Here is a 72,089-nt window from a genome sequence, read left to right as displayed (position 1 = left end):
ATTATATTATGTCTTATTAGTTATTAATAACTACTGTCAACTATTGTACGTCACGTATTAAAAAAAATATGTCGCTTAATTTACTAAACGTGAGGTACCTATTATATTTTCTATATTTCTTCTGCTTTATATTGCTTATGTTTTAACGGACGTTGAAAAGACGGTGGTGTAATTTTGATTTTAATATAATATGTTTATCGATTAGTTGTTTTTATTAAGGATTATATCAATTTTGTTGATTAAAATTAAGTCAGTGTCAATGTCAATTTCGTACGTGATTGAATACACAGAAACAGAAGTCCAACCTTGATAAGAATATTTATCTCATAGATGATTTATCGCATAGTGTTCGAACAGCGCCTAGTTACTTAAATCTATGGACTAATATTCGAGCCTTTTATTTGAGGATGGTGCGAGTAAAAGGTTTCGTATAAATCGGGAATACTGCAATCTGTTAAGAGTTGTTTTATGAATTAATTATATGCATTCAGTTCATAAATTCGTTTCAAATTGCTATATATATTTAATATGAGTATCGAAATTGATGAAATTTATTTACTGGACCATAAATTATATTTTGTAATATTATAAACCCTATTGTTATAAGGAATTATACTATTATATTTAATATTTTTGTTGACTATATTTTAACTTTACTAAAAATTGGATTGATTAAAAAGTTAATTATATTAATTATAAAATCATCTTATCGAAGATTAATTGCTTTGTGATACAGTAATGTTATTAAAAATGTAATCATATCTATTTGATGACATTCATTATTCTCATATTGAAATGTCACCACTTTGATTGATGTTGGTTTTCTTTAATCTAAATTCTATTAATGTTATGATAAAATTATTAAAGTATCGATATAATTATTATTTATTATAATTACTATTAAAACAAAATTAAAATAATAAGTATTTATTTTGTCATTATAACATTTATATATTATGAAGACCCAAATTATTTCAATCAATTACATAGAAAGACAATAATAATTATCGTATTCAGATAAATATAAAGTCAATACTATTCGAAATGACTGTATATTTCTAATTATTGCCAGCAAAGTATCATTTATAGAAATAATAGTCTACCAGGACAAAACTATAAGGATTATATTTATCATAGTACTAATATTTATTTTTTTTCAACATTTGTCGTCTTTAGGATTCGGAAAATAACTACAGTCTGGTCTAGTCTGATTTCCAATGTTAATGGGTGTTTTTTTAGTTAGGCTAAGTAATAAACACATTGGTCTGTTTCGGATCAGTCCAAAATTTAAAAATATTAAATCGGTCTTTTTTTTGTATACGTTTTAGAATCACGGTCTGGTCTAGTCCGGTCTGGTTTTATCTAATCAATGTTGTCGAAAAAAAAAGGGTTTGTATATTTTTAAATTGGTTAATTATAATTTAATATATAAATTAAAATAAGCGAAGTAGGGAAATCACAACCTTGTATCCAGTATTATTCACTATTAGTTCTATACAGTGTTCGAATTAGATACGTACTTTTTTTATCTAGATAAAGATAAAGATAATGATAAAAAAAGATACAATTATTTTTTAAATGGTTTTAAATTTAGGTATATTTTAGTTGGGCACTAGGAACATAATAATAATAATGATATAAATAAAAATAATTACATTATTTATAAACCATAAACTTTGTTTGAGAATCTGTATAAATATTTTAAAATGCGTTTATACAATTTTGCTATTTTTATCAATAAAAAATGTATTTAGATGAATTTATTTAGATTAGTAAAAAAATTATCTAAGATGAAAGTTTAGATACCTTGTAACTATTTATCTAGATAAGATAAAAGATGACCAAATAATTATCTAGATAAATTTATCGAGATAAGTCCGAACACTGGTTCCATATGCAATTCGAGTATACGAATGCAATATCCAATAACTAAAATATATTGATATAATTTTTAAATTATCGTTATTTCCCAGAACCGTCGTGTCGTCGGCGACCGATTTCCCGACGCCCTGACGGCCGACGGTGACCGAAATTAATATTAGACGGTATGTTATATCGAACCCGACCGAATCACTATACGAACTTTTCAGTTTTTCGGATCAACGTTTATTTTATTTTAACTAAGTTAAATTTAAAACAATAAGTGACTTAAAGGTACTATTAATTAAAAAAAAAAAAAATGGATTTATATTCTTACTTAGTAGATACTTCGTCTAAGTAATAATATTATAAATCTCTGATATATTTGTACGTATTATAATTTATGATATTATAAATTAAACAATTATAGCTTAAAATCTTCTTACATAATAGGTATTGGTATATTTACTGTATTTAATAGGGTGATTTGTCAAGCATATGTTTACCGTTTACCACACTCTTATACTTAAAGTAATGCATTTATTAGAATTCCGATTTAAAAATTTTTAAGTGAACATCAATAGGTACCACATTTTATGTTGTACACCATGGTAAATTGTAAATAGGTTTCAAAATATCGTTAAAAATCACATTAACAATCAAAAATGATATCATAATTAAATGGTTTTCTTTTAATGATAGTCAAAATTTATATTTAAATAAAAAAAAAATTAAATCTATTATTTATTCCCAAATAATAATCATTATATAATTTTTATTATGGGTAAACGAATTGATTTAAAAAAAAAAAAAAATTCAAATTCAAAATTCAACAATAGGATGTCTAAATAGTAAAAACTTAATTATTATCCATGCTGCATGTACCAACCAAAAATGTTAAAATATGGTAACAATAATTAAAGTATTGAAATATTTTCTATTTTAGTAAACAATAATGCATAATTAAAGTTACCAAGGATCATAGCTAATAATACAAGTAATAGGTAGGTAAAGTTGAAGACTCCGCTTTATTTGAACACATCGTTCCCGTGTTATTTTTTCGTCCCTATACTCCAAAACCATTATCATAAACATAATATTATGCTACACAGAGTTAAAAAAACTCGACAGTTAGTCGTTCAAATTTTGATTTGGATACACTAAAGTTTCCAGCGTATTTTATATTCTGAGCGGAGCGATGAATGTATTTATTTTACAACTATGTGTGTTATTAAATTTTAAAAGGTTGAGTGATGGAGCCGTACACATTCAGACGATGTGAGTCGGTCGAGTGGACCTCGATTCCTCCTTAGCCCTCATCCAGCCTATCGATATAGATCGATATACATCGAAGGTTGTCCGTAACCAAAACGGAAAGCAAAGTGGTTAGTTTGCGACCTGACCAAGGTGGTGAAGGGTACTTGTATGCCTTAGCCTGATGGTACAGGGCGCCGGATTTTCTCTTAACAGATTTTCCTCACCCTGATTTCGGTCGGAATGTGCGCACCCTGGAGCTCGTGGTCCATAGATGACGTGTGGTTGTCAGACCCTATCGACTCTCGGGTCACGTCAGACATGATCCAGCATGCTGTGGAGAGGGCTGGCGGGCGGCAACAGTAAACGCAAGGATTGGGATCAATGATTATGGATTAGTGATCAAGAGGGGTATATGTATAAACATATAATAATAATATGGTAGGTGTGATAAATAATGTAAAAAATAAATACTACACAAGTGATATGGCTTTGACATGTATGTTTCTCTTATGCGTTCTTAAAATATATCAATTGTTGATTAACAATAGTTAAGGTTTTATTAGCACACAAACATTTCGATGCATGACTAGTCCTGATGAATGTTGTTTTCTCAGATGTATTACATAACAATTGATCAAGACGTTGTTTGATACATAATGTATCCGTTGGTTCAAAAGTATAAAGGAGATATGAAAATTAATATACCGTTGGATATATAATATGGATGAGTCATCATATAAGTTTTTACATATTATTACCTAGAAGATGTTGAAATACCGAGAATTGTATTTTACTCTGTACTCAGATAATGATACTGCAATTTCATAATCCATTTAATGGATAATTAAGAACCTTGTAAATATTTATTGTAAACCTTAATATTATGATTTTAATAATTGAAAATACTTTTTATACATCGTGTCTTTTTGTTTCATATAAATTATTTAACTCCCTATAAATATTAAAATAATCTACGTCTCACATTGCGTAGGTGCTGGTGCGGGGTGTTTGGCGAATGTTGATTGAGACGGCTGTGGTGTAACCTTATGTAGCATTATTAGCAATAAATAACAAAACTTTGTATCATGATCGGGGGGACGAGCAGTTAAATATAATATATCCAGGGAGAATCGTAAGATCCTATAGATATAAATACCAAAGGTTAGGCGCAGATATGTAGATATCAGAATCTTAAATAATATATTTAAATTACTAGAATTCCATTTCAGTTATAATTATGGTTCATTGTTTACTAAACCTGACAAATAATAATACTCGCAAATATAATATTCCTAAGCTATGTTCTATTATACTTTGTGACTGTATCGTAGTCATACATAGTCGTAGTGTGTATTGAGATCTGAGGTGTATAGTGAACTGCTTTACTAATCCATGGTGTATGTTTTAATATTAATGTATCGATCAGCAGTTAATCGTACATAAGGTAGAGTTCGTATTATATACATAAGTGTTATGTAACATATAAATATGTTATATTATTATACTTATAATTGTTACAACTTATTTTTAAATATCACGGTTGTTTTTATTTTACACAAAAATTATAATATTAAAATGAAAAGTAAGTATTAGCATATTTGTGTTTAATTCAAATATATTAGATTACATGTTGTATTATTTCAAACATTAAAATAAATGTAGTAGGTATATAAACAGTGAAGTCGAAATATGATAGTATAGTTTTTGCATTTAGTGACCAAACTATATACTCAGATAACGTCTAAGACCCTCAGAGTCGATATCCTCTATTCTCCTTAGTCAGTATACCTACTAGTTACACAAATTCATAATATTGTGTGTCATAAATATATAATTGTGTGTATGTTGTCGAGTAATCCTTTGAGCTGTATAAAATAGTTAGATATATGAATTTTAATTGAGATATATTTCTAAATGTGTGATTAAGCTTACTATAATCTCATCTGAATGAATTTAACTATCGAAATGATTATTAGGAATTACAATTTTGTAGTAGTAATTGACGAGGGATGGCGGGGGTGAAAATACTTTTTAGGGTGGATGGATTGGAATGTTTAAATTCATCTACGTAATTGTGACTATGTATTTTGTAAGTATGACTGTAAGTAGGAGCCTTTTATTAAATATACATGCTTTTTTAACCTACAAATGAAGTTTTATTGACATTCGTACAAAAAAAGATGTCCCTAAACAGTTCAAAACAAATCAAAATATTTTTTAAATTGTATCGTGTATAGAAAATACAAATATATACAACCAGTAAAAATGTCAAGTTTATACGTTCATTTGTTTTAGAGCTTTTTCGATAATAAACAACAAAAAAAGAACAATAGCATCTATGTTAAATATAATATAGTTATAATTTACGACATGCAAAACTACCGAAAAATATCAAAATATGTACCTACCTATTATATAGTATAGTTTATAGTATCATACTAACAAGATTATGTGCAGAACAAATTTTCTAATAAAAATAAGAAAGAAAGAAATCACTGTGGTATTTTTAAGAGGATTCAAGTGCAATATTCCTTTTTTATCTATCAACAAAGATAAAACGCAATCTTAAAGTAAAATCACATAATATGTATTGCAAAAGTTATTAGGATAACATTTTAGTCTTATGAGTTTTATACTTTATTATCTGGTAAAAAATAAATTTGTTCTTTTAAATGGATATAAAATTGTTTTGAAACAATATTAAAAAAAAATCAAAATAATATTTGTAAGACACATTTTTTTAAATGCGTATTTTTCATACTTGTAGGAGGGCTAAAGAGAGAAAAAAATAGTTGGCTGACATATTCTTAAATATTGTTTTAAATATAAACTGATCTGAAAAAAAAAATTTTTAAATTTTAATAATTATATATTTATTATATTATATATATTTATTATATATTTATTATATTCTGTTGTATATCCTCGGGTACAATGCGATCTTATTATTATACCTTTGTTGCGGTATCTCGTTACGCCATGTAGCCTTGATCATATCCGCGGCCTTCTAAGCAATTATTATGACCGCCGTTGGAGTTGGTGCTGACTAGCGTGGGCATGATAGACGAGTCCACCACCCGGAGTCCATAGACGCCGTACACCTGGAGCATTGGGTCCACTACGGCGGTCTTATCCCACTTGTGACCCATCTTGGTGGTACCGACCGGGTGGTATGTGGAAACTGTGTAGTGCCGGATCATGCATTCCCAGTAGGCGTGAGAGTGTCAACGCAAAGTCTGACAACTGGGGAACGGTGCGTCGTTCAGATGACTGCCGATCTTATGGAGAGACCTGGTCCTGGTAATTTCCAATACAAACTTAACTCCCCTCACTAGCGTTTCCACGTCCTGCCTGGCAGTCAAGTAGTTGGGCAAGATCTTGGGATGCTCGAAAAGGTTGGTGCTCCGCAACAGTATTTCGTCTCAGCTCTGAGGCTTCAACAATATCTGCAGATATACAATATGAAATGTTGATTATGTATTTATGTACATCCTATTATTGCCTATTAGACTTTGAATATTCTCAGTTCAGATTTAGATCACTATTATAATAAAACCATTGAACATATTTTCAGATATAATATAGGTCTATGAAATTATGATTTTATTTTTCAAATATCTTAGAAAAATTATGTTCCCTGTAGCGCCAAGTCCTTTTAAATATTAAAACTATCTGTGTAATGAATAATCCATGTTCAATTTCCATGTAAAACATTTAATGCAAAACAAAATAGTCAGAAAACAATTCAGCTTCATAAGTAGTATAAACTATTATCGATATATAAACTATTTAAGTATGAGAACAATGTTTTGTTCAAGCATATCTTTGTATAATTTACGTGTATTGTGCATTTGACTCTGACATACTCTATGAAATTTAAATCTTATATTTTCGTTTTCATATTTTTTTTAAACATTTTACTTACTGGTAGAGCAGACCAAACGTCTTTGTCAAGAATTAATTCATACATCAATTGATAAAACATTTCTTTTAGCCCGTGAGCTTTCCACGTTTTAATTCCACCAATGCCAGAAACAAAGGAACCAGATATTATGTTCAATCCAATGTCTGGTTGGTTTTCTGATATATTGCTGCTATTGTATTAATAACGCCATTCCTTCTACACCACCCATGACCGTTAGTGGCCCTTCGCCCTTCGACCCATAGCTGAGTATCGAATCGAGATTTTCCCTTCTCTTATGAGTTAGTGACACCTGTACAACAAGCAAAAGAGTATGTGGGAAATCATTGCAATGTGCCTATATCACCACCGTCATTATAATTGTTTTATATGATAAAAATAAATATAGTATCACCTCTGTGTCGATCAAAAACATCAGACCCCCAATGCCAATGTGGTCTTATAGATTTTTCCCGACGTTTAAATCGGATATAATGGGTGGGCAGGACCCGTTTGGACCAATTTTTCTAAAACACAGCTCGTTTGGACCAATTTTGAAGACCCGTTTGGACTAAAAAATATTACTTTTATACAACTCGTTTTTATTTTTATTATTATTATTGTTTTTTTATATAATAAATAATAATATCAAGTATGTATGATTACTTCGTCTTAAAGATAAAAATATTAAAAAATAAATAGGTACATTAGGTAAAAATTATTAATTTTTTCAGTCGACTGAATTACGAAAATATATTTTTTTAAATTCGAGCTGCTTGAAACATTTGTCCAATAATCTTCAGATACGTCAATTGAGATATCTCACCATTTTGATATTGTGCCCATCGTGCATGTAGTATGTTGTGTTTTTTAAGTGTGTCATTTCTTTGAACATTAATTTTATTATTTGAAATTGATGATATTTTCAGCATAGTTTGAACTTGGAAATCTTTAAGAACGTCAATTACTTGGAAAATGTTTAGATGGGGTGTATAAAATTGTGAATTGTAATGAGAGTGAAACGATTCAGGACCATTTGTTGTACGTGGTGAATCGGAAGGTTCTGTTGCCCAAATATAAGGATTAAAATCTGCATAAATTAAAAAAAATCAAAACTAAATGAAAATAATATAATAAATATATATATTTTAAAATATTAATTAGCTTGGCGGGCTAGTGAAACTTTAGCGGGCCGTAGTTTGGTTGGTTGGTACGTTTAGGCTGCTCTTAATAATTGTTATTAAACCATATTTTTTTATCAATTTAAACGCAAGATTTACATTTTATTTACAGTAGGTAAGTACATAAGCATTACTCACCAGGTCACGCTGTATCCTGAGGTTCGGTTTTATATTTCCAATCAATCTCAGATAGGTGCTCACTGCCAACCAACAAAAGCACGTCTGATAGTACCGTTTCATGTCCACCAGCTTATATTAGTAGTACATTCCAGTTTTCGACTTTAGTCAATCTATTTGCCAGCACCGCACCTGAGTTATAGTTGTTGTATTTTTATTTCATAATACTGTAGGTACCTATTTAACTCTGAAGAAATTATCGACACGATATCGTGATAAAAATAGTACAAAACGTGTAATAAATTATAATTTTATAAGATAAATACCTATGGCTATAATATATATTATTTTTACCTGCCGATCCGCCGCCAACTATTATAAAACCGTAATAGCTGAGTAACATATCTACAGGCTGGTCATTGATCCCTGGTCCAGTATCTGTTACATCGCCTTGGAAGTAAATAATAGTTGTATACAACATGGTCAGGAAGGCCAAATTAAAATATGTTAAATTAGCTTATCATAGTATGATATCTATCTTTGGAATATACTTTACAAAATATTGATGTTTTTAGGTGATATAAAAAACAAAATAAATATTATTTTAACGCACGAAGACGCGTGTTTGCATGTGTGAGTACTGATCACTTCGCAATTTTTTTACCCTACGCAGACACACACACTTAGGTACGTAAGAACTGAGACATTTTTAAAATTGTCTATATTGAAAACACAAAGTTGGTCAATATGAGTCAAAGATTTTGATAGGGTAACTGAGATCGAAAAGTGAATGGCGGAATTTCAAGCATATTAAATATAAAAAACTACAGTATAATAATACCTATATAGGTAATACTAAAGAGTCTATCATTTAAAATAACAAAAAATACGAAATATTGTGTGCCGGTTACAGCTATAATTACTAAATACTTACTATACAATTAGATATACATATCAGCAACTAACATTCTTTACAAATCATTAATATTTGATAGATATTAATTTATTTTTTAAGGTTAATTAATTTGATTTTAAAATATAATAGTATATCGTAGGTCGGGGCCATGATTACAGATGTACGGGTTACTCAATAAAACTTATTCAATAAAATGTGAATTCGTACGCACGACTGTTGTTATGTATGTGCATAGGGTCGTTGAGTAACTTGTATATCTTAAATCGTGGTGGGAGCATGTTAAGGTTATTAGATACTAATAATAAATGAATAATGATAACTTATAATAATTGTGCGTCCTAGGAAGATGGCTGCTGCCCGCCAGACCGTCACGATTTTGTTTACATCTAAAATTACTAAAATGTCCTTTCTGATTGTATCTATTCTGAGCTAATAGTACCTAATAATCTTGATGCATGTATCGTTTCCTCAAATATACCTCTCTATATATTCCATATTTTTGGAAAAACTATGCATTTTCACGTACTTATAGATACGTGTGTAATATATTATCAGTAGGTATTAGAGTTTATATAATAGGTATGACATACCTGATATGTTGAATGTTTCTATACAAATAATAATAACAACTAATATTATCTAGCATACGAGTAGGTATACAATATTTTATACTTATTACAATTTATAATGTAAATAACTTATTCACTATACGTATAAATTAAAATACATAATATTTTGTAACACATTCTATATATATGAAATATAATAGTGATTGAAAAGTCATGCCAAAAGTAGCTTGTACATAAATACATAATATTTTGATTATTTATTCAACGTAGGTAATTAAATTCAGCACACTTAACATGCTCGTATTATGATATATTTTTAAAGTGACTTAAAGGTTTACTAGTCCTTATAAGTACAGGCCTCCCATATCAAGTGTTTGGCCCCTGTTTTAAATTTGAATTCAATGATATGATATCATTGTATAAGAAAAACGATTCTGAGAAGATGTTTCAGTCAGTAAAAGAAAAAAACTTAGGATATTTAAAATTTAAAATATGAGTAAATTCTATGGTCATTGAAAACATTGCAATGCTCAAAATGTTCTGACCTGCATTATGGTTTTGTCAAGTTAAACAAGAATTTATGCAAGTGGGAAGTCAAGCGTTAAGTCAAGTGAAAAAAATTAGAATTACATTGTGTAATACCGCCAATATGAATGTAGGGCAACCATCGATAAATATCTCATAAGGATTATACTCCAAGAGAAATTCACCCGGCCAAATAATGTTTATATTATAACTAAAATAATGTAACTTATCTATGATTAGCTTTGTACGTTCGTAACTCGTACCTATATAAAATAATTATTATTATTCGTTATTTTTAGTTGTTTTATTTAATTTGAATTTTATATTATAAGAATAAATATTTAATAATGTCAAACTGGTGTTCTATTATAGGTTTCTCAAATAATTCTAAAATTCCAGGAATCAAACTTCATAAGTAAAACACTTATTTAAATTAATTATTTATAACGATGTTAAAAGTGAATTCAAAACTTAATCCTGGGGTACCTACCAAAAGACAACATAGAAAACTAGGGCCTATATTATTTTAAATTATATTATTATACTCTTTAATAATATAAAGTAGGTACACGTGTTGCTAACCAAACGTACCAACTAAACCAACCGTAACCCCTACAATAGCTAATGGCCGTAGTTGCTGGGCTCTAGACCAATAAAAAAATAAAAACAAAAAAATTATTATATTATTTTTTCATTTTCAAATGTAGACCATACGCTACTGTTTGATACGAAACGAGTCAATAAATTATTTCGTTGTTTTTGTTCTTAAGTTATTCATTATACAATATTATTGATGTCGTAATTACGAATTACACTTTAAAAGTATTAAAAATTGTATTATAATATGTCGTATTAATAACAAGGTTAAGTTAGGTTTAGTACCTACCAAAAGACAATATAGATTGGACTGCCATAATACAAAAACTGCATCTACATTATGTACTTATAGAATATAGTGTTGTATGTGGTGATCATTTTGAAGTTTCCGATTATTTAGACAAATATTTATGCGTATGCGTGTCCGAGAGCGGTACTCGCACTCTCAAAAATATAATGATATTAAAAATTGTAAAATTCATTAGGTATTTTATTGACAAACAACAACTTAAATCCACATTTTAATAAAAAACATTTTGGGCATTAGTCTGTGCCCCCTCCCTCCCTTACATCATTCGAACACTGAGTAGGTACATCTATTACCTAATAATGTATTACAAATAAAATTTGGTCACTTGATAATTTATTGATCGGTGACGTGGTATTTAGATCATCGATCCCACAGACCCTGCACCGAGGGGTGTGTGAGGCCACACCCTTCGACTCAATGAGACGTCTGCTCACCCCCCGAAAACCGTATAAATAAGGTACGTGGACACTGTAATTAGCTACCAGAATAAAATAACAATTTTCATTAATTTATAGAGTATAATGACAATATTTTCAAAGTTCAAACAGACCTACCTAAACAATCGCAATATGCATCGTGGTACTTTTTCTTTTTAAACAACGAAATAATTTATTAACTCGTTTCATATCAAACAGCATTGAAAATGAAAAAAATAATATAAAATATTTTTATTTGTCTAGAGACCAGCAACTACGGTCATTAGCTATTGTAGGAGTTACGGTTGGTTTAGTTGGTGCGTTTGGTTAGCAACACGTGTACCAATGTGTGGCAAGATTTTTTCCCACTATATGGGTGCGGATGGTATAATGAAATATTAATTTCAGATTTAAATGCTATTTTACTGAAGTATAATATCACTTAGGTATTTATTATAGGTACTTTTATTAAAATATCTTTCAGTGACCAACATTCAAGAATATTATAAAAATACGACTAAATGATTATCATCAAACGTAACATATAAATTAAAATTCATGGAAGATAACGATTTTAAAATAACGAGCATCGTCAGTATAAGCATTGATGATTTATTTTCAGCTTAACACGTTTAACACAAACGTATGGCCGAACTAGGTTTTATTCTCAAGTAATGAGTTGAATAAAAAGTTTGTTGATGATCCGTTGCAGTAAAAAAATTTTAAGAAAATTATTACTACTATAAAGTTTAAATTGCTTAATATTAATTAAATAGGTTCAAAATATGTAAAACAAGTTCAAACAAGTCAAACCGATTTTGATAAAAATTTCAGTGCATATTAAGATTGATATGTAGATGGTTTCTGTGAAGTTTGTACGCTGTGGAACTACTTCTACTAACATTTAACACTTGTAAGTAGATACTAACTAATATTATCAAACGTATTTTCTTGTATAGTTATAGCTATAGTTGGTAGGTACTTGATAGTTCTTAAGTTGGCAATTCCTAATAATTTTCCTAATATTCGAGCAAAACTTGCAAGAAACGATGAGAAAACTATAATATTTACATAACACCACACTTTTCAACAAAATTAATTAGGTTTTTGTTGTATTCAAAAAAAAAAAATAATAACTAAATTTGATATTTTCATAAAATAACTTTATAGTCGTGTAATATATTATATTTCTACTTTCTACATTAATAAATACTTAAAATGTCTTACATTGGTGTAAAAAATTAAAACGCAGTTTATATATGTTATTAAATACATAAAATAATTTATTTCTATAACTTGAATCAATATAATTACATAAATTCACAGTCATCAACGCACTAATGATGCCAATATATGGAAACACATCAGACAATCAGACTCAGAAGATATCATGCAAACAAATCATTATGTAAAAGAAAACCCATAAAAAAAAATCAATAAAAGTACATAACGATCATAGTTCCTCGCATCTGGCATTAAAGAAAAAAAAACCAAATAATGAGATCATCAATATTTTTTTCAATAACAAGGTAAAAAAAAATAGTTACACTATTAAGCCTTATCTCATGGCAGATATCGAAAGAAATGATACGAATAGTTATCACGTCATGACGTAATCGTCTACAATAACAAGTTAATTAAAACTGCACCTTCCAGACAAATCACATAGCCAGCATTCGGTTTTATATACGAAAATTAATATTAACACAAGAATATCAATAGAAAAAAGGACCAAGCATCAAAAGTCAAAAATATTAACTCACAAACTTAATAACTTATAATTACTTTATACATCATATCCCTCGCCACACAAAACTCACTTCTTACCTAAAGCACCATTCAAACAAATCCACGTCGACCAATGAATCAAAAAACGAGGACGCACGAATAAGCAAATACCTAAGTCAAAATAACAGAAAATCACAATTACGTACAAAACTTAACACATGAATATTTATAGGAAAGATAAGCATACGGACCAATAGTACCTATCAAAAATCAAAAATATTAACTTACAAACTTAATTCGTTTATACATCACATCATTGGCGCAATTAGGGGGGTGTACAGACGACTTGTGCACCCCTGAGTTTAAAACGTGCACCCCCAAAATATAAAAGACTTAATCTATTATATTTTGATTATTTTGAAGTGCAAATTTTTAATAAATACAAAAATGTTGTACCATACTGTATATAGAGGAATAAAATAAGTGGATACTTCACTATTATGTTCCGACATTCCCAGTTATAACAGTAAAACATAATATTATGATCCGTTTATCATTCCGTCAAACATCACATCTCTCGCCATACAAAGCCACACACCTTACTTCAAAAGCAATACAAACAAATCCGTGTCAGCAAAATGAATCGTAAAACAAGCACGCATGAATTAAGCCAATTAGGTATTCAGAACGAAAACCACACATTTCTCGAAAAAAATCACAAGCACATCTAATGTGCGCTTACCTCAAAAATAATATATAACTCTCATAGATATTCGTCAACGCGCGAATATTAATACGAGCGTGTAAGACGTGCGCCAATACATAAACATCAAGACCAAGCAACCAGTACACGTGATTTTAATTTATATGTTACGTTTGGTGATAATCATTTAATCGTATTTTTATAATATTCTTGAATGTTGGTCACTGAAAGATATTTTTATGAACGTATAATAAATACCTAAGTGATATTATACTTCAGTAAAATAGCATTTAAATCTGAAATTAATATTTCATTATACCATCCGCACCCATATAGTGGGAAAAAATCTTGCCACACATTGGTACACGTGTTGCTAACCAAACGTACCAACTAAACCAACCGTAACTCCTACAATAGCTAATGACCGTAGTTGCTGGCCTCTAGACCAATAAAAAATAAAAATAAAAATATTTTATATTATTTTTTCATTTTCAATGCTGTTTGATATGAAACGAATTAATAAATTATTTCGTTGTTTAAGAACAAAAAGTACCACGATGCATATTGCGATTGTTTAGGTAGGTCTGTTTGAACTTTGAAAATATTGTCATTATACTCTATAAATTAATGAAAATTGTTATTTTATTCTGGTAGGTAATTACAATGTCCACGTACCTTATTTATACGGTTTTCGGGTGGGTGAGCAGACGTCTCGTTGAGCCGAAGGGTCAATAAATTATAATTCATCTCAACAAGTCTCGTATTTATCACAAGTATTATTTTCAGCAATAAGTTATCATGACTGGTCGTGGCAAAGGAGGCAAAAGGTCCGGGAAAAGGATCGAGGTGCCAAACGTTTTCATAATTTTCAACAAAATGGTCCTTTTTAGGGCCACTTAATCACTAAATCATATTACTAGGTTTTACTACCAGCTGAGTGGAGAGTGCCCAAACTTGTATTTGTAATACGTTATTAGGTAATATATGTACCTACTCAGTGCTCGAATGATGTAAGGAAGGGAGGGGGCACAGACTAATGCCCAAAATGTTTTTTATTAAAATGTGGATTTAAATTGTTGTTTGAATAAAATACCTAATGAATTTTACAATTTTTAATATCAAAAATACTTTTATTTTTGAGAGTGCGAGTAACACAGAAGTAAAATTAATATTATTATAATAATTAAAATTTAGAAAATTGTTTTCTGAAAATCAATTATTAATTACCTGCATTTATTTTATATATATATTTTATTTATTATATTTATGAACTTTTGTAAAAGCTTACCCTCAAATTTTTAAATCACAAAGCAATAAATATTATTTTATGCTCAGATCCTCCTCGATCGGATGTACTTGGAAGAAAATACAACCGTTAACCTAATAAAATGGTCTATGATTAAATATTCTATAGTATTTGATACGATATATAAAATAATATAATATTTGTCTTACAATATTATATATAAGTAAAAAAATCATAAAATAATAATAATTTTTTTTAAACTATGGTTCTTTATGGTTTTGTTGTTGTTTTTAGGTATTTATAATTAAGAAATCTATATTTAAAAGGAGCTGAGTACAATTTATTAATTTAAATAAGTGTTTTACTTATGAAGTTTGATTCCTGGAATTTTAGAATTATTTGAGAAACCTGTAATAGAACACCAGTTTGACATTATTAAATATTTATTCTTATAATATAAAATTCAAATTAAATATAACGAATTTTTTTATATACAAGTTACGAACGTACAAAGCTAATCATAGATTAGTTACATAATTTTAGTCATATAAACATGTTTTGCGCGGGTAAATTTTTCTTGGAGTATAATCCATATGAGATATTTATCGATGGTTGCCTACGTTCATATCGGCGGTATTACACATAATCAATGCGCAGTCCATTTGTTGAGAGGTCTATGGTTTGTTCTGTTTAGTTTTAACAGTGGTCGACTTTGTTTATACCTTTGCTGCTATCTTAATATATCCATCTAGTTATACTATCACGACTTACCACGAGCTTAATCCGAATTTACTGGTCACTGCTGTACTGTGTTTACTAAGTGTACGATTTTGTGTCCGTGATTTATATTGTGCATTATATAATATACCTACATACTATTTCATTGTGGATTCATAAGACTGGTTATTCTTTTAAATGCGCAGTAAAATCGTGCGGAGAAATGAAAACGCAAAAAGAAACTGTTGGTTTCTTTCTTTTGCCAAAGACCCTTCTCGGTACGTATTTTCTATTACATTGATGTTAATTGTTAACTGTCAAACGAGTCAATGGTGTTTGTTAAATATACAACATAATGTTACACAGTTACACATAGGTATCTAATATTTTTAGTCTTGTAAACAGTGACAGATCTACACAAATTAAAATAAAACAGTGCACAATACATAATTTGTACCAAGTCAGTTGTGTTTTGTAGTATAAATAAACTATTTTTTTATTACACTTTTAGGTGTAAAATTTGGTTATAAAGCTGATATTCTATAAAAAAAAAAAAATTGTATGGAAAACATCTCGAGAAAAATATGTTTCTAATGATTTGGAGAACAGGTTTCAGCTACATGATATAACTACACTATTTCTAGGTATAAGAACTAATACATTCAACAGAAATAACTTTTAAACCACCCTTTATTTTGTATTTGTATTCAGATTGAAAAGGTGATTGTGATGTGATTACCAACGTCTTCAGATCGGCTGTCTAGTGACAATGTTGGAATCTTCACCAATTAAACTCAAACAGCGTGGCTCTAACACTCAACTATATATTATATAATATTCTTAAATTTTGTCTAGGAATAAATAATAGTTTCCACTACACATGAATAAGAAAGAAGCTTGCTTTAAAGCTGAAAAAAAACATTCTGGGCTTGAGCAATCAGTTAATTTGTAACCAACAAGTATTTTTGATCAAACTTCGGATTGATCTTCATGAACGTTGATCAAAAACCAGTCATATACCTATTGCCTCTAAATCATTTACAGTGGCAACTAATAAGTGTTGATATTATAATAATTAAAAGTGTATTCATTTTATTTCTTCCTAATTAAAGGCATTTATATATTTGTCCCCACACAACAACACGGCTTTGGAAAATGTATTTGAAAATAAACTTGCAGCGAAATGCACGTCATTCATTTGAACAGTAGGTATCCTTTACAGCAATTGTATACGCTACTTTAAAACCAATTGATTTCTTTTATTTGATTAGTGTTGTATTGGCTAAATGAACCCAGGGGCACACTGGAAATGTAAAAGACTACTGGCCTACAATTACAAAATACCCCACATTGATGAAAATTCAGGGGAGTTATTAGTCTTTTTTTTTGTCAAATACGGCTCTGGGTAGTGTCAAGTAATAAACTATTAAACTGATATAAATAGGTCTTATTCAGAGTTCTATACCCATAGAATATAATATTCAAAATTCTAATTTAAAACAGTACTTATATGTTAATAACAGTGTGTTTTCATATTTATTTTTTAAATATTTTCATGGAGTTTATTTATGATATCGAATATTTATCTTAAATTGTATTTTTATGACATAGGTACTTACGTTTTGAACTTCAGTAATTAATTCAACTTAATTAAGCTCTAGGTATACTTTTTGGAAAAAAAAGAAACATTAGTAATTTTATTATTATCTTGATATTTAGTTTTTGGTAACTGATTGGGATTAACTATGTAACAAATGTTCACAAATGATTCTAATCACATTTTTATTTCAGAAATTTAAGAAAAACAACTAATCGATAAACATATTATATTAAAATCAAAAATACACCACCGTCTTTTCAACGTCCGTTAAAACATAAGCAATATAAAGCAGAAGAAATACAGAAAATATATTAGGTACCTTACGTTTAGTAAATTAAGCGACATATTTTATTCAATACGTGACAGTTGTTATTAATAACTAATAAGACATAATATAATATGATTTTTAAAACTTTTTAAATGTAATACGTAATTACTACAACAATCAAGAAAAAAAACAACGTCTTAATTTATCAACTCGTTTCGTATCAAACGGCCGCGTACGGTCTACAATAATGAAAATGAAAAATAATGTAATAATTTAAGACAAAGAGTATCTTAATAACTTTTAAAATAATATAGGCCCTATTTTTTACGACCATGTAGTTTTTAAAAAACTGGCTTGGCATCCTTCGGCTGTGTGGGTGAAACAAGCGCAAGGTCCGTTTTTGCTTTATCTCTAGCTGCCTTATCCTTATCCTTATCCCAATCAGACAAACATTAGTCCAACGCCTTTTGAAGGTTGGATAATGATTTGCGATCATTCAAAGACATGTCGTTGGTAGTCTAAAACAAAACAAAGAGATCATAACAATTACATCTTAACAATTATTTTAAACTGTTACTAAAATATTAATTATTGATGTATAAAAACATTAATATTGTCTAAGTTTACTATAATTGTAAAAGATTGATTGTAAATTTGTAAAAATCTAAATTTCATTAGCACCAATATTAATATGTTATATATTTTAAAATATTGAAAATAATCAATGATTGATATAACAGGCAAAGATTTAAATTGCTTTTAGTTAAAAGTTAAACTACGGTATTCTTACATCATAAACTGCCCTAGTATTTTATTTACAGAAACATTAACCAAGACGATTAACACTGTATAGAAAATAAGATTATTATAATATATAATTAGAAAATTAAATTACTAAAATCGAAAAAGAGTCATATAATAATTTAAAGTAACATTACTTTAAGAATTAAAAATAAAAATAGATATATAGTTTGATAATTTGGTTATTTTGTTATACTTACAAAACAAATAACCATAGATACCTTCATAAAAGGTTTACCATGTTTATATTAAAATTGTCTGTAGGTACATGGTACAATTTTAATTAAATATGAGATTAGTATACATCATCACTAAAATGAACTTAAATGATCTTTAATAACATTACGAAATCGCCGAACAATGAATCATCGATAAGATTTCTTTACAAAAACCTATCCCGAAAAACGATAAGCGTTTATTCAAAACTCAGTTCATAATTATATTCAACATTAAATTATTTCTGTATTTTGTACTGTTATTTATTCTGCTCTCTTGTGTATCAAAATAAAGACAACAGTTCGTTTTTACACCACTTTTATAACGGTAAGAATTATTTATTTTATTTATAATATAATTTGACAATTTTATCTCTTTCTTCTTCGGCACATAATAATATGGTCTGTATTGTAAAAATTTTAATTTTCATCAAGATTTTATTTTAATATTTGGCGTGGTATTCACTATAGACATTTTAAACATCTACCGTAGATAGGTACCTACTTTCGTCCATCACCGGCCTGCTATAATTTATTTTTTAAATACTGAGCATGTATTGAAATTACAATGACGCGTGTTTTGATTATTTCTGAAAACACATTTTATAGTAAAAACATATTTTGGTGTACAACATTCAGGATGAGTTAATGTAGCAAAATATTTCTTGCAAATACTTTGTGGGAGGAGGATGTTATTGTACATTAAGTTGTTATTTCACTTTTTGAGTTAACCGATGTTATATTTTTAAATATCTTATTAATTATTGATTTCTGTAAAACGTTGTTTAACGTCATAAATAAATAAAAAATAAAAAATATATATTGATTAGTACTGATTTACATAAACTATGTGAATTCACTATGTGAATTATGTAAGACTCATAAGTTATGATAGTTTCATTCATCCTCAAGTAATCTGGTTGTTTAGTGTTCGTTCGTTGATTTTTTTTCGATTTTGGTAATTTAATTTCTTATTATATATTATAAGAATCTAATGTTCTATACAGTGTTAATAGTCTCGGTTAATGTTTCTGTTAATCAAATACTAGGGCAATTTATGATGTAAGAATATCACAGCTTAACTTTTAACTGAAGGCAATCTAATTTCATTAACTTCAGTTTTCACAGTTAATTATTTTCATTAACTTGCACACCATTGCCTAATATATCACCTGATTATTGATGATGTTCAATATTTTTAAATATATAACATATTAATATTGGTAGAAATTATATTTCTTTTTACACAATACATGTTAAAACAAAAATAATAAGCCATTCAACTGGCCCGTGTCTGATAAACACGTAGCGTCAGTGGTTACAAATATATACAATACCGCAAGAATGCAAGATACACGTTTGCCGCGTTTACTAAATTGAACTTAAAATACTTTAAATACACCACATTATGTTATCTTCAATACTTCTATAGATAAATAATTCATTAAAACATCATAACAATTTTTCCTATGAACTAATATTTAATAAATAAGTTTTAACTTTGATTTTACATTGGGTATGCGCCGAAAATCGAAAATCCGTTGACGGGTATACGCCTTATACCCGCGTAACCGTATACCAATACATCCTTGTTGGTACAAATGCTATTTCTTTTTACATATTACATGTTAATTTTTACATGCTGAAAAAAAATACGTTGTATTATAGGAATTACTCTTTAGATATAATTCCCATTAGGCATGGAGCCAATTATTTAAACCAAATATTGAATCGTTACTAAATAACACTTTTATTTTTTATTAGACACCTACAAGTTACAACTATAGTAAACATAAACAATAGTGTTGGTTTGTTAACTCTTTTTAGATTTTGGTAGTTTAATTTTTTAATTATATATTATAATAATCTAATTTATAGTGTTAGTCGAGAAGAATTCTAGAAGAAAGTCAAATTAAGTTTTTATGAGCGTTTGAAATTCATATTTTTACAACATTTGATATTCACTCGATTTCTCATGTAACGATTTCCTTATTTTGTTGTAATTAAAATAGGAACGACGTAGATACTTTAAAATTTCACTGAATGTTTATATTAGCATTTTCTATACACCACAACAGTTTCCAAAAAATTTGACTCTTTTTGAGCTGTTGACGGACATATCTCAATTTTCCATTTTTTTAGTTTTTTTTTTCTGTAAATATCAATAAAATTGTATTTGTTTGGTAAAAATGCAAAGCTCCTGATATATTTTTACAATAGCAGTAAAAAAATATTAAGAATACATAGACACAAATTTTTTTTTATAAGCATTGAAAGTTCGAATTTTGACGAAATTCATCAAATTTAAAATTTAATAATTGTTTTGTAGTTAAAAATGTATAAAATTCTCAACTTTTATAGCTAATGATTGAATATTTAAAAAAATGTTTCACGTAAATAGGTTTTATATGAATTTTTTTATTTACAATAGTATCATCAAATATACTTAGTAGTATCATAGGCTGACTGGCCGTTTTCGCTCAGAATCGTTTTTCTTATACAACGATATTATATCTTTGAATTCAAATTTAACACCATCTATTACAGTTATCTACTTGTAACCTTCTATACAGCAGAGCGACAACCACTTGCCCACCTTATTTTGTTAATTATTAACTTTTAACTGAAAGAAATTACATTTAATTGACTTTCAAAACTTTGCCAATTATTAGGCAAGGACAAAATTATTTAAGCCAAATAACGTTTTGTTACTACATAACACTTCTATTTTTGCACCTACGAGTTACAACTTTAGTAAACATAATCAATATTAATATTTTTTATACATCAATAAGTAATATTTAATCAAAAATAAAAGAAGGTGAAGTTTAAAATAATTGTAAAGATGTAATTGTTATGATCTCATCGTTTTGTTTTAGACTACCAACAACATGTCTTCTTCTCATTCTCCTTCTCAATCTTCTTCAAAAGATGGTAAGCCATCATTCAACCTTCAAAAGGCGTTGGACAAATGTGTGTCTGATTGGGATAAGGCTAAGGCAGCTAGAGATAAAGCAGAAACAGACCTTGCGCTTGTTTCACCCACAAAGCCAAACGATGCCAAGCCAATTAAAAAAAAAAAAATTTCAAATACTTCAGTAAGTTATTAAAATCATAGTGTAAATCCAACTACTTTTTCACATTAAAATTGGCGGCTGGTAACTCATCTGCTCCATGACGTCACTCTTGGCTATTTGTCAATTATCATTATACCGTTATATCGTACCTTTCTATTATTTTTTTTAAATAACAATACGTAAATACAATTATCGTTAATTTATAATATTTAATTAACTATATGTTATGTTTATGTTTTTCGTTTATTTATGAAAATTGTATTTAAAAAAAACCAAAAATAAAAGTTTAAATAATTATTGTAAAAATGTAATTGTTATGATCTCATCATTTTGTTTTAGACTACCAACGACATGCCTCCTTCTTCGTCTTCTTCGAAAGACGGTAAATCATTATTCAACCTTCAAAAGGCGTTGGACAAAACTGTATCTAATTGGGATAAGGCTAAGGCATCTCAAGTAAAATTTCCGACTGCGCTTGTTACACCCACACGGCAGAAGGATGCCAAGCCAATGTATCCTAAACCACCTAGTCGCCAAAACTAGGGCCTATATTATTTTAAATTATATTATTATACTCTTTATATTATATTATTATATTATTTTTTCATTTTAAAATGTAGACCATACGCTGCTGTTTGATACGAAACGGGTTAATAAATTATGTCGTTGTTTTTGTTCTTAAGTTATTCATTAAAAAATATTATTGATCTAGTAATTACGAATTACATTTTAAAAGTTTTAAAAATTGTATTATATTATGTCGTATTAATAACAACTGTCAACTATTGTACGTCACGTATTGAATAAAATATGTTGTTTAATTTACTAAACGTGAGGTATCTATTATTTTTTCTGTATTTCTTCTGCTTTATATTTCTTATGTCTGTTGAAAAGACGGTGGTGTAATTTTGATTTTAATATTATATGTTTATCGTTTAGTTGTTTTTATTAGGGATTATATCAATTTCGTTGATTAAAATTAAGTCACTGTGAATTTCGTATGTTATTGAATACAATTATCTAGAAACCAAAGTCCAACCTTGATAAGAATGTTAATCTCACATAGCATAGTGTTCGAACAGCGCCTAAACAGATAGTTACTTAAATCTATGGACTAATATTCGAGTTTTTCATTTGAGGATTGTGGTAGGTACGAGTAAAAAGTTTCGCATACATCGAAAATATCGCAATCTGTTAATGGTTATATTATGAATTAATCATAAGCATACAGTTCATTCGTTTCAAATTGCCATATATATTTAATATGAGTATGCAAATTGATGAAACATAGTAACCGAACCATATAGTATATTTTGTAATATTATAAAACCGTTTGTTATAAGGGAATATACTGTTATATTTAATTTTTTTGTTAATTGTATTATAATATTACAATAAAAATTGGATGGACTAATAAGTTAATTATAATTATATTAATTATAAAATTATCTTATCGATATGTTATTAAAAACGTAATCATATCTATTTGATGACATTCATTATTCTCATATTCGAATGTCACCGATATGCATTGTCTATACACGATCAAATTTTAAAAATATTTTGATTTGTTTTGAACATTTTCTGTTTTCAATTTTATTAGTCACTTTTTCTATGAATGTCAATAAAACTTTATTTGTTGGGTAAAAAAGCTTGAAAATTGAATACAAGGCTTCTACTATAATGTTCTTATGATATTTGAAGAATGATAAAAATCCTTAGTCATTGTTTTTATTTATAAGCATTTAAAGTTCAAATATTGAAAAAATACGGATAAATCACGAAAATAAGCAAATTATTACGAGTTGAGAATTCATAAACATTTTTCTTTTTAAATCTAAGATTTTAAATGTAATACAAGATTCCTCATAAGTTTGTCTACCTTTATCAAAAAATAATTATTTACAAGCAAATCAAATTTAACTTTTATGAGCGTTTGAAATTTATATTTGTACATGTTGGATATTCACTCGATTTCTCATGTAGCGGTTTTGTTATTTTATTATTTTTCAAAAACGAATAACTGTAGATACAAGAAAATTTTACGGAATGTTTATATTTTCATTTTCTATACATCATCAAATATTTAAAATATTTTGTCTCTTTTTAAGCTGTTTACGGACATTGTCGGTTTTAAATTTTTTTAGTTTATTTTTTTTTATAAATATCGATAAAATGTTGTTTGTTGGGTAAAAAAGTGTGAAAATTTAATATAAGGCTCCTGATATATCGATTTAATAGCAGTTGAAAAATATTAAAAATACATAGGCACAATTTTTTTTTATAAGCATTAAATGTTGTCAATCAAATGTTGACAACATTTATCAAATTTATAATTTATTAATTATTTTGTAGTTAAAAATGTATAAAATGTTTAACTTTTATAGCTAAGGATTGAAAATTTAAAACAAGGCTCCACGTAAATAGGTTATATATAAATTACTTTATTCACAATAATATCATCAAATCAGTATGAGTAATATCATAGGCTGACTGACCGTTTTCGATCAGAATCGTTTTTCTTATACAATGATATAATATTATTGAATTCAAATTTAATGCAATCCATTACAGTGAACCACTTGTAACCTACTGTATAGCAGAGCTACACCCACTTGACCATCTTTTTTATCCTGTATAAAAAATTTCTACCAGAAAGAGTTCATTGATTTCTATATATAGTATCTCATCTTTTAACGCAGTTTAAATCTAACAGAGTTTAAACTTTGTGAAATAGACAGTTGAATCCTGTACCGTTTTGGAAATGGTGTAACCTTTTTTTCAAATGTTTATAATATGACCATTGTCCCAGTTATTTTATATTGCGTTATTAAAGTTTTCATTATAATTATTAGAGAATACAATAATTATTGTGGTCTTTTTTATGTAATTGCTTGGGTTAATTTTGGTATTCATAAAACTAAAACTATATTTTGAAAATATCATTATTTTTAACTAGAAAAAACAATAATACATATTATACAAAAACAAATAAAAGTAGATGCTTGAAATTTTCAGATTTTCTATAGTATAGACTCTATACCATAACATTTTCAACATATCATTTAAACTCTTTTTTATTTATAAACATACGATCAAATGTTTAAAGTTTAAGAATATTTTTGTAGTTTAAATGTACGAAATGTTTGGTATTCATAAAATTAAATGTTATATTTATAATGATAGATACTTTGTGTTTTAATAAAATTTGAATAATTACATTGATAAATGCATTTATGGTTTTCTTTAATCTAAATTTTATTAATGTTATGATAAAATTATTTAAATATCCGTATAATTATTAATTATTATAATTACTTTTAAAACAATATTAAAATAATAAGTATTTATATTGTCATTATAACATTTATTTTTTATGAAGACCCAAATAATTTCAAGCAATTACATTGAAAGACAATAATAATTATCGTATTCAGATAAATATAAAGTCAATAATATACGTAATGGCTGGATATTTCTAATTATGGCCAGCAAAGTATCAAATATAGATGAAATTGTGTACCAGGACAAAACTATAAGTATTATATTTATTATAGTACTTATATTTATTTCTTTTCCAACATTTGTCGTCTTTAATATTCGGAAAATAACTACAGTCTGCTCTAGTCTGAAATTCAGACCATACTCGGAAACTTTGATGTTGGAATACTGTTCACATTTATTTATAATATATATAATTTCAAATTTTAACAACAAACGAAATGATTTAATCTTTATCATCTAATTACCTCTTTATATAAATTGAATACGTTTTAAATCATTCACTTAACAGTTTCGACCAGCTGGCACACCAATGGCCCGTGGATTTCATTTTCAAGGGGTCCCATAATGAAAAATTAACTAAGGCACTAATGTGATGGGAACGTTAACATTAGTTAGGTATAATTGCCATCATATAACACGTATATATTATGGTAGTTATTACAATATAATATAAAGTATATTATGATATTATGTTATAATACAAACGTCTCAGTTTTGTATCGGATAATTGAGATCATGAAATTATTTATTATATTTTTGTAAATTTTATCATTGTTAAATATTATTTATTGTAAAATATTTCAAGAACATACTTTTTAAGAACTTTACTTTAACTATCATCCCATACATATTTAATATATGTTATGCTCATTATAGTCAATATTTGTATTATCATAATCGTTCTTAAAAATATATCGTGCTGAGTTCATTTTTAAGGTCATACTTAAAAAATGCAAAAGAAAATGTTAAAGTATTTGTATACAAATGTGTAACAAAAACTTTATAAAAAAAAAAATAACAATTGCCACTGCAAATCAATCAATATAGTAAAAAATTTCAAATATCTAGGTATTGAAATGTGCTCTGATATGAAGTTATTTTATATTGGGTAAATAAAGTTTTCATTATAATTATTAGAGAATCCAATAATTATTGTGGTCTTTTTTATGTAATTCCTAAGGTTAATTTTGGTATTCATAAAATTAAATGTTATATTTATAATGATACATACTTTGTGTTTTAATAAAATGTTAATAAGTACATTGATAAATGCAATGTTATTATTCAGATTTAAGAAAACCAAAAATTATCAAACTAGTGACATTTAAATATGAGAATGGTAAATGTCATCACTTAAATATGATTAAATCTTTAAGTACATTACTACATCTCCAAGGAATGAAATATACATATATATAATATATAAATATATATATATATGCGAGTATAATACGCTCAATATTTACGTAATTGCGATACATATAATATTAAAACATACCGTACGAAAATTAAATTTATTAAATGAATACACTGATTTCTTGACTTGACTTTTTGAAGGTATGTAGATCAAAAACAAAATCCGATAACGCATCTGTATCCACAGTTACTCTGGCTTGTGTAACTGCAACTGTACCAGGTCTATTATCTAAAGCTATAATTAGAGTAAAAGTAAACAACCTTGATGCATATACTCTCATTGACACTGGTAGCTCTATTAGTGTAATAGTAACTTGTTGCCAAAAAATACTTGGTTACAATTGATATTGATAAGACTTACTTTTTAATTTGTATCTGTAGGTACCTATTATGTGGAGGCTAAATATATATTTTTGGGCGCTAATCCACACTTCCCCAACCACCAACTAATTACGCCTATGAAAGTTTTCATCAACTTTATTTAATTGATAATAATAAATAATAAGTGGCAACATTGCACAGAAAATCAAACGTTATCGTGTTTTTTTTGGAGGGTAATTTTAACAATCCATCGTTTGTTCAAAATCATACGGAATCGTGTTCCCAAAAAGGTATAACGCATGGAATCTTGCTTTACCGGTACGTAATAGCATAAAGCTATAAGCTGGGCGGGGCAGTCGGATTCTCCGGATTTTCGGGGTGCACAGAACATACCAAAACTTACTACTAAACACACACCAACATACTTCACGATCATCACGTAGCTTATCACGTAGCTCCATAAACAAATACACATCATGTAAAATACAAGGTTAGTTTTCTATTATCAGTTGCCTTATTCTGAAAACTTATTTTTGTATTTGGTATTCATTAAAAAAATACATATTTCCGATCCATAAAAATAGTTTAAAATTTGTGACAAGACGTATTATTAATCAAAAACATTAAATTTATTCTTTGAACGAAATATAGTATTGGCCCATGATATGATTATTTTTATAAACACCAATGTGTTGTAACCCGTGTGGCCTGTATCGGCTGTATCATATGTAACCTATCTCTGAGTAAAAATATTAAAACTTGAAAATATAGCTGTTTTGTGTTAAATTCTCTTAAAAACAATAAAATGGTTTAAGAAATTAAATATATGAACAAAAATTATGAATGGCATGATGGAGTTGGCCAATGAGAGCACCATTTATCCAAACTTATCAATTTAAAATTAGGTGTTACTTCTTCTACTATATATTATATATAAATTGTATATTATTTTATGTTTTAAACTGTTTTATAAGGCTCAACCCGTTAATAAATAATTAAATAAAATGGACTTAAGAATTTTAATTTAAATCACCGATTAAACTTAATTATCAGGATACAGAATCTAAGCTAGTATTAATTCATAAAACTCTTGACAGGTTGCTGTAATCCCAATTAATGTGAAACTGTTTACCAGCAATACTACCTATACCAGCCTCAAACAATGGTTATTAGTTAATATTAGTCAATAGTTTTTAGTAACAATAAAAACATGTATAATTTACAGCTTGAATAAAAATATTTAAGTTATGTTATTGTCCTACAATATTGAACAAGATTGTTGATTTTTAATCACCTAAGATTCTCGTTTTTCTGATATTATGATTTATAATAAAAATCATACCAATGTGCCATATATTGTATTTATACAGTTATACCGTTACGAACTTAATGTATAACCATTAACATATTATTATAAGACTTCGTATCTATAAATATAATTACGGCGTTTATATTAGTAAGTGTAAGATGCGACGTTCTTACTTAGACCTTCTAATTTTTTTTTACTATCTACGGCAATTACGATAAATACCAAATATTTTTATACCTGATTAAAAGGATTAACAGAACAAAAAACCTGCTCGTAATTGTTTCTTGACACTTGTACTATTATGCCTTCCTCACACTATAACTGATTATTGGTTCAATTTTTAAGGCCTTTCTTTACCCTGGACCCCAACTATTCTCAAAACTCTGTGTAGAAAATGTGTGCCAAAAATTTGGCAACACTATTCATATTTAAGAAAACCAAAATTTATCAATGCAATGACGTTTAAATATGAGAATGGTAAATGTCATCACTTAAATATGATTATGTCTTTAATTAAATTACTACATATCCAAGGAATGAATCATCGATAAGATTTCTTTATAAAAACCCATCCCGAAAAGCAATAAGCGTTAGGTTTTACATAGTATTTACTATTCAGATTTAAGAAAATTTATCGAAATAGTGACATTTAAATACGAGAATGGTAAATGTCATCACTTAAATATGATTAGGTCTTTAATTACATTACTATATATTCAAGGAATGAATCATCGATAAGATTTCTTTATAAAAAACCATCCCGAAAAAAGGTAAGCGTTTATTCAAAACTCAGTTTATATATGTTCAACATTAAAATATTTCTGTATTTTGTATTGTTATTTCTCCTGCTCTCTTGTATATCAATATAAAGACAACGATTCATTTTTACACCATTTTTATAACGGTAAGAAATATTGATTTTATTTATATAAGGTGACAATTTGATCCGTTTCTTCATCGGGACATAATATGATCTGTTATGTAAAATATGCTCAATTTTCAACATGCAGGATTGCTTCAGCTAGCAAAATATCTTTTGAAAATGCTTATTCTGCAGAGTCGTTTTTATTGGACGTTAAAAAGTTATTTGATTTTTGAATTTAACGCTGTTATACTTTTAAATATTTTATTAATTTTTGATTTCTGTATAAATGTTTTAATTAATAAATTAAAAATTGTAAATTCATCGTAAAATACATTATTTGCTTATTTAATACTGTCGTACGTCAACAATGAAAATTTTTAATCTCAAAGGTTATGGTTATTATAATCATTTTCGAGTAAAATTGTTGTTTAGTATTAGTTTAGCCTTTGGTGTTAAGTCAACAACTTCAATAAACTAGAATGTTATAAATATAGCCAATAGTAATAAAAACTATTTCAATTGTTAAAGATAATATTTTTTCATTTATTTTATGTAACCTTAATTATTTTTTTGTGTTTATGACACTGCTGTAGTTATAATTTTCCTATACTTTTTTTCACAGATGCTATTGATATTACAATATGTATATACAATAATTGTTTATTTATAATATTTAATTTAGTTTATTTTTAATAATTGTATTTCAAAAAAAAAACTTGCACTTAAATAATATTCATATAAGCAATTACTAGGTGTCTCACCTAGGTCTCTGCATGATGCTATATAAAAAATATTTGTGATAATTATTATGTGTCTCGATATTTTTTTAATCTAACTTATTTACGTGATAACATTTCTGATAATATGTTTGAGTTTGTCACGAAATTCTCTTAAAAACGACTTCCTTACATTTGTATAACCTTTTTTTAAATTCTATATTATTAAAATTAAAAAAATTAATTTGAAAGTGCTTTTCATGATGAATTCAAATTAGTAGGATATTAGGCATATGATATGTAATTATATTATGGTAAGAACTAGAAAACACAGATGGGATCGAATCCATTTAATTATTTTATTAAGAATTCTTAATATGTCTGTGCTGATGATCTGTTCCTAAAAATGACTCAACCGTTGTATGTGTTAACAGTATAAATTCATATTACAGTTTCAATGTTTCATGTATGTACTTTGATTCAAAAAATAAAATTTATATTTTGCGATTTTTAATCATTTTAAAATTTTAGTTCATATATTTAATTTCTTAAACCATTTTATTGTTTTAAGGGAATTTAACACAAAACACCTATCTTTTCAAATTTTTTTTTTAAGGGTTTTACTCAGAATGATAACATTGATTTTAACGTGTGCTGTTTTTACCTTATCAAATATTATATATTGTAATTTTTCAAATTGTTCCATATTTCCGTATGACGTAGAAATTGAGAGTATAATGGGAAATTAAATGAGAATAATTTTTTTTTCAGGTTAAAAGTATACTTAAAAAATAGAAATTATGAAATAATAGGAAACTATTTAATTCAATAAAAATATTTTTTGTTTAAAAACTAATTTAAATGAAGTGTATTGTTTTGCATTTTTATGGCATATACATATTAATTTTGGGTATATTTTGGGTTTCATTAGGAAACTACATTCCCAGCTATAATTATGACCTTTTATTGTTAGCACTTAGAAAACAATAACGTAAATTATACTGCAGTAACTTGCAAAAAGTACTCACTTTGTTTAACAAACATACATTTAGATTTTTACGATTATATACCTACCTAATACTATATATACCACCTAAATTTTGAGGATTTTCAATATTTTAAAATATATATTATATATTAACATTTGTACAAATGATATTTCTTTTTACATGTTAATTCCCATTAGGCACGGTGAAAATTATTTAAACCAAACAACGTATTGTTACTGCCTAACACTAAGTAACCTCGAATGGGGTGCAGAAAGCAAAACATTACAGACAATACACAACTCAATAATCCTCTCAGCACTAGAATATGGCTCAATACTATATGCAGGAGCATCTGTGGTTACAATCAAAACTTTAGATCCTATTCACAATACAGCCCTAAGATTGTCAATTGGTGCTTTAAAAAGCAGCCCAGTTCTCAGCATCATAAACATCACAGGCTCTAAATCACTCGAAAAAAGGAGAGTAAAACATACATTGGAATACTCTTCAAAAACATTAATAGCAACAAAAAATCCCTTCAGCACTATATTAAGAAACTCAATCAACCAAATTCCAAAATAACGATATAAACAATCTTGGCACTCGTACAGCCACCTATGCCTCAGACCTCAATATTACTTTTACAAACCAAATTAATCCTCAAGTCTCTGAACAACCACCATGGATTACCTCAAATTTTCTCATCTATCTCAACCTAACTGAACACAAAAAAAAAGAAACCGATTCCTACATTTATAAATCAAACTTCTTCGATCTAAAAAACAGTCTTCCAGCACATCAAGAAATATATATTGACGCATCCAAAAACATGGAAGGAACTGCTATTGCAATAATCCAGCCAAACTCCCAAACAGCATTTCAAATCCCATCATACAACTCAATCTATACAGCAGAATATCTAGCTCTTTTAAAAGCCACAGAATTAGCTGCCTCCTCGGATATCCAATCTTCAACCATATACACAGACTCTCTCAGCGCCCTCACAAACTTAGCAAATCCACAAAAAACAACCCAATAGGCAACCTAATATTAAACGTTATATTCTTATCCAAAAAAGACATCAGATCTCTATGGGTACCTGGACACAACAACATACCTGGTAACGAAATTGCAGACGAAATAGCCAAAAGGGCAACGAAAGAACCAACTGATTTCTGGAATATAACAACATATTTAGATACAAAACTCCTTATAAACACTAACCTCGACCAAACCTGCCTTCGAGAATGGAGATCAGTAAGAAACAACAAGCTAAGAGAAATAAAATCATCCACCCTCCCTTGGTTGCCTAACACATCACTCCCGCGTAGACATCAAATCGTACTCAACAGATTACGAATTGGCCATACACGTTACACTCATGAACATCTAATGAGCAAAAAGGATCAACCAATATGCACCTCATGCAACACCGTGACCACTGTCAAACACCTTCTAACAGAATGCCTCCTCACAAAAGACACCAGAGACAAACTCATGCTCCCAAGCAACCTTTGTGAAATACTAGCACCAAACATGGAAAGAACATCTTCACTCCTAGAACTTCTCAAAGAAACAAACCTTCTGCAAAAAATATAACACAAATTCTAACATACCACATACAATTCACATTTTTATATATTATTAGTATCATATTAATTATCTTATATACGTTTTTTTTTTTTTCTCTTCTGTATGCTCTAGTATCATTAAGTAAACTATAATTAAACTGTAACATGTATATCTTAAACGCCAATAACCCTGGCAGTTGAGGCGTATTTCTAAATAAAAAAAAAAAAAAAAAATGAGAAATTATGAAATAATAGGAAACTTTTTAATTCAATAAAAATATTTTTTGTTTAAAAACTAAATTAAATGAAGTGATGATTTTGCATTTTTATGGCATTTACACATTAATTTAGGGTATATTTTGGGTTTCATTAGGACATTACATTCCCAGCTATAATTATGACCTTTTATTGTTGGCACTTAGAAAATAATAACGTAAATTATACTGCGGTAACAGTTTTTTTTGCAAAAAGTACTAACTTTGTTTAACAAACAAACATTTAGATTTTTCGATTATATACCTACATATTACTATGTATACCACCTAAATTTTGAAGATTTTCAATATTTTGAAATATATAACATATTAATATTGGTACAAATGATATTTCTTTTTACATGTTACATGTTAGTTTTTACATGCTGAAACAAGTTACGTTATATAGTTAAATTTTTTAAATGTAATTCCCATTAGGCACGGAGAAAATTATTTAAACCAAACAACGTATTGTTACAACCTAACATTTCTATTTTTTATAAGATCTACAAGTGACAAATATAGTAAACATAAACATTATTGGTATTTTTTTATACATCAATAATTACTATTTAAGTTAATGTTTAATATAATTGTTACGATCTCATCGTTTTGTTTTAGACTACCAACGACATGTATTCGTCTTCTTCTTCTTCAAAAGATGGTAAACCATCATCCAATCTTCAAAAGGCGTCGGACCAATTGGATTTGGATAAGGCCAAGGCAGGTAGAGAGAAAGCAGAAGCAAACCTTGCGAATTTTTCACCCACACGGCCCACGATGTGGCAGAAGGATGCCAAAACAACTTTTAAAAAATCACCTAGTCGTCTAAACTAGTTTCTGTTAATATTATAATACTCTTTGTATTATATTATTATATTTTTTTATTTTTTTTTTATACATTATATATTTATTTATAATTATATTATCGTATTCAAATAAATATAAAGTCAATACTATACGAAATGAATGTATATTTCTAATTATGGCCACCAAAATATCAAATATAGTCTATAAATGAAATTGTCTACCAGTACAAAACTATAAGTATCATATTTATTATAGTACTTGTATTAATTTATTTTCCAAAATGTATCACCTTTAGAATTCAGAACAGTCTGCTCTCGTCTAAAATTCGGACCATATTTGGAAACTTTGATTTTAACAACAAACGAAATGATTTAATCCTTATTACCTAATTACCTACTTATATAAATTGAATACGTTTTAAATCATTCGTAACTTATCCAGTGTCCACTAGCAGGCACACCAAAGGCCCGTAGATCAGATATATAAGGGGGCCCCGTACTGAAAAATTAATTAAACTTTTTATAAATTTTGACCACATATGATACAGCCGATACGTGCCATACGGGATACAACACATTGGTGTTTATAAAAATAATCATATCATGGGCCAATACTATATTTCGTTCAAAGAATAAAATTAATGTTCTTAATTTATAATACGTCTTGTCACAAATTTAAAACTATTTTTCTGGATCGGAAATATGTATTTTTTTAATGAATACAAAATACAAATAAAAGTATTCAGAATAAGGCTACTGATATTATAAAATTAACTTTGTATTTTACACGCTACAACAAAATAAGAAAATCGCTACATGAAAAATCAAGTAAATATCCAATGTTTTAAAAACTTCAAACGCTCATAAAAGTTTAATTTGACTTTCTCATAAATATTGTATTTATGATAAAGTTGGATAACCTTATAAGGAATCATGTATTACATTTTATAATCTTAGATTTAAAAAGAAAATATTTTTATGAATTTCTAACACAAAATGATTTGCACATTTTTGTGATATTTACTAAATTTTTCTTTTGTCAAAATTTGAACTTTATAAATGCTTATAAAAATAAATTTTAATTGAATTTTAATATATTTCAAATATCATTGTAAGAATATATTAAGAACCTTTTATTAAATTGTTATGCTTCTTTACCAAACAAATAACATTTTATTGACATTCATAGAAAAAAAAAACTAAAAAAAAAAGCGTGTAAGTGGATGTCGCTCTGCTGTACAGTAGGTTACAAGTGAATAAAAAAAATGAAAATATAGGAGTGAACTTATAGTTATTTGTTGTAATAAATATCATCCCATCTCAGTACGATTATCTCTATCGATAAGAATAATAATATTATTAGCACAATATCTTTAATAATGTTTGTGATTACGAACATATACAATATATAATAGATTACGAGTACCTCTAATTTCGTAGAAAACGCTGATTTATATTATTATTATAGTAATGTTGGAATGTTCAAAATGCCTATGGTTAATATTTTTTTGAATATCAACAAAATTACAAAAATTATTAAGTTACAAGATCAAGTGTGCTGGTCGCTCGGTCTTGAAGTTTAGGTATTGGCGCACGTCTTACACGCTCGTATTAAAATTCGCGCGTTGACGAATATCTATGGTGGTTGTATATTATTGTTGAGGTAAATGCATATTACATGTGCTTGTCATTTTCTTCGAGAAATGTGTGGTTTTTTTTTTATAGGTAATAAGGCTTTTAAGAATTAAGGTGTGCTTAATTCATGCGTGTTTGTTTTGCGATTCATTGGCTGACATGGATTCGTTTGAATGGCTCTTGAAGTAATGTGTGTGGCTTTGTATGGCGAGAGATGTGATGTATAAAGGAATTAAGTTTGTAAGTTAATATTTTTGATTTTTGATAGGTACTATTGGTCCGTATGGTTATCTTTTCTATTAATATTCATGTGTTAATATTATATTAAGTTTTGTACGTAATTGTGATTTTCTGTTATTTTGACTTAGGTATTTGCTTATTCATACGACCTCGTTTTTTAATTCGTTGGTCGACATGGATTTGTTTGAATGGTGCTTGAAGTAAGGAGTGAGTTTTGTGTGGCGAGGGATTTGTTTATTCCCCCTTTGCCCTTCCCCTGGATCCACCACTGGATACCGGACGTTAACTGCGAAGTTAATAATAGTATGCAGGACGTTTATAGTTTTCGATCATCGTCGCGAATCACAGTTTATCATCAGGGTGGAGCGTGCCTTTAAACATCAATTAAAACTTTTCAAAATGAAACACAACACATTTTTTTTTTTAATACACTGACTCAATAACTGATTAAAAACAATTAGGTAAATCGACGCTTACCTATATTTGTTTTTGACAGGCCAAAGGAGGCGTTTTAAAAAAAAGTTGAATTCACATCTGCACCATCCCACAAATGATGCCCCATTATTCAAAACGCAGTTGTAAACCCCGTTACTGGCATACTAACTTAAAAAAATTGCATTCTATTTGAAAATTAATTCAGTATTAATAACTTTAAATTCAATTGGAATAAATAAAAACAAATTCAGAGCTAAACAAAGATAAATATACTGTTAAAATTGATGAAATAAAATATTAGATTATAATTTATATTATATATTTATTATATAAATTAACCTGTGCACATTTCAAATCTTATGACAAAAGATGTACCTAATTAATAATGGTAAGCCCTTTCTCCCATGTGGAATTAACCTCATATAACTTTTAAGATGAAAACCATTGGCTTGCTCGCAGTTGTATTTTCCCCGAATTCATAGTACCTTATAGTTTATCCGTTATTGTACACTTGTGCGATTAAAAATGCTCGAATATGGTTCCTTTGTTCGCTTTTAAACGTTAATAAATATTGCTCGTAGTTGACGTCGTAATATAACACTCGCCTATGCCGACTTTGTTTATCGATAACAGCAAAGAAGTTATATTAAGTATAGACAATGTACCGAAATTGCCTACACAATGCGCCGGCTTACGGATATAATATTATTAATTTTAAGACTCTGAATTTAAAATATATCACTTGAAATAATTTTTAAAAGAAAATACGAAAAATATTGTTTTTGTTTTATTTAAACGTATTAATTAATTACAGCTATTGAAAATATCGATGATGAATGACTTATCAATCAAGGAATTGATAAATGTTTTAATAAATCAGTAACTATAACCACCAACACATTGTTAGGTTTCTTTTTTTATTTCAGATTATTGGAACAACTACTTTATTGGGAGAAAACAAAACGTAACCGATGTGTCCAAATAAAGCGGAGTCTACAACTATACCTACTTATATTATTAATTATAAACCTAGATACCGTTAACCGTACATTAATTTTTACTATAATAAAATGTTTCATTACTTAAATTATTGTTTTCCCTTAATTTAACATTTCTAATTGGTACATGATGATTAAGTCAGGGCTGGAAATCAAAATCAAAATGAACAACATAACAGACATCATATCAGCTATTGTTGAATTTTTAATTTAAATTCTTATTTTTTTTTAAATTTTAAATTGATTTGTTTACATATTATAAAAATTATAAAACGATTATTATTTGGGTATAAATTATGGATTTACATTTTTTTTTTATTTCTAATTTTTAGTATTATTAAAAGAAAAACCATTTGATTTTGATATAACTTTTGATTTCTAAAGTGATTTTCAACGAATTTTATCGATATTTAAAATACATTTTGAAATTGATTTCATTCCTTACTTAAAATTTATTTTGGTTTACAACGTAAAATGTGGTACCTATTTGATGTACACTTCAAAATTCATAAGATCTGAATTCTAATAAATGTATTCTTTTAAGTATAAAAGTGTGGTAAAAATGCTTGGAAAATCGCCTTATATTATTCAATAAATATACCAATATATCCTTTTATGTAAATAGATTGTTGGCAAATTTTTAGCAAATATCATAAGTTATTATACTTGCAAATATATCAGAGAGTTCTAATATTATTAATTGGAAGAGGATTCGAATGCCCAAAAACAACCAAAAAATGCATTTAATCACAATAATGTCTTTAAGAAATTATACCTTAATACATTTTCAACATATATTGAGGAAACGAAAATATAAACTTTGCAAAATAAACACGATTATAGTGTACCTAAAATAAACTGACCAATATAAGTTGTTACTGGTCTGAATCCCGGATGCACAACAGCCATTAAATAATTAATAGGACTGTTGATAGATAAAAACGTTATCGACCCATCGAAATCATAAATATATATGCTGTCTGTCGACAAATGATGCAAAATTATTAAAAAACTGTCAAAACTGCTAAAAATGTGAAACAAAAGTTTATGTTTTTATTCTATGATGTAAGAAACAGATCTTGTACTTGAAAAGCATTACTTATGAGTTTCCAAAAAATAATGCATTTTTCATTCAAATCCGGCCACAGATTATATAAAACTGTTAATATATTCTGTGTCCGGACCTTAAGTATTACACTACTGAACTTGTTTGATCATTAGGTACCGAAACCGAAATGTTGTGTATATGTATTTTAATAATTAGTATAGTCTATGAGCTACGGTTTGACCTCACCTATTTTAGCTTCCTTGAAATTGTCTATATGATAGCATAGGAATATCGGCTGATCCGTAAACCAGATCAGGGGGGAGGGGTTCAAAAATCAACTGCATTGAGTGCCTCAACCATCAACACCAAATAATTTTAAATAATAAAATGTTATAAAAAAATCGACTGATGAAAATTCAGATTCTAACATGTAAAAAACAATTATATACTTAAGGTTAGTTATATTTTTGGTTAGTTAAAGTAAAATAAATGTGAAATCCAATATATATAAAGATATATATAAATAGAATAAAATTTTTTTTTCGGTTATATAAAGTTTTTATGTATAAGTTCTAAAATATTTTTTCCAACTAGTAAAATATAAAATTGTATACAATTTTAATCCATTATAATATTATTTAATGTAAGGTACTTAATCAAAATAATGTATAATATAACCATTGTATTAATTGTAACCTAATAGTATTATGCAGTGCCTAACAATTATTAAAGTTGTACCTATATAATTATAAATATTAGATAAAATTTGTTTTTCAAGGCGGAGCGATATTTATGTATTTCTTGCTGGAGTATATAGGTTATTTTCTTTATTCATTTAGGCACACGGTGCGTACAATGACTTCGGTCACTTTGTATGGGTCACAGTTGGACGCTGGTCTACGATCTTCTAAGTAACCCTTCTTCTCGTCAGCACAACCACGAGGAATACGAATACTGGCCCCACGGTTGGCCACGCCTAGAACAATAATAAGCTAGTTTTAACATTTTTATTTTACAGATAATAATGTCAACTTATTATCACAAGTCACAACTCAGTATCAGAAGGCGAATTTAACCGTTTTTGAGTAAAAACTATTTGATATTGTTAAATTGTATTATAGGATAGGTATGTTACAATTAAAAATAACTGTTAATTGTTTATGCAAATTATAAATTAAAAAAATTAAAGTACTATTATAGATTTAGAACAAAATTCCCATCAATAATATACAGAATGATTCACCAATCATTCTCTTTTTTCTTTAATAATGTAAATATTCAAAATATGATTTTTTTGAATTTGTAAATTTACCTACTTTAAGATAGTATTTCAAATTCTTAAGATTTTATGTACTTCTTTAACTAGAGTGTTCTGTGGCGATAGAAGAATTTTCGTTTTTGAAATGCGAACCCCTCATTTACTATAAATTATTTAAATCATTTTTTTAAAAATGTAGATGTAGGTACCTAATTCAAAATTCAAGCAAGTAGTTTCTCATATATTGAAATGTTTGTAACCTTCCGAATTTTGAATAAGATACATAAAAAATTTAAAAAAAATTATCTACTAAATAATTTACAATAAAAAAAGGTTCTCATTTGAAAAATTTAAGTTTTTTATCACCACAGGATTCTTCTTAAGTAAAACAAAAAATGTCTAACATTTTAAAATTTGGTCTTAAAGAAGTTATATTTAAAAATATAAAAATCATAATTTTAATAAGTAAATCATTATTAATTGAAAAATTGGTGTGAGCATGCTTGTGAATCACTCTGTATATTTGTTTATATTTCTTGTTTCTACTGTAACATTGTATACAACATTTAACTATAGCTGTTTAAATGAAACGTTTGTAAAATATTCTAAAACTTTTTCAACTTCTGTTGTTTGTATGCTTTATTGGTAGTACTAGGGGTAGTGCTATATTAGGTACTTCTGAGTACTAACCAGCTGAGAAATTTTGAATGGAAGAAGTTTCGTGCTTTCCAGTCAAACGACGTTCATTATCTTTGCCTTCGTTGGGATCGTACACCATAATATGTCTCACATGTTATTTGGACAATTTTTCAATAGCCTTTTCGATTTCTCTGAAATAGTTATTAATGTTTCGATTTGAATTTTAAAACTCTTAAAAATATATTCCCAATTTAAAGTGTAACTTACATTATTCCATTGTTTTCTCTCATAGCTTTAGTTGAGAAATTACAATGCGCACCGGCACCATTCCAATCTCCCGAAACTGGTTTTGGATAAAGTGTTATCACAATTCAAAACTCTTCGGCAATACGGTGTAATATGAAACGAGCCATCCATAAATGATCACCAATGCTAATACCTTCACATGGTCCAACTTGAAATTCCCACTGAAATAAACGATTCATTTAACTATCTTACATAAAATATATAACTATAATATATGACAATTTAGTTTAATATAAAATGCAGCTTTAAAATGCAAAAAGAGTATAGTTAATTATAGTAATAGGTATTTAAATTTCAGGTAAGGATAATATCATATTTTTTCAAATGGGTATAGGGTTTTATAGTATTGTATCCAATTTTCACATTGTAAAACTAAAAATGTCTTGAACGTATTACTTATTTGAATAATGAGTGTTTACTGTTAAAAGAACCTAAAGGTCACTAAAAAGTGAAAAATGTAAAATGTTTACATTTAAGTAACTACAATTAAGTATAAGAAATATTGAATTTAAAACTTAATGATATCTACAACATTACGCCATCACAGCGGCATGATTTAATATCATTATAATACTATTAAATATGTCATTATTAAAAACCATAACAAATATCTGTACTCATGTACTTATTATAACAATCAAAATTATACATAACAACTACATTCATACTTACTCTGTTATCAAATTACATTATGACATTACAATATCTAAAAATTACTATTAAAACCGAATTAATATCTGTACCTATACACTTTAATACTAGACAAATTATGTATAAAACTTTTAATACCTAACTATATGTCCATATATTTATGTATGCATAATGTAATTAATCTTACAAGACATATTTTGATTATACCCATGTACCTATACGAAATAAACAATAACAATTGCATATGGAACAACAAAGTACAAAAGGTCAATACTACAAGTAGACCCTCTCCCCCCATTTTGATATTACGATGTGTCTGCTTCCATCAGCTGAGTCGGATCTCAGGAGCATAGGCTGTTCTCAAGAGCCAAACTGTCCTCTACAGTCTTACACCATCTTTTCTTCGCTCAAATTGCATATATTTTAATACATATTCATTACAAAAAGAAGTTCAATGTTTTTTTAATAGAAGACGGTCTAAAATTCGATTCGAATTCAAGCTATAAAATTCACAACTACCCGAGATAATTTTTACTGAATCCAGTGAAAGTTAAACGTGATTTTTTTTACAATAAAATCTATGTATTTTATTTATATTCAAACAATTACCGGTAAAAAATTTTAACAGTATACGTTGATTGCTTCGGACAGCGCTATATATTATATAGCATTAAGTACCTATTTGTATTAAAATATATGCAAATTTTACACATCTGCGTTGGCGAATAACGTTCGTCAATGTTTAATATTAATGAGCGTGTACATTTTATAGGTACCTGAGCTGGCATGACTTCGGCATTCTCTCCAGATATGTTGATACCGGCGTACAGACATGCACGATAATGAGCCTCCACTATGTCACGTCCGTACACTTTATCAGCGCCAACACCGCAATAGTACGGACCCTATAACACCGTGAATTGGATTTTAGTATTACCGTTGGGTCGTCAAGTGACTATATTACAATTTATAAATAGGGTACACATTTGAAGGAAAAATCATTTTTTTAATAACAAAAATAGAAAAATAATTTTTATATAAAAAATGTGTTTTATTTAATATCTAAAATGATTGATGTTTTTGCCTTTTTATTTATAAATGCCTTTTTGAGTTTAATTTTCAATTGATCTGAGAGTTTTATATAATTTTAACAAAGCTTTTAATTTTTATACATTCTAGTTAAATGAATCTAATTAAATTTTTTATCCATTTTGTAATTTCATTTTTTATATAAATTAAATGCATTTTTTTGCCTTTTTTACATTTTAAATGATTTTTTTATTTATTATATTGCTTTCAAATCTGAACCCTGTCTATAATGTATTGTGACATGACTAGGTACATCACATCCATCGACCGTCACGACGTATACACGAAACGTACCTGAGGACCTGGATATCCACTCTTTGGCCATCCGAACGGTTGGCCATCAGTATCTAGTAATGTGTATTCTTGTTCGATACCAAACCACGGTTTTTGATCGGCTGATTTAGTCATGGTCTCTAAAGCGGCTTTACGGTGATTTGTATCTATAAATGTAAAACATTTTATGAAAAAAAAAAATGTAATGACATTTCATATTATTATAGGAATGTCGACGTATTTTAATTATATATGCGATCACCTGGTGGTACCAAAATACATAATACATATGGTTAAATAATAACGAAAAAATCAATTTGTATAGCAGAGTTGGGTGGGTTAAGTGTGGGTGGCCAGAGGATTTTTCTTCAACAAAATTTTAATCAGTTAATGTGCGATGGCCGGGAGTACAAAGATGGATCGTCAGAAAATTTGTACAGTCGTTAAAAATTAGTGTTTCTTAAACAATAATTAAAAAAAAACAATCATTTGTTTAGTACCAATATTCTATCTATTTAATTTCTTTAATCAAAACACAATAGACCGTATCAATTTTCCGTTTACCACAAAGATTTGATGTTTCGCTCAGGTCGCAAATATTTGTAGCGCCAAACTGTGTATAATTTTAAGAGACACTCTTGCTCATAAGAACAAGACACGGACAGTTCCACTCGTTGAAAAATACTCGTAATAAACCTTATCTACATACTGTTTTTCGAGTACAAAAAAAGAACTGACTATTGAGGGGTACAATATAATATACATGTGATCAAAATATAGTTTTCTACAATTATTAAAGATATTTCTATATAGTTTTCTTCGTCCCCACAAAAAAAATGGCGGAAGTCAAGTCGGACATATTGTTATTACAAGTGTTAATCACTTTTAATAATTCGTCAATTAAATCATATATCATATATTTAAATTACCAGCTGGAGTGTGATCGTGTTTGTACGCTTCGCACATGACAAGTTTGTTCGGTGCCAACCTGAACGGGTCGTTAAAAATGGCCACTGGATACAAAAATGTATCTGAGTTCTCTCCTTGAGATTGGTACGTAGAGCTTCCATCGTAATTCCACATTGGGAGTTCTGTATTAAAATAGCAAATGGCAAAAATTAAGTTTGAATCGAGGTAATCGAGTACCTACACTTACACTATTATTAAGTACCAAGGTGAACCATTATTTTCTTTGAATAATATATTTTAATAAAACATTAGTTTATCTCACCGAAGTAAATAAAAAAATGTAAATATAAATTATTTAACAGTACGTCAGTAGTCAGTACTATATTGATTGAATGAATATATTCAATAATATTTTTTTAACAGTAAAATTAGTTTTTGTATGAACATTTTCTATATTATCAATATATTGCTTAATTAACATAATATATTGTTCACAGGAAAATAATGTCTACTTATTTATTTATTTTTTATTAATTAACCCACAATATCATAAGTCATTGGGTGTACAATAAATTTCGAATTAAATGTGAATCATTCGCTAGTTGGTTTCTTGGAATGTTTGTAGAAACAATTGATATTTCGTTGAATTAATGAGGCCATAGTAAGTGGTGTTTTTTTGTAGTAGCAGCAATAGTAGCTAATTATTGTTCTGTTGGCGTCATGCTTTGAAAAAGGGGTTGGATAATATTTAGTTATTTTAGCATTTATACTGTGGTCAATCAATATGGGTCTTATTTGTCCAATTATACTTTATGTAGAATGGCTACATTTAATCCAACCTAGTCTATTTATTACAAAGGACTAAAAGAGTGTAGTTAATATACATTTTATAAATAAATTGATTGATGGAATATTTATATTTTATATTATTATTCGATTCCATGTTAAAAGCACAATTAAAATTAAATTGTTTTAATGCTAAAGTAATAATTATGTGACCAATCGATAAAATATACGTTTCTTGTTATATTTTAATATTTCATACTGTAGGTGGCTATTCTTAATTTGTCTGTTTTTGTTTGTGAATTAAAATGAATGTTAGAATAAAACATTTAGTCGTTGACTATGAATTACTCATATAATAAGATATAAACTACGACGTCAATTTGCTGAAATAATTATAATAGTATGAGAACATCGGGAAAAAAAATTGTATCGTGTGTTTTAACAGAATATCCTAATTCCGCTGACCCACTCTGACATCCACTATAAATAGTGACCTAAAAACTTATAAATTTAAGATTAAAAAATTTTTTTATGAATTAGATTTACCACCCAGTCAGATAGTAAGTGCTCTCAAATGTAATTTAAATGTATTTAAGTTTATTTTTTACAACATTATAATTTATAATGTATAAACATAGCAGGTGGTTATCTAATATTTCGAATTAGATGGTACACGACAAATCGACGACATACCTTCAGGTTTTGTAGGTATAAAGTCTAGTGTTCTCGACTTTGCTCTAAGATCTTGTCCAGTTCCATCGATCCATACGTACATGACTTGTACCTTATCCTTGGGTTGGGGTAGCTGTTGAAATCTAGTCGCAACAGCTTTGTTGATAACATAATTAGGAGAAGTTTCCAATAATCCGCTTCCCGGCATGGCTTACTGTAAAATGTATTCATTGTTAATATCACATTGTCTACCGTTAATTGGACCATATACCTATATCCAAGGCTGGGCATTAACTCGTTACTTTTTTTTTCAAATTAACTTTTAACTAAATAAGTTACTTTTTTTCATGTGTTAACTTGAAGTTAATTATATTTCAATAAATCTAAATTAAGTTAATTTTTGTTCGAAAAATAATTTTCGAAGTTAACTCAACTCTTAACTTAACGAGTTAACGAAAAAAATACGAGTAACTTTTAACTTAACTTAATTTTATTATTTTAAAATAACTTAACTTAATGAGTTAAAAAAATTGTTAACTTGCCAGCCTTGGATATATACAACAACTAGATAGCCGTCTCTTCTTATCATTGAAATCAACCGCCATTTACAAAACAATATTACCAAAGTATATTATATGTATATCAATAAATGTAAACATTGCCTGCTTTATAAATGGCTTCAACATCGATCATTACTGTAGTATAGGTATAAAGATGGCTATCTAGTTGTTGTATAAATCTATGACTTGGACCGAATAAATAAGTATATTAGCTATTATCAAGGATTATTCTAATACAGTTATGATGTTTATTTAGGAAATTGCTATAAATACATCAAATATAAAAGATCGATTTCGAGAAAAACTATTTTCCTAAATTTTAATTATAATAATACTTCTACCATTCTACCTATAATATGTATTAGTATATTACCTACATTATTCGTTCAATTACATGGCGTACATGGAAATGATATTCCGTATACATTTAATATACTAAAACGAAAGTATATATTAATACCTACTATTCTTACGAGTTATAGGTGCAATATGTAGATTGTAGGTAGGTACGACTGTACTCGACCATTGCACAACATATTATTATGTTTAATTAATTTACAAAATTACACTTACACAACTACATGCCTAACCATATTATATACATTCGTACATACCAACTGCGGATGACCTATATATGTTTTTATAATAAGAAAAAGAAAGATTTAAACCTGTAAAAGCAGTAATCCGATGATAAACAAAACGATTTTACATACCTATTTAAGACAATATTACGAACAAATTTAGTCAGTGATTACGTCTATGTTTACTCACCTTAATTCCGTTAACAAGTGGTTATTTAAAATGTGTTTTTGTTGTGTACGCCGCAAGTACCTACACCGACATCGTATATAGACTACTGTATCATCAGGGATATCCACCTAGAACCTAGGACGCCACAACCACCACCGCCCGTCAACCACAACGCTACCTCCGATACCACCACTTCCCGTCTATCATTACAACCTGTCCAACGGTCACAGTGTGTACATTCCATACAATATATTGTATACAAAAGAAGTATTTTTTTGTCGTATCAAACGACGTAAATACAATGTTGTTCGGGGACCTGAGCACTGAGGAGCTGAGACACATATATACCTACGCGTGTGTGGGGCGGCTGAACGAAGCAAACATACCGACCCAAAACGTACGTTTCCCCAGCCCCCCACATATCAATTTTCGTGAATTTTCTTTTGCCAATATTTAGTACGTTATTTGTTTGAGTTTATTTGAACCTAATCAGAATTTGTTTGTTATCAAGTACGCCGGAAAATTCAATTTCCCTGTGGGGCTTATAAATTGTATGTTAAATAAATTAAAATAAAAAATAAAAAATCTAAATGGAATAAAAAAACTTTAATATAAGGAATTTATTTGGTAAAAAATCCATTATATTTAAAAGAATCAATATTTGAAAAAAAATGTCTATAAAAAAATGTACATTGAATAAAAATGTTGCTAAAAATTCTATTTGATAAAATAAATCATATTTTATAAAAAAAATTAAAATTTAATGACAATTGTTAACAAATATTCTAAATTTGTTAAAAATGCTGGTTTAATAAAAATAATATGTATTATATAATAAAAAATGTATTATGCTGACAAAACTAATTACGTACTAAGTACTAGATGTAAATCCAATTCTGAGTGACTCCTGCCCTGAAAGGTCAAATAATTTAATTGAATTTAAATTTATTTGACATATAATTTAAACAAATTATAAGACCCGCAGGGAAATTGATTTTTCGGGGGTACCCGATGTTAAACAAATTCTGATTCGAATCAAACAAATTCAAACAAATAACGTACTAAATATTGGCAAAAGAAAAATCCTGGAAAGTCCATTATTTACTTATAAGGGGGGCTGTGAAACGTTACCTCTGCTCCATACGGTGAAATTGAATTTTCCGGGGTACTTGATGTCAAACAAATTCTGATTCGGGTCAATCAAATTCAAACAAAAAAACGTACTAAATATTGGCAAAAGAAAAATCCTGGAAAGTCCATTATAAGTACAGTAGAACCTCAATTATCCGAACTTATTGGGACCGCACCTAGTTCGGATACGCAAAAGTTCGGATATTGGAAATTTAAAAAAAAAAATTTAGAATTACGTATGTATTAACTATTTACTATTTTTATAATTAAATATTTATTATTGTTATTAATATTTTATTAGAATTACATATGTACATACATTACATTATCAGAAACATTATCATACATTATAAGAAATAGGTACATTACATTTATTTTATTTACATATGTATGTATTATATTTTTTTTACAAAATTATCAATTTTAATTTGGCGATGAGCTGCAACGCGCTTTTCTGCAGCCAAGTCTCGCAAACGTTTAAGGAGAAGTAATTGTGCTGGACAACATTCGGCCTGTTTTTCAAACCACTCAAGACCAGTTTCAAATGCAGCAAATGCTTCAGCAGATGTTGGTCCTTTTGGCGTACTCATACTTTCATCACTACTGCTGTCGTCACGTGTGTGCGGTAGAGACCCGAACTAAACTGACAAGTAAAACACGAGGACGTCGTTTAGATAAGCCCGTTGCGTTTTGGTTATCTACTAATGATTGACGCACGTAAAATACATACATAACCTGTACTAATAATAATCCAAAAAGGCAAAAACGATAGTTATGATAAATTCGATAAACCGGCCGACCGGCCGGATACGAATTTTCATGTTCGGATAACAGAATGTTCGGATACGCTAATTATAGTTCGGATATTAGAGGGTTCGTATAACGGAGGTTCGGATAATCGAGGTTCTACTGTAATAATATGAGGGAGGCTGGGAAAACGTACGTCCGACCCAAACATATCTTAAACATTATAACTAGGAAACGGAGTTGTATGCCCAAAAAATACTCAAAATATGCTTCTAAAAATACTGTAATATTCTACTAATTATGTACTTGAAATTTAATCAAAAACATTGTATTCAAAATATTACGTAAAAAGTAAGTGTTAAAAAGGGTATTTCGTCGTCTTCACTTCGTTCTTCATTAAGAACATTCTCAATCCACGTTAGTAAAAAGCGAATAAAACATTTGATTCAAATTTTATATTATTGCACTGGATAATCAAAAGTTGTGTAATCTTAAAACTTAACTTTGACGACCGGTCGTAATGTTATTGTTATAAATATTGTAGACTGATAGTATATATTATTATTTTATTTAATCTTTTATTACGTAAATAATTACTCACTTTCATAAGTAATTTGAGTCGTACATAGTTTATAATTTAATTTAAATGAAACTATTTAATGCGCCAAGTAACAAATAATAATTGTATTACTTTTCAAAAGTAGCTTAGCCAACATTGTGTTTAGTGTACTTTTAGTAGGTTGCCTACCTATAGGTACTTAATGGATACAATATTTACTTATTCTATAGTAAATGTTAAAACTTAAAGAATCTTTAGAATCACTTTCCATCGGGTTTTTAATTTCTATTAAGATAATCAACAATATTTTTAAAATACAAAGTTTGTAGGTGAATACCTATGTATTTTAAATACATAGAAATACCGAAAAAAGTATAAAAATTAAATATTAAAAAATCACGAACCCATAAGCAAAAGTTATGATTTTTAATTTTTAAAGTATTTCTGTTTCATCCTGTGTTTGTGAATTAAAATGAATGTTAGAATAAAACATTTAGTCGTTGACTATGAATTACTCATATAATAAGATATAAACTACGACGTCAATTTGCTGAAATAATTATAATAGTATGAGAACATCGGGAAAAAAAATTGTATCGTGTGTTTTAACAGAATATCCTAATTCCGCTGACCCACTCTGACATCCATTATAAATAGTGACCTAAAAACTTATAAATTTAAGATTAAAAAATTTTTTTATGAATTAGATTTACCACCCAGTCAGATAGTAAGTGCTCTCAAATGTAATTTAAATGTATTTAAGTTTATTTTTTACAACATTATAATTTATAATGTATAAACATAGCAGGTGGTTATCTAATATTTCGAATTAGATGGTACACGACAAATCGACGACATACCTTCAGGTTTTGTAGGTATAAAGTCTAGTGTTCTCGACTTTGCTCTAAGATCTTGTCCAGTTCCATCGATCCATACGTACATGACTTGTACCTTATCCTTGGGTTGGGGTAGCTGTTGAAATCTAGTCGCAACAGCTTTGTTGATAACATAATTAGGAGAAGTTTCCAATAATCCGCTTCCCGGCATGGCTTACTGTAAAATGTATTCATTGTTAATATCACATTGTCTACCGTTAATTGGACCATATACCTATATCCAAGGCTGGGCATTAACTCGTTACTTTTTTTTTCAAATTAACTTTTAACTAAATAAGTTACTTTTTTTCATGTGTTAACTTGAAGTTAATTATATTTCAATAAATCTAAATTAAGTTAATTTTTGTTCGAAAAATAATTTTCGAAGTTAACTCAACTCTTAACTTAACGAGTTAACGAAAAAAATACGAGTAACTTTTAACTTAACTTAATTTTATTATTTTAAAATAACTTAACTTAATGAGTTAAAAAAATTGTTAACTTGCCAGCCTTGGATATATACAACAACTAGATAGCCGTCTCTTCTTATCATTGAAATCAACCGCCATTTACAAAACAATATTACCAAAGTATATTATATGTATATCAATAAATGTAAACATTGCCTGCTTTATAAATGGCTTCAACATCGATCATTACTGTAGTATAGGTATAAAGATGGCTATCTAGTTGTTGTATAAATCTATGACTTGGACCGAATAAATAAGTATATTAGCTATTATCAAGGATTATTCTAATACAGTTATGATGTTTATTTAGGAAATTGCTATAAATACATCAAATATAAAAGATCGATTTCGAGAAAAACTATTTTCCTAAATTTTAATTATAATAATACTTCTACCATTCTACCTATAATATGTATTAGTATATTACCTACATTATTCGTTCAATTACATGGCGTACATGGAAATGATATTCCGTATACATTTAATATACTAAAACGAAAGTATATATTAATACCTACTATTCTTACGAGTTATAGGTGCAATATGTAGATTGTAGGTAGGTACGACTGTACTCGACCATTGCACAACATATTATTATGTTTAATTAATTTACAAAATTACACTTACACAACTACATGCCTAACCATATTATATACATTCGTACATACCAACTGCGGATGACCTATATATGTTTTTATAATAAGAAAAAGAAAGATTTAAACCTGTAAAAGCAGTAATCCGATGATAAACAAAACGATTTTACATACCTATTTAAGACAATATTACGAACAAATTTAGTCAGTGATTACGTCTATGTTTACTCACCTTAATTCCGTTAACAAGTGGTTATTTAAAATGTGTTTTTGTTGTGTACGCCGCAAGTACCTACACCGACATCGTATATAGACTACTGTATCATCAGGGATATCCACCTAGAACCTAGGACGCCACAACCACCACCGCCCGTCAACCACAACGCTACCTCCGATACCACCACTTCCCGTCTATCATTACAACCTGTCCAACGGTCACAGTGTGTACATTCCATACAATATATTGTATACAAAAGAAGTATTTTTTTGTCGTATCAAACGACGTAAATACAATGTTGTTCGGGGACCTGAGCACTGAGGAGCTGAGACACATATATACCTACGCGTGTGTGGGGCGGCTGAACGAAGCAAACATACCGACCCAAAACGTACGTTTCCCCAGCCCCCCACATATCAATTTTCGTGAATTTTCTTTTGCCAATATTTAGTACGTTATTTGTTTGAGTTTATTTGAACCTAATCAGAATTTGTTTGTTATCAAGTACGCCGGAAAATTCAATTTCCCTGTGGGGCTTATAAATTGTATGTTAAATAAATTAAAATAAAAAATAAAAAATCTAAATGGAATAAAAAAACTTTAATATAAGGAATTTATTTGGTAAAAAATCCATTATATTTAAAAGAATCAATATTTGAAAAAAAATGTCTATAAAAAAATGTACATTGAATAAAAATGTTGCTAAAAATTCTATTTGATAAAATAAATCATATTTTATAAAAAAAATTAAAATTTAATGACAATTGTTAACAAATATTCTAAATTTGTTAAAAATGCTGGTTTAATAAAAATAATATGTATTATATAATAAAAAATGTATTATGCTGACAAAACTAATTACGTACTAAGTACTAGATGTAAATCCAATTCTGAGTGACTCCTGCCCTGAAAGGTCAAATAATTTAATTGAATTTAAATTTATTTGACATATAATTTAAACAAATTATAAGACCCGCAGGGAAATTGATTTTTCGGGGGTACCCGATGTTAAACAAATTCTGATTCGAATCAAACAAATTCAAACAAATAACGTACTAAATATTGGCAAAAGAAAAATCCTGGAAAGTCCATTATTTACTTATAAGGGGGGCTGTGAAACGTTACCTCTGCTCCATACGGTGAAATTGAATTTTCCGGGGTACTTGATGTCAAACAAATTCTGATTCGGGTCAATCAAATTCAAACAAAAAAACGTACTAAATATTGGCAAAAGAAAAATCCTGGAAAGTCCATTATAAGTACAGTAGAACCTCAATTATCCGAACTTATTGGGACCGCACCTAGTTCGGATACGCAAAAGTTCGGATATTGGAAATTTAAAAAAAAAAATTTAGAATTACGTATGTATTAACTATTTACTATTTTTATAATTAAATATTTATTATTGTTATTAATATTTTATTAGAATTACATATGTACATACATTACATTATCAGAAACATTATCATACATTATAAGAAATAGGTACATTACATTTATTTTATTTACATATGTATGTATTATATTTTTTTTACAAAATTATCAATTTTAATTTGGCGATGAGCTGCAACGCGCTTTTCTGCAGCCAAGTCTCGCAAACGTTTAAGGAGAAGTAATTGTGCTGGACAACATTCGGCCTGTTTTTCAAACCACTCAAGACCAGTTTCAAATGCAGCAAATGCTTCAGCAGATGTTGGTCCTTTTGGCGTACTCATACTTTCATCACTACTGCTGTCGTCACGTGTGTGCGGTAGAGACCCGAACTAAACTGACAAGTAAAACACGAGGACGTCGTTTAGATAAGCCCGTTGCGTTTTGGTTATCTACTAATGATTGACGCACGTAAAATACATACATAACCTGTACTAATAATAATCCAAAAAGGCAAAAACGATAGTTATGATAAATTCGATAAACCGGCCGACCGGCCGGATACGAATTTTCATGTTCGGATAACAGAATGTTCGGATACGCTAATTATAGTTCGGATATTAGAGGGTTCGTATAACGGAGGTTCGGATAATCGAGGTTCTACTGTAATAATATGAGGGAGGCTGGGAAAACGTACGTCCGACCCAAACATATCTTAAACATTATAACTAGGAAACGGAGTTGTATGCCCAAAAAATACTCAAAATATGCTTCTAAAAATACTGTAATATTCTACTAATTATGTACTTGAAATTTAATCAAAAACATTGTATTCAAAATATTACGTAAAAAGTAAGTGTTAAAAAGGGTATTTCGTCGTCTTCACTTCGTTCTTCATTAAGAACATTCTCAATCCACGTTAGTAAAAAGCGAATAAAACATTTGATTCAAATTTTATATTATTGCACTGGATAATCAAAAGTTGTGTAATCTTAAAACTTAACTTTGACGACCGGTCGTAATGTTATTGTTATAAATATTGTAGACTGATAGTATATATTATTATTTTATTTAATCTTTTATTACGTAAATAATTACTCACTTTCATAAGTAATTTGAGTCGTACATAGTTTATAATTTAATTTAAATGAAACTATTTAATGCGCCAAGTAACAAATAATAATTGTATTACTTTTCAAAAGTAGCTTAGCCAACATTGTGTTTAGTGTACTTTTAGTAGGTTGCCTACCTATAGGTACTTAATGGATACAATATTTACTTATTCTATAGTAAATGTTAAAACTTAAAGAATCTTTAGAATCACTTTCCATCGGGTTTTTAATTTCTATTAAGATAATCAACAATATTTTTAAAATACAAAGTTTGTAGGTGAATACCTATGTATTTTAAATACATAGAAATACCGAAAAAAGTATAAAAATTAAATATTAAAAAATCACGAACCCATAAGCAAAAGTTATGATTTTTAATTTTTAAAGTATTTCTGTTTCATCCTGTGTTTTAATATAATATCACAATTTTGGAAGAAAATGGTTACGGGCCATTACCTGCCTAATTACAGGAAATGAAAAAAAAAACTATAAACACCCTAAGTCTCAAGTAATCTATTGGTATAACTTTTTATTGAAAATAAGTCCAATAGTTATTTTTTTATAATTAACTTTGAATAATAACCAACGTGGGTTAAAAATAATGTGACCAAATATCAAAAATATAAGTTAAAATTATTTTTCCAATCAATTATACATTTATATTATGTGTAACATGCTGAAAAAAATTTATATATAAAAAAAAACTGAAATCCACTAATTTATTACTCTACAGTATCTTATAATATGTAACGAATGGCAACCGTTTAAATACAAAAATCCCACGGAAAAAAGTCCTTGGAGTTTTTCAAAACCAACGTTTTTAACAGTAACCAGCACCACTTTATTTGAGATATGACAATATAGATTATTGTTCTTCATACTGTTCAAAATATGGTATTAACTATAATATTATAGTAACAATTCTTTACAAGTCAAATTCTACAATTCCAGTGCGAATTAAACTGAAGAAGAAAAAGAATAATAACTTAGTTTATATTACTATAGTTAAATATATTTCAGTACTGCTTGAAACAAATTAGCCTAAATAGTTGTCTAGAAGTAAATAGAGTGGCTTGGGGAAGCGTTTTCAAAATAAAGTTTGTTATATGATGTAATATTTAAACATTAAAGTAAAAATTAATAACAATAAATATATAATAGAGTCTAGGTCATATTTATTTTAACTTAATGCCAATACATATACAAATCATATTTTATACAACTAGTAATCTTAGCCTTAAATGACATAATATGTATAACAAAAATTATTGAGGATAATATTTTAGTGTTATGAGTTTTATATTTTATTATTATTTGATAACAAATAATAATAATAATATAATATATTATATTATTTATAATTTGTTATTTTAAACGGATATCAAATTGTTTTGAAACAATATTAAGGAAAATCAAAATAATATTATTCTCCATCATTTTTGTAATGGGGAATTTTACTCTATGAGCACTCATAAACATAAAATAAATGAGTGGGTAAATAAGTCTATTTTCGTATTTGTGCATGGGCTAAAGAGAGATACCAAATAGTTGGCTGACATATTCTTAAATATTATTATAAAAATATGTGGGTTTATAAAAAAATTTAAAAAAATTAACTATCGTACATAAATTTATATATTTTGTGGTATATCCTCGGGTACAATGCGATCTTATCATTATATCTATGTTGTGGTATCTAGTCACGCCATGTAGCCTTAATCATATCCGCAGCCTTCTCAGCAATCATTATGACCGGCGCGTTGGAGTTGGCGCTGACTAGAGTGGGCATGATGGACGAGTCCACCACCCGGAGCCCATAGATGCCGTATACCTGGAGCATTGGGTCCACCACGGCAGTCTTATCCCACTTGGGACCCATCTTGACGGTACCAACCGGGTGACACCGTGTAGTGCCGGACCATGCATTCCCAGTAAACATACGAGTGCCACGGCAAGGTCTGACAACTGGGGAACGGTGCATCGTACAGATGGCTGCCGAAATCGCGGAGAGACGCGGTCCGGGCCATTTCCAACACAAACTTGATGCCCCTCACCAGCGTGTCCACGTCCTCTCTCGCCGTCAAGTAATTGGGCGAGATCTTGGGATACACGAACGGGTCGGTGTTCCGCAACAGTATTTCGCCTCGGCTCTTGGGCTTCAACAATATCTGCAGATATAAAATATGAAATGTTGATTATCTCCACAGGGCTTAGCGATGGGTGGGGAGGGTAGGGGTTCAGTTTATACCTACTATTATTGCCTATTGGACTAATAATTTTATTTTTCAAATATCTAAAGAAAATAATCAAAATCAATTTTCTTAGAAAAATTATATTCCTCGAACAGCAAAACCAAGTCCTAATAAATATTAAAAACAATCTGAGTAATGACTAATGAATAATCCATGTTCAATTTTTATGTAAAACATTTAATGCAAAACAAAATAATCGGAAAATAATTCAGCTTAGTAAGTAGCATAAACTATTATCATTATATGAACTATTTAAGTATGAGAACAATGTTTTGCTCAAGCATATTTGTGTATAATATACGTTTATTGTGCAGTTGATACTGATATAGTCTATGAAATTTAAATCTTATATTTTCGTTTTCATATTTTTTTTAAACATTTTACTTACTGGTAGAGCAGACCAAACGTCTTTGTCAAGAATTGATTTATACATCGATTGATAAAACATTTCTTTTAGCCCGTGAGCTTTCCACGTTTTAATTCTACCAGTGCCAGAAACGGAGGAACCAGACATTATGTTCAATCCAATGTCTGGTTTGTCTTCTGATAGATTTCTGCTTTTTGTATTAATAAACGCCATTCCTTCTATACCACCCATGACCGTTAGTGACCCTTCGTTCTTCGACCCATAGCTGAGTAACGATTCGAGGTTTTCCCTTCTTTTATACGTTAGTGCCACCTGTACAACAAGCAAAAGAATATGTGGTTATTTTATAATTCACTGCAGTGTGCATATATAACCACCGTCATTATAATTGTTTTATATGATAAAAATAATATAGTATCACCTCTTTGTTGATCAAAAACATTAGACCACCAAGTCCGATGTGGTCTTGTAGATTTTTCCCGACGTTTAAATCAGAAATAATGGGTATACCCATTTCTGCAAGATGTTTTTCAGGCCCTATGCCCGATAGCATAAGTAGTTGTGGAGAATTAATAGGTCCTGCTGATAGCAGTTCCTCTTTATGCACCCGAACGTAATACATAATGTTATTTTTTACCATTTCAACCCCGGATGTTATGTTTGTTATTGGATCAATTGTAACGCGTGTGACCGTCGTGTTGAGGATTACGTGCAAGTTATTTCGCAATCTGGCTGGTCTCAAGAATGCCTTCGCCGTACTGCACCTCGAACCATTCCTAATGGTTCCTTGTGGTACCATAAAACCTATTTGACGTTGGCCATTAATGTCGTGTACATTGTATCTCATTTCTTGTCCGGCCGAGATGAACGCTTTAGCTAATGGAGTTTTGTACGGCGCTTCTGACACCGTTAGATAGCCACCAGCCGAATGGTACAGGGTACGCGCTAAGGATGAGTCTTTGTTGTCCTCTGATTTTTTAAAGTATTGGAGCACGTCATTGTACCCCCAACCTAAATTACCTTGTTTCAACCAGTTTTCAAAATCAATTGGGTTTCCACGCGCATACAACATATTGTTTAAAACGCTAGACCCACCTAGAACTTTACCACGGGGCCAATTACACCTTTTATTATTCATGGCTGAAATATAATATAATTATTTTTTTAATTAATTAATATATTAAATAGGTATGTACCTATGTATGTATGTATGTATATGTAATATGTACTATATGTTATACTTTTTATAGGGTTTTTTAAAATGTTAAGTAGGCATAATGATTAATAGGAGTAATATTTTGTATTTAAGTAGAAATAATTAGATTAGAATGTAACATATTTAATGCAAAGTTAAAATGTTTAAGACAATTTTATTTTTATCATTATGCAATTAGTTAACCTAAATAAATTTAATAAAACTTAAAACTAGATTCACTGTAGGTACCTACGTTTTATAATTTCACATTTCATATTTTAAAAAACTAGGTATCGTAACTAGGAAATTTAAAAATTGTAACATTTGGGTAATTTTAAAACTACCTATAGAAGAGCTTAAGAAGTGTTAGTACTTAGTACATAGGTATAAATGACTTTTATAAGCTGTTACAAATAACACCAAAAGAGAAAAATAATTAATTAATTCAATAAATTAAAAACAATGAAAACCAAATGAAAACCAAATGAAAACAATATTATAATAAATATACCTATTTTTTTCAAAACATTAATTAGCTTGGCGGGCCAGTGAAACTTTGGCGGGCTGTAGATTGGAAATCCCTGCTCTAGATAATTATTATCAAACCATTATTTTACTAATTTAAACACAAGATTTGCAGTTTATTTACAGTATGTAAGTACATAAGTATTACTCACCCAAACACGCTGTATCCTGAGGTTCGGTTTTATATTTCCAATCAATCTCAGTTAGGTGCTCGCTGCTAACCAACAAAGGCACATCTGATAGTACCGTTTCATGTCCACCAGCTTCTATTAGTAGTACATTCCAGTTTTCGACTTCAGTCAATCTATTTGCCAGCACCGCACCTAAGTAATAGTTGTTGTATTTTTATTTCATAATATTGTAGGTACCTATTTAACTTTGAAGAAATTATCGACACGATATCGTGATAAAAATATTACGGATGTACAAAACGTGTAATATATAATAACTTTATAAGATAAGTTACCTATAATATATATTATTTTTACCTGCCGATCCTCCGCCGACTATTATAAAATCGTAATGACTGAGTAACATATCCATAGGCTGTTCATTAATCCCTGGACCAGTATCTGTTACATCGCCTTGGAAGTAAATAATAGTCGCGTACAAAATAGGCAGAAAGGCCATTTTCTTTTTCAAGCTTGAAACTATTAATGCGGATACCGCCTCCATTCTTTTTATATGTAGTAATGCAAGTGCATAAATAACACTCCCTTATCCTCAATCGACAATTGAGTATGTTTGCACGATATGTTGTTGTTATTGCTTCACTTCTGTATGATCTAAGGGCCAAATTAAAATATGTTAAATTAGCTTATCGTATTATGATACCTTTAGAATAAACTTTTAATCTTAAGCTGGATTAACAGCTATGCCATATTATGTTGGGTCGTGCGAGGGCGTAGCGTAGTAACTATGGTTACCTACAACTGGTAACCATATTGGTTTAAAAGTTGAGTTATAGTAAATTCTTGGTATACTCACTTGCAACTTGGATATTACATAATGCCATAAAAGTAACGAAAAATCTCAACCAATGTGATTTGATCGACACGACACAACACACAATGTAGCTGTGAATCCGTCTTTAGGTTTTAATAATTTACAACAACATGTTAGGTACTTGGTAAATACTGGTAGATAATATAATAAAATGTTTAAATAGGTACCTAGAACGTACTTATATTATATTTATAAATTGTTATCATTTTGACTTGCCAGTCTACAGTACCTATACAATTAAGACAAATTATTTTGAATATAAAATCCAATATGAATAATCATTTTTATATAAAAAAAAATTTTATTTTAAAATCTACTTCTTATAAGAAGCAAATTTATTTGTTTCTTCCATCGAAATCAATTACACTTATATGATTACAATTAATTACCTACATTTATAATAACTGATATATATATATATGCCAAATGAGCTATAAGCTCAGTATTATACCTATAATCATAATCGAACCTCATCATAAGCTGACGTGTCAGCAAAATTGAATTTAAGATATTGTGGATCATTAGTTTGGAGTGTAAACATGAGCAACAAGGGCAATTTGCAAATGCAAATTATTGATAATAAACAAAAAAAAAATCTATGTTAAATATAATACAATAATAATTTACGACATGCAGAACTACCTAAAATATCAAAATATGTTCCTATTGTACCTTTTATATTATACTCACAAGTCACAGAGGTACAGCACTACTACTATGAACCGGTTTATGGTTGGGTTCTATGTAAAATGGCTATAAAGTTGCTGAGGTGAAAGAGGCGTGTAACAACTAACAACAGCAATACGCATATCTAACGGGAGTAAAACATTTTGCAGTGATGTAGCCAGTGTTGACGACAAAATAAAAGCAATATGAGGTCTATGGCGTAGACTAACTGCGTAGGTCAGGGCCACGATTACAGATATACTGGTTACTCAACAAAACTTGTTTTTTGGTGCACAAAATGTTAACGATTTTATCATAGCAAGAATTAAGGTGGGACACACTGCAGCGGCGATGGCGGTGACGGTTACGGCAAAATGACGCCGTACACAATTTTACCGCCATCGCGGTGTCACCAACAAGACAAAATTATTTTACCGCCTCCGCTGCAGTGTGTGGTGACCAAAGAATAGAGATTAAATAGAAATGCTACTCCCGTGAAACGTTTTGATACGATACTAAGCAATCAATACATCAAATACATCGATTTATATATTTATATCATAAATCAATATACATAAAATACAATATTAGGTTGTTGATTGATGAAGCGTTAGTATATTTTCTGCTATCGTTGATCAGCTGTTTAAAACCAGAATGTTCGCAGGGGGGAACCTTAAAAATGTCTGAACCAAAGATTCTTGTACTAATGACTACCGTAAAAAAGGGTTAATTCGGATGTGTGGTGTGAATTCGGAACACACCATTTTTTTTTGTTATCTTATGATTTTAGAATACACGTTTAATAAAAGTTGAAAACTGATACTCTACGTTAATATCTATTGTAACCTCCGTAGAAAATAATATTTATTGATGCCATTATGGTGTTATACTACATGTTATGGAGGTAAATACAAAATATTATATTTTCGTATTTTGAAATTACATAACTACATTGACTACTGTAGCACAACAACAAATAGAAATATTTGATTGCGCTTTTCGGTTACCTATACCCGTTAACTTGTCTGTGTTAATTGGTAATTGCATTGATTTTATAATATACTATAAAATCAATGGTAGGTACCTAATTGGTACCTATATGTGCAAATTGTTAAGTAACTTGATCTCACACTGTAGTGTTAAATCGTCTTAATTACCAAACATGGGCGACTTCGGACAACACATTAACTATGCCCAGATCATATGTCAAAAATGTAGGAGGTCGTCTGTATATAAGAATTATAATCCTAATGTTATTTAAAATGTCATTAATGGTGTTAGTTATAAAAAAATTACAACACAATAAGTAAAAACAGAAAATTAGAAAATAAATTTTAAGTTGACATGTTTATAGAAAAGTAAAATAATTTTTTTTTAGAATATTTAATAAATTAATATGTTGTATTTGCGATAAATGTATGGGGTTTTAGATTCTGAGTGGAACGATGCATGTATTGATTTTACAATGATATGTGTTTTTTTTTTTATTTTTTTTTATTTTTGTGTCTGTCATCACCTTTTAGGACAGTAAAAGTGCTTGGATTTTCTTCAACAGGAACTTTTCTGATAGGAGAGTGAATCTAGTTGGTACTTTGGGGGGGTTTAAAGTAAAAATTTCCTAGTAATTTTCAAAAGCGACGTGAAAAACAAAAGAAAAATTAAGGAAAAACCGGAATTTTTACGCAAAATGTGTTTTTGAGGAAATCGATTTTGGTTTTTGGTGTAACTCTAAAACAAATGACTGAAGGAACATGAAATTTTGACTGACATTTTCTATACACCATAAAATTTTGACTCTTTTTGAGCTGTTTACGGACATTGTCAGTACGCTGTCATACGCCCATAGATATTTTAAGAGAAATATTGAATTTTCATGTATATAAGTTTCTAATAAATAATCAGTATATCGGGAATGTAATTTATTATTATATAGTTGTCTGGAATTTGTGACATTAAATCAAATACAAGACAATCATATACATCGTCTGGATTAAATACATCAATCTAAATGAGTGCTTTGCCCAATTATTTTGTATGTGAGCTATACAATTATACAAAGTTCTTGAATTTTTTTTATAGTTTGGCTGAAGTAAATGAAAAAAAGTTGGGTAAGCTAATGTTGCTCTGCTGTACATTAAGTTACAAGTTAATTACTGTAATAGATTGGATTACATTTTAATTGAATCACATCATTGTATAAGAAAAACGATTCCGAGCAAAGATCAGCCCTTATCTATAAAAGTGGAACATTTTCTAAATTTAAATTTTTAAATTTGATAAGTTTTGTCCAAATTCAAACTTTAAATATTTATAAAAAAATATTGTGCCAATGTATTTATAATATTTTTGGTCACGCCTGCACCGAAAGTTTGGTTTTCGATAGCGGTTGAAGCGTTTTAAAAGCGTCATTTTTCCGTCCAGCGGGCGGTAAAGTAGAAATCCCAAAAAGTGGTGGTCGGTAAAGTGGAAATCCCAAAAAGTGCCGGTCGGTAGAGTGGAAATGCTCAAAAGTGTCGGGTGGTAAAGTGGAAATCCCCAAAAGTGCTGCGCGCGCATTTCACGCACGACGCGCGTATACCCTGCATAAACAGTCACTGAAATCTATACCATGGTCGTCGGTTCTTTACAAATTATAAACTTTTGGTTACTTCTCATAATCATATAATAACCTCCATGCGTGACGCTTAAAATAAATAAAACAAAATCGTTGTTGTAATGTTGTCGTATAATTATAGTCTAGTTGTTGCATAGATCCCTGCATTACCTTTGCAGTTGTCGATCTAGGGCGAAATAGCTCACTTCCCGCCCTTGCCATACAATATACTATTTCACTTACAAAATATTAATAAATTAATTTCCAAACAAAATTTAAAATTAATCAAATATGTATTACAATATATTATTTATTTTTACGATCCACTAACGTTATGATTTTCGGACATACTTATAAAATGTTTATTGGTCGATATGATGTCATAATAATATGACACTGATGTAATCATAAAATAGTTATTACAACTGGATATTATAATTTTAGACTTGTAATTTATTTTTGGTCAAAACAACCCTGAAGGCTGAAAAGGTTAAATGTCAGTACAGTTTTCATTTAACGGAGTTTAAGAAGGAGTGAATTCGGGGGCATTTAATTTGTTTTGGGCAATGCCGTGCTAGTAATGTAGGTATTAAATAGAAAAGTTAATTTAACATATCGTATTAGTAATAGTAAAATAAATTACTATACGTAATATCGATTTTAATAAAATGGTTTATGAGATATACCTACTACTTATTAAATAATAAAATGTCAAATACTTAATACGTAACCTGGGGTATTAAGACGCACCTAAAATTTAACAGCTGTTTTATTGTAGCATACATTTTCGAAATATTTTTAAGTTGTTTTACTATTATCTGTATAACTTAGATTTCAATGTTCCAGTCAAAAGTTAATTTTAACAAAGCAAATACCAAAAATGCTAAACTAATTCATAAAAAATATATTTTATTAAAAGGGCATTGTACAATATAACTTGAAAATCAATTATGTATTAATTCTATGTTTCTAAATAAAATAATTGTAAAATAAATAAAATTAAAACAATATTAACTTTTTAAATTATGAACAAAAAAATAACTTAACTTGAAAATATTATTTAGCTATAGGTAAAAAATAATTATTTCGCCATCAATATTATTTTCCGAATAAACAGTATTGTAGTATATTTAGTTGTTATCATATCAATATTTTACTGCTATTAAAGTATAGTCACCTATTTATACTGAAGTTAAATGAAAGGAACACCTGGCATGTTGTTAACTAACATATATCAATAAATTCTTTGTAAATTAATTAATTCATGTACCGTATTTACTTGAAATCTAGATTTGATTGATTTTGTTAAAAGTGTGTCGCAATATGATCTTTTGTTTCTATGGCTGAACCATACAACAATTTGTCTTAGATGTTGAACTAGACACTGAAAAAAAAATGTTTAATATTATTTGGCAATACAAATGTATTCTTTCAATAAATTCAATATTTTAAATAATTGTTTGGTTTAAACCACTGTTGTTATATTGTTGTTATATTATATTTATTATGACTGTGGGCTAAACTAAATGCCTGAAACTTAATATAACTAAGCTAACTATGAAAATTTTGTTACAAAACCACTTTTACCACTTAGTATTTAAATTTTTGAACTGGAAGGTGGCTCCATTACTATGGGTGATGGTTTCCATGCTATTTGACATAATTTGCATAAGGTACAAATACTTATTTTATTTTGATTTGATATTTTATACTTTTATAGATTTAAACTAATATAAACTCGAAAGACAAATTCAAATTGAAATGTTAAAAATGTTCAAATCTAATAAAGTCAATCGATATTCAGTTTATAATATTTCATAAACCACAAATTAGTGATAATAAATATGGGTAGAGCCATAGTAAATTTGAAAACCGTTTACCAGTTATGTTCATTTGGAAATGAATGATTGAAAACACATGCTGAAATATTTTCACTTCAATTAGGAACTTACCTTTTTTTTTATCTGATCATCGTATTTACTGTTGCTAAAATTAATGGCCTCGAAGTTGTTCTAGTTTTTTTTTTATTAATACACAAGTACATTTTGTTAAACGCTGTTTAATAATCTGTAAAAAAATAACTGTTACATTTGTGTATTGGTAATAGGATGGAGTACTATTTGATTAAAATTCAATAGTTTAGTTATCTCAAGTTAATTACATTACATAATAAAATAGATTAGAATAATGTTATGAAACTCACAGTGACATAAAGGCTACTATGTAGTGAGTCCCCAAATTTATTTGTGTCATTAAAAATGAATTTACGATTAAATTTCTTTGGTAGGTAATCAACTAGTTAAGTTAGTCAAAAAAACTATCATCAATATTTTGATCTGAAAAAACAAGAAAAATACCAACATGATTATTTAAATAGGTAGACAGGTTGGATTTTAGTCAAAATAGCATTCATAGTACTTTCACTATCAAATTCGACTTGATGGGCATTGCTCCATCCAAAGTATATTACTAAACGTTCTGTTTTCAAGAGGTTAGCTAATTTAAATTTTAGACATACAATGTCAGGTTACCTACGTACTTAATATTTTTTTTATTTAGGTACCTTATATTATACCAAAATATATTATACCAATACATATTGTTTGTCATTTATAATGTACACTAATTTAGTTTAATTTATTTTAAATTTTTGAAGTGATTTATTTTTAATTGAATAAATTAAACTACACTACCGATATCAATGAATACTCAACTAAAAATATATCTAAAAATTATATATTTATGATTAAAAATTGAAGTAGGTAAATAAATCAAGTATACCTAATGGAATAAACTATCACTTAATGGGTAGAAAATGTATTGGGATCATACGGAATCCTCCCACGGTATTTTTTAATAATGGCAAGACCTCCACATGCAGGATATCCCTTTCGTGTTATGTCATTGTATAATAACTTTGTGTTCATAATATATATATAGATGTTCATATAATCGTATAATATATTCACAATATAATTAAACACAATATGACGTGTATTAAAGATTCCAAAGCACGCTACAAACCTTAAGTATAAGTTGCACTTCCTGTACTGAATTTAATATCATCCTTAGGTTGACCAGTCTCTATAATATAGAAATCTTAATGTAGCCATGCTATAACTATAAGTAATTAACTTGTTATTGATTGCGAATTTGTGCTTCTCAATTCTTAACTGTATCTAATTTTGAAATTATTTATATTTGTATTGGATCGAACTATAATATCTCAAATATAGGTAAACCGTAAAGGAATATTTAAATAATTGTACACATTCAATAGTCAAGATCTATAAAGATTTATATTATTTTCTTTATAGATATTGGTAGAGACTACAAATATTTTCGGAAAACCGAAAAAAATAAACAAACAATAAAAGCTACATTATCAATAACCAATATTCTATAAGAATATAAAATGAATTGACCTAGTATGAAACTTGATGGTAAGAATATAATCTGTGTTTGAATGTAAGGTTTTTACGATAATTCAATTTTTTAGCAAGTTTTTCGAATATAATATACAGAAAATTAAAAATGCTCATAACTCTCTTAAAAACTGAATCATTGTAATATTATATTATAACTTTTTAATTTCTAATTTAATGTGTATTTTAAATTTGTTTTTTTAGAGTTAAATTTAATTAATGCTTTTTTTTGCTTGTTTTGTCTACTTAAAATGCTTTTTATAATTTTGCTACAAAATCCGAGCTCTATTGATGAAAATAGATTTTAATTAACTACTTATTGGACATTTTCAATGTATTTTTAGTATTGTAGGTTGTAATACTAGTGCATTTATAATATTCTTTGGGTTTTTGGGTCAATACAATTTGTTTTATTAAATATTAAAATATATGAAATCTAAAGAAATTTTTGTAATACATTAAGTAAAACTATAGCTAATTTAAACAGTTTCCTAACCTTCTAACTAATTACACAGAACCTAGTATAACTGTCAACTGTTATGTATAACATGTTGGAAGTATTTAGAAGTGTAAATAGATTGTGTTGTGTACTCCTTTAAAACTTAATAGTTATTAAAGTTAATTCTTATATGAATAATTACTTAATAAATTTTAATAATACATAAAAAATATTACTTTTTAATTTCTTTAGATAAATCTAAAGAAAAATGATATTGAATAGCTGCATGATACATTTGAAAGAAAAAAAATCAGTGTCCTCTTTCACATTTTGAACAGCTCATTCAAAAATACCTTTGGCTACAGAAACATCTAACGCAGGATCATATGAATCCAGCTCCTGTTGAAAAAAAATATTAGAGTTATTATTGTTATTAAAACTATTATCAACCTACGTCTTATTAAAGTTTCTATAGTTATTAATTATTATCATTATACATTAGTACATTACAGTGAAGTCTTAATAACTTGAATATCGATGACTCAACATTTTTTTCAACATTTTTTTTCCAAAGTATTTTTAAGTTATAACTCGAAAAGTACATAAATCTAATTTTTTTTATTCCCTAGAGATTCAATTTATAGCAACAATAATACTCAATTGTATAATAAATGTATTAATTTAAACACTATAATACATTAATACAAAATTAGAAATTACCTGATTTCAACACCTCTTGAATGAGCATTTTTGAATTAGTAAGTTCACATTTAAAAGCTTCAAAATATAAATTTGATAAATACTTATGTGCTTGTACTTCACTAGTATAAATTTCTCTTATTTTTTGGATATTTCTTAAAAATCCAATCTCTATTTCTACTGCATCAATATACAACGAATCTGAAATGTTACCATGTAATAACAAGGCACGGTTTATAACTTTCTGTAACAATGTTGGTTGTTTCTAAAAAATAGAAAATTAAAATTTTAAGTTGTTTCAAATAAATATTCATTAGGTGAATATTGTTTAAGGGACAAGAAATAGAATATATAGATTATCAATTCATCATTAAGTACTCTTACTGTTAGCAAGATAGGTATGAACGGAAATTGTTATTGTGTATCGTTTAATAGAATATTATATAAATGTAATACAGTTTGATATTTATATATTTTATTCATGTTATACTTAAGTAGTGATGTAATGTAAATAATTATTATCATAAAAATTGTTTTTATTTACACTTTTTATCAGGAATTTGATGAATTTTGTCCAGAGTAATAGATCATAATTGAAATATTTAAGAGTCCCACGATACAGGAGAATGATTCAGTTATTGTGAAGATTAATAAGTTTAAAAGTATTAGAATCTGGATTCATCTAATGCAGAAAATACATATCATAATAAAAACAGATACTAAAATGTTAAAACTATTGTTGTTAGTTATTACCTTTTTAACTTGCTTGATAACAGATTTCAAAAAACTGATAAAATTAGTAAAATCTGACTTTCTTTTGTTTCGACGCATCACTCTATGCTCATGACTTTGTCGTTGATACATTATATAACTGTAAACAAAGGTATGGTAACGTAAGCAATAAAAATAAGTACTTACGCACAATTTATATTTATAATATATACCTAATATAATATTGATTAATAGTAGTTAGTATTTAGTTAGCATTTAAGTTTTATAAAATATCACTATTTACCCCACATGATCATCGCCAAAGACAGAATTAAGTACTGGAAGTTTTCTATCTTTAAAATTTTCATTGCGCCTTTGTACAAATTCTGCCATTCTGGGATAATAATCTGAATGATAGATAGGTACTTTGTAGCCGGATATCGTTTTTTTTGTTGCTACCTATTTAAATAAAACGATGTCCGGCAAAGTAATAAAACACCTACTTACACATCAAACCAAAATCGTATAACTTAAATAATTATAAGTTTTAACTTTAGATCATATATTAGTATATGATCTAAAGTTTTAACAATGGCCACGTCTTATCACTCACGTAGCACAAATGGCGATTTAAGATAATATACAGGTTAACATCGGACTATGATGTCGCGAAACATCTGTGGAATAGACTGGCATCATCTCGCGGCTATTTTGGTTGAATTTGATGTCGTATGATATGGAATATATATAATAGTATATGGTATGCTAGTGTATATCTATATAATATATAATATATTATTATTATATCGGTTTAACACATTATATCGCTAAATGATGACAGTCAGTAGTTCCAGAGCTGTTTCGGCGATTCAATTTTACGATTTTGAAAATACATTATACCATAGCCCGATATTTAACCTGTAAATCTTAAATCGTGGCACAAATGCACAATGGACGTTTATCGTTTATGTTACATAACCTGAAAGAGACCGATCACCTGCAATGTACGATTCATCGATTTCCACTCCACCAGCCACCCGATGATTACCATCAAAACTCTTTGAACACAATGGTAAAATAACCATAGATAATAAAGATGGGTTTATTTTATAATTTATGAGTTTTCTTATCTGAATACGTCTTCAAAACTTTCAACTTTCAACTTCTTCAACTACTAAAGAACAATTGACAAAATATTTTTGTTTCGAATATTTAAGATTAACACAAATTTTTACATTGGAAGTTACATTAAATAATAAGATGTTTTTTCAAATTGAAAACTTTTATTATTGTCAGCTAACAGCACTTTGAACGTTGAAAAAGAACGTTCAACATCAACGGAATTTATAGGTGTGGAATTTTAAAATATGCTAAATCGCCAAGGCGCAAGATTTTAAGTATTCTGAGTATTGAAGTCTCTTCTCCAGTTTCAATATAATGTAATTGTATAATAACTTTGTGTTCATAATATATATATATATATAGATGTTCATATAATCGTATAATATATATTCACAATATAATTAAACACAATATGACGTGTATTAAAGAGTGCAATAAGAAATTTTTACATAAGAAATCATACAATTCATACTGGAGATAAACCATATAAATGAGATATTTGAAATAAATCATTTTCTCAGGCATAACGTTTAAGTAAACCCAATATTATATATATATATTATATTTGTTATGTTATTTTATATCTTAATATGTAGTCAAATATCTATGTACTGTAACTATATCCTACCATAAAAAATTGGGTAATTTTAGCTTAGTTTATAAACTTGACTACTGTTATAAATTTTATCATAAAAAAATATATTATGTACTCAAGTATCAATAAATTGTCATTTCCGTTTATATTTTTTGTATATTCTTCAACTTATGATATTGGTTATTATGTAAAAAAAGTAATATCCATATTCTGGAATAATATTTTATTATTAAGCAATTTAACTGTCCTAAATAAGAAAAAATGTTTTCTTTTACAATATTTATTTTTAAAAGGTATATTTTATAAAATACTACCTGTCCCTGTGCACTTTGTTGCCCTTAAAAAATGACAACCCTTTAAAAAATTGTGATTGTTCAAATCCTTTTGGATCTAATTCACAGCAGTAAGTGCAATTCAGCCACCCAGGTAGGCAATCCGACTACGTCGGATCGCAGACATTGTGCGACAGCATATCAAGTAGACATGTACATCTAATAAATAAAAATGTTGTGCCATAGTGATGTTATTGAACTCCTCCGAAACGGCTTGATCGAAACTAAATTATGTTCTAATTATTAATAGGTGTATAAATCTCTAATGAAATGGATCAATTATGATAGAGAAAATCGGAATAAACATTTACCAGACTTAATGGAAAACTTTTGGTTACCAATTAATGTTACCCGTGAATTTTTTGAGTGTACTGTTGGTTAAGAACCAATTTTTAAGTTAAATAATAATAAATTGTAACTGTATAATATTTTTATATTTTATTTTCTTATTTTTTCAAAATATATTATGTTGGTAGGTAGAAAATATTTAGATGAAGCTTTTGCTGTTCATACAGTCCTTGGTACTGAGTTAGAAGTACCACATTTTACTTTTGGCAGTGTGTCTTAACTAAAACACCATCTCCCTCTTTTGCTTAACATAATTATTAATTACAAATCAGTGGAAAACTATTCTAATAATATATTATATCACTTAATAGTTATGGTGAAACTTATTTATTCTACCAAGATCAAATATGTGACCATCATCGAGTAAATAAATTTCACCATAAATATTTAGCGGTATAATTATTGGTATAGTTTTCCACTGATTTGTGATTATATTAAACAAAATAGGAATATGGTGTTTGGCTCTTTTTCTCGGCACATTTGTTCGACTCTTTCAGCCAGCTCATCTCGATCATAGTCTTGCACCAGTTGCAATTCGCGATTGAATGCACCATGCGTAGGCTTCCAACATGAGTAGCTAAGAGAATGGTGAAACGACCAATGTTGGCCGTGTCTCCTTCAGTAGTGATGGCGTCAGGCAAGTAGATGTACCTACTCATCTGATCGTAACTTCGACTGATTGAAACGAATGAGATTGAGATGCTTCATTAATATTCAAATTAAAAAATAATAATAATAAATACATTTTATTCTCAACTTCTATAGCCCATAGCAACCGTTAATAAACATGACACTCAAAAAGAATGTGGCTTTTTATTGGTAAAAGAATTTTTGAAATCGGTTCAGTAGTTCCAGAGATTACCCTCAACAACGGTAACTAACAACTACTCTTTATATAATAGTATAGATAATTGTATAATATATGCATAATAATATCAGTACCTATCATTATGTAAAATTATAATTAAAAAATGTCATAAATTACAGAGAAGGTTTGCTAATTTAATTACTTAGATAAGTTGAGCTAATAATACTACTCCGCCAATGATTTATTGCAATTTTTCTATGGTCCAGGTATTTTTGTTTTGAATTTAAACTTCAACTGAATCTAAATTATAAATCCACATTTTCTACAATAAATCACTTAGTACATCAAAGGTATACTGTGAATTGTTTGTGGAATGGTGTTGACATTGTCTGCACTATTTTGACGATAATCTCTGAAAACAAAGATATAGTTATTTTCTACCAATATATATATATTTTAGCTAATCCACTTACAATATAATACAATCATGAACAATAACATTATCTAATAAATAGAGTAGGCCATACAACTTTTCACTTATTTCTTTATGTCCACACAACATACATGCTTTATTATAAGTAATGACCTTAAATTGCTATTTAATTTTAAAAAAATAATATTTTTAAATTATTAATACGAGTATTTAATAATTATGTAAAGTAAAATAGGTACATAAACTGTAAATCACGTTGAAAAGTCAATACAATTGTTTATTATAATTTTGAAAATTAGAAAGAACGCAGTCACTCTTTATGTGATCCACATACTAATTAAAAAGAGTAGATTAACTTTTTTTAAACTGAGAGAAGTTAATATTTTTTCCATATTAACTTTTAACTTATCGAGTTAACTTTATGATTTGTTAAGTGTTAGCTTTTAACTTATCGGACTTGTGTCCTCTTAACTTAACTTACCTTGAATTAATTATTTTCATTAACTTGCCCATCTTTGTGAAAATAAGTATGTCGTATACATATATAGTTTAATCAGGCATTTTACTAAATGCCTAGCAAATAGTCAAAGAAATTAATTTTTATGAGATTTTACAATCTGCCTAGACATTTATTTAAATCATCACATCATTTCTCCGCTCAAGATCTAAAATCATTTATATAATGTTGCCATATATTATAGTAAATTCTATACAACATTTATAAATGTGATTAATAAGTTTTAAATTAACAAAAATTAAGCACAACTTAATTTATTAGTCAAAAATGCATTAATTAATTTATAATATATATATATATATAGATAATTTATACAATAATAATTTTGTATTAATCTCAATTGGATTTTAATTATACTGAACATTTAATTAAGATTAGCATCATATTTTTTAATGAATTTTTCTCGTTATTTTATTGCATTTAAAATTTAAATGCACGCCCTATTTATAACTTAATTTGACATTTATCATACTAATTGATTAATATATCCAAGTGAGTATTTACTTAATATTACTTAATATATTGTAGACAATAATAAATATAATATTAATATATTGTACATAGTAGTAAAATATAATATTATTGATAGATTAATAGGTTGATATATATACCTATTACCTATAGCCCGTATAGGAACAGTTTCGCACATTCAATGTAACATTCTTTATTCATAAAAGTGAATTTTGGATTTTAGGGAGCGCGATGAATGTATTGATTTAACAATGATGTGTTTTTTTTTAATTTCTTTTTTTATAGTCTATCATCACCTTTTGGGGCAGAAACACTGCTTCAACAGTATGTTGTTCAATGAGAAAATGAATCTAGTTGGTAGATTCAAGAGGTCAACATTTAAAATTCTCAATAGTTTTCAAAAGCACATGAAAAACCAATTAAAAATTAAGAAAGTATGTTGTACAGCTGCAATACGTACACTACTGCCTCTTCAGCCCCAAAGAGATCCAGCTCAAAAATTTGCATACTGCTCGTTCGAGTTTCAACGTTAGCGCTGGTTGCACTTGCAGGCTGTTGTAAATTAGTGGTTTTCTCCTAAGTGAGTGATTTTTATAAACCAGCAACTTTGGACTAAGCTATATTTTTGTTCAGTAGCATAAGTACACAGATATAATATTTGTTTGTCCATTGTAACATACCTATTTTGCATTCTGCAAAAGTATTTAATTAAAATATGTTAAT

The 72,089-nt window shown here is 28.3% G+C and overlaps 2 protein-coding genes and 3 pseudogenes across 2 annotated transcripts; 1 reads left to right on the top strand and 4 right to left on the bottom strand.

Moving 5' to 3' along the window:
* Positions 1-6,022: 6,022 nt before the first annotated feature.
* Positions 6,023-8,797, bottom strand: LOC132938869 (ecdysone oxidase-like; annotated as a pseudogene).
* A 10,437-nt stretch (positions 8,798-19,234) lies between these two features.
* LOC132934281 (uncharacterized) lies at positions 19,235-22,547 on the top strand. Its single transcript, XM_061000568.1, has 3 exons — positions 19,235-19,255; positions 21,807-22,025; positions 22,344-22,547. Exons 2-3 carry the CDS (start codon positions 21,819-21,821, stop codon positions 22,545-22,547), a joined length of 411 nt encoding a protein of 136 aa, XP_060856551.1. The 5' UTR covers positions 19,235-19,255; positions 21,807-21,818.
* A 16,173-nt stretch (positions 22,548-38,720) lies between these two features.
* Positions 38,721-44,695, bottom strand: LOC132935240 (glutamine synthetase 2 cytoplasmic-like; annotated as a pseudogene).
* Positions 44,696-54,559: 9,864 nt separating this feature from the next.
* Positions 54,560-57,877, bottom strand: LOC132938859 (glucose dehydrogenase [FAD, quinone]-like). Its single transcript, XM_061005860.1, is given in 6 exon segments — positions 54,560-54,764; positions 54,766-55,031; positions 55,504-55,794; positions 55,904-56,622; positions 57,355-57,525; positions 57,691-57,877. Coding segments are annotated over 6 exon segments (1,839 nt in total).
* A 7,685-nt stretch (positions 57,878-65,562) lies between these two features.
* On the bottom strand, positions 65,563-67,133 carry LOC132933951 (uncharacterized; annotated as a pseudogene).
* Between the last annotated feature and the right edge of the window lie 4,956 nt (positions 67,134-72,089).

Source organism: Metopolophium dirhodum, chromosome 1 (assembly GCF_019925205.1).
Source record: "Metopolophium dirhodum isolate CAU chromosome 1, ASM1992520v1, whole genome shotgun sequence".
Taxonomy (NCBI): Eukaryota; Metazoa; Arthropoda; class Insecta; order Hemiptera; family Aphididae; genus Metopolophium; species Metopolophium dirhodum.
The sequence above is the reverse complement of the archived record's forward strand: the minus strand, read 5'-3'. Positions and strand labels throughout refer to the sequence as shown.

Bases quoted from the DNA above. Each gene is read 5' to 3' on its own strand.
- LOC132934281 (XM_061000568.1), top strand. From the start codon at position 21,819: ATGTCTTCTTCTCATTCTCCTTCTCAATCTTCTTCAAAAGATGGTAAG. The intron at 22,026-22,343 runs GTAAGTTATTAA...ATTTTGTTTTAG, and splicing joins AAAAAATTTCAAATACTTCA to ACTACCAACGACATGCCTCC.